This window comes from Cynocephalus volans, chromosome 2 (genome assembly GCF_027409185.1).
Source record: "Cynocephalus volans isolate mCynVol1 chromosome 2, mCynVol1.pri, whole genome shotgun sequence".
In the NCBI taxonomy this organism is placed as follows: Eukaryota; Metazoa; Chordata; class Mammalia; order Dermoptera; family Cynocephalidae; genus Cynocephalus; species Cynocephalus volans.
The window spans coordinates 133765991-133837414 of record NC_084461.1 but is presented as its reverse complement, the minus strand read 5'-3'; the positions used below and the strand labels follow the sequence as shown (position 1 = coordinate 133837414).

General features: G+C 45.3%; 2 protein-coding genes across 3 annotated transcripts in view; one reads left to right on the top strand and one right to left on the bottom strand.

Moving 5' to 3' along the window:
- GM2A (ganglioside GM2 activator) overlaps positions 1–1556 on the bottom strand; it is a 13071-nt gene extending 11515 nt beyond the window's left edge. Inside the window, exon 1 of the mRNA XM_063086449.1 lies at positions 1204–1556. Coding sequence (XP_062942519.1) covers positions 1204–1293 — 90 coding nt within the window. The 5' untranslated portion in view covers positions 1294–1556. The remainder of the gene's footprint in view (positions 1–1203) is intronic.
- Positions 1557–21130: 19574 nt separating this feature from the next.
- On the top strand, positions 21131–60186 carry CCDC69 (coiled-coil domain containing 69). Of its 2 annotated transcripts, XR_010022633.1 has the most exons (10): positions 21131–21280; positions 35929–35998; positions 38311–38414; positions 40913–41000; positions 48487–48560; positions 49277–49378; positions 49849–49968; positions 50886–50983; positions 51927–52212; positions 59588–60186. XR_010022633.1 is itself a non-coding variant. In XM_063086376.1 (9 exons), exons 1-9 carry the CDS (start codon positions 21233–21235, stop codon positions 52102–52104), a joined length of 882 nt encoding a protein of 293 aa, XP_062942446.1. In that variant the 5' UTR covers positions 21131–21232; the 3' UTR covers positions 52105–60186. The 2 variants fall into 2 exon arrangements, 1 of the variants encoding a protein (XP_062942446.1); XM_063086376.1 differs by having other exon boundaries at positions 51927–60186.
- The last annotated feature ends 11238 nt before the right edge of the window (positions 60187–71424 follow it).

Sequence of the window (71424 nt, the reverse complement as noted above, 5' to 3'; positions counted from 1 at the left end):
AAGCTGTGATGTTAGATAGGTGTATTAAATGTATTTTCAGCTTACAATATTTTCAACTTATAACGGGCTTATGGGGACGTAACTCCATTGTACGTTGAGGAGCATCTGTATATAATACATTATTATTGACTATAGTCACCCTGTTCTGCAGTACATCTCAAAACCTATTCCTCCTGTCTGAGACTATGTACCCTTTGATCAATAACTGCCCATTCCTTCTCTCCACACATACCCCCTCATCCTGGCCTCTGGTAACCATAGTTCCACTCTCTACTTTTAAGAGTTCAATTTTATTTGATTCCACATATAAGTGAGATCATAAAAATAGAACTACCATATGACTCAGATATACCACTTCTGGGTATGGGTAGGAACTGAAATCAGCAAATCCAAGGGATATCTGCACCCCTATGTTCAACCGCAACAGTATTCACAATAGCCAAAATAAGGAATTAACCTAAGTTCCCATTAATAGATGAGTGGATAAAGAAAATATGGTATATATACACAATGGAATACTACTTTAAAAGGGGGAATCCTGTCATTTGCAACCACATGCATGAATCTGGAGGACATTATGCTAAGTGAAATAAGCCAGGAACTGGGCTTTTTAACGTTTCGGAATGACAGAACTTCCCTCACCCAGGAGTCTTCAGCAGGGGATGGACGGGAAGTGGAGGAAGCTTAGAGGGTGGGGAGCCTGGCCTCTCAGTGGCTCGCAACCAGGAGCAGCGGAGTCACACGGCTGGATGGTTGTCAACAGATAGGCAAATCTGGACACTCCGGCCTGGAGGGGATCTCAAACCCATCCACTCTTCAGAAAGAGCTCAGAGCTCACAGGGGAAGGAATGAGTCGCCAGGCCTTATAGTGGGGGTGTGGGAGGGGAGGAGAGAGTATGGAGCAGGGTAGCACGGCTGAATGTCTGAGCCTGGGGACAGTGCCTTAATTTTGCCGTTGGGCGCAGTTTCGCTCCGGTGCTTGGAGAGAGAGCAAGATAGTACAGACGTGAGATTAACCCCTCCAAAAGAGTCTGGAGCAGAACAAGTCCTTAGAGCCCACCTTCATCGTACATATCTAAGTCCCACAGTTAGTGACTTTGGGAGGCTGTACTGCAGAGAATGGAGTGGCCACCCCTATATCCCGCCCCGACCTGCACACCCCCAGCTGGACCAGGAGGATGCAAGCAAGGAGGGGGCACTAACCTGGTTCAGGCGGACGCGCGCAGGGGCCGCAGGGCCGGCAAGAAGCAAGCCCAGAGCGATCAGGAGCGGAGCCTGCAGCCGGGGTTGCATTGCGAAGGGCGGGTGTGCGCGGAGTTAACGACAAGAGCTGTGGCGGCGGCGGCGCCTTTAAATGCCTGCCTGCTTTGGTTATGCAAAGCTGTGTATTGCTATGCAAAGCTGAGCGCAGCCACTGGCAGGTTCTCCCCGCCCCCGCCCCGACCAAGATTTCTGAGCCGGGAGTAGGACGGATCTCCCCGGCTCCGCCCTGCAGGTGTTTATCGTTGAGCCCCTCTCTCCGAAGCTTGGTTGTGGACCCCTGCCTTCTGAGGGGCGGAAGCGGAGCCAGAGGAGGAAAGAGGAAGAGCTGAGTGCGTGGGCGAGACCGCCCGGAGCTCGAGGGAGGGGCGGTGCCAAAGCTCGAGAGAGGGGCGGGGCTGAGCGTGGGGGTGGGGCGGGGCCAAAGCTTGAGGGCGGGGCCGGAGCTGGGGGAGGAGCGGAGTTAGGGGCGGGGGCGACACAGAGCTTAGCGCGATGAGGGGCGGGGCCGAGTGCGGGGGAGGGGCCGAGCTGTGGTTTGCGAACCCGCGCTGTGACTGTCACCGCCCGAAGGGCCTTTAGGAACCCGCTGATCCAGTGTTTTCACACCCGAGTCCTTGACAAAAATGTCACGCTTCCTGCCGATATTATGCTTCCCCATCTCCGTGTGACGAATCACGGTGTCTTTTTAATAATTATACTAATCATTATAATAACTAATATTTAGTAAGTGCTTTAAAGCGTGCCAAGGACTTATGAGGGAATCCTTTTTTGTTTTATTTTAGCACTGAGAACATCAATAAGCAGTGAGATTAACTTTGCCAAAGTCACACAGCTAGGAAGTGATAGGGCAAGGATTCTGCTTATGTTCCCCATCAGCCAAGCGTTTTTAGGCTATACATTAGCTGAGATTTGCTTTAAAGATAACAATAGGAATATTATTCCCATCAAATTACCACTGGATTGTAAACTCCACGAGGGGTGGAACCATGACTAACATATTATGTCACTAATGTATACTGAGGGCCTGACACACAGTAGACAGTCTTTGTTGAATGAATGTATGTATGAGTATTTAAAATTTTAAAATCACCTAATCATCTTTTTTTAAATAAACTTTTTATTATGGAATTAATTTTAGGTTTACAGAAAAGTTGTAAATATAGTATAAAACTCTCGTCCAGTTTCTCCCATTACTGACATTAAGATATCATGGTACTCTTACAAAAACTAAGAACATGATATTGATACTTTGCTATTAAATAATGTAGGGGCCAAGGGAAGACTTCCCTTTCAACCCCTGAAGGTTCTCTGAAAAATCAACTAATTATCACAGATTAATATGAAGAAAAGACATAACAAATTCTATTATATCACAGTTTTACATGAGATAGCCTTAAGAATGAAGATCCAGAGATATAGCGAACACTGTCCACTTTTATGCTTAGGCTCTACGCAGCAGGCACAGCAGTGTGGAGATGTGATTGGACAAGAAAAGTATAATCTAATGCTAACAGACTGAGTTGCAAGACCCAGCAAGGCCTCTCTGTTCAGATTCTTCTTGGTCTCCCTGTAGCATTCATTCCTCCAGGGTATGGGGCAGGACCCTTTCTTGAACTAGGGTCTTATGACCTACAATCAGACAAAGTAAGTCAGAGAATTTCTTTATGGCCAGCTTCAAGACAGAAAGGCTGGGGAGATAGTCACAGTATAATTTTAGTCTTTATGGCTGGCTTTGGGGGACAGGGGTTATGGTTTCTATAACCCAACTTGGGAAAGAGGGATTTTAGTTTCTACTGCCTGCCTCTGGGGAGAATGAAGCTGAGAGACAGGACAACAGAAGAAGATCAAAGGAAAACTTTGCTTTTGAGGCTGCTTCTGAGCTTAACACTAAGCTGTAGACTTTACCTAATGACCCTCCCATTCTGATTCTCTCATCTAGCCAACCTCCTCATTACTCACAAGTGCAGTTTGAAGTCCAGAGACGAAGAGGAGGACTTGCTCAATGCCACACAGCGGAGTCAGAACTAGAACTCATTTCTCCTGAGGCTGATCCCAAGCGTTGTATGAGAGATGCCCACGTGGCTCTGTTCCTTGATAGATGTGGGGAGGAGGGAGACCGCACTGCCAACACTCATGTGCCCTGGAGCCTCATTGGGAAGTAGAAAGGGGGCTATACAGACTCCTTCCAGCATCATTCCTTCTCCCTTTTTGTAGCAACCAAGCCTCCTCACCCTATTACCCACTTCCTCCCATCTCCTAAATGCTCCATTCTTTCAGCCTCAGACACACTCCATCATCATGTAAGAGGTCAACCTTGGGCAGTAAAAGGCTAACCCTCTCAGCTGCTTGGGAGGACCTCTTAGTGAATGGGTACATTCTTTTCAGATTAGAGTACCTAGCATCTCCATACGAAGGCCTTTGGAGGAAATTCTGACAAGCCAGCCACAGACTCAGTGCCTGGGAACCAAGACCATAACCAAGATAGAAGGAAAGATGGGATAGTGGCTTGTTCTAACTGCTTGCCTCAAATCAAGTAGACCCAGGCTTGTACTCTGGCCCTGCCACCTACTGCTGTGAGAGCCTGGGCAGGAGCCATAACCTCTCTGACTTGAATTTCCTCATTTGCAAAACAAGGATTTAAAATAATAATAATGGTGAAACTACCTCTCAGTGATAAGCTATTCACTCATAGATTTAACAGTTGAACAAGATAAAGGTCCTGTCTCTACCCCCACAAGCACATCCCAGTAAGATTAGAGTCTTAGTGAAGAGAACTCTACAAATAAAGAAATAAAGAAGATGATATCATCAAGTAATAATATCAGAAGACAAAAAAATCAGATTAAAATAATACAAAGTGGGGGTAGGTTGCCTTTCTCAGTCTGATAAGAACTCTCTGAGGAAGTGGACTTTGACCATCCTTGGGAGGAATAAGAAACATTTGAGGGAAGAGCCAATGTGAAAATTAAACACAGTCAAAAACATCAGGCCATGGTTCCCAGCCATAGCTGCACCTGGCATACATAAAATAGGTGCACATGTACATAAAAGTGGCAAGTGTTAAAATAAGGCCCCTGGCCTTGTAGAACTCACATTCTAGGAGTGATGGGTTAGAAAACTGGAAATTGTTGCCACTTTACTGTTACCAGATGGCAGTTCCAGATTCTTGGTCAAACTGTGAAGAAAAATATTTCACAGGACTGAGTCAAGTTCGTGATGCAGTGAGCACCTGCTCAGTGAAAGAAAAGGAAGAGGGACAGACAGATGGAATATTCAAACAATAGGACTTTATTGTAAAGCAAAAGGATGTGCAGAAGGGTGTGCATGTGTCTCCACGAGGGAGGAGCATGCTGGATTCTTAGGGGAAGGGTTTATATGCTTTTCTGGGACAGGGGTGTTTGTTTATTCGAACTAAGAAGAGGAATATTCCACCATGGGGGAGGATCTAGGGTAATTAAGGCCTAACAGGCAGATGCAAGGTTGCCTCATCTTCCTGTCACGTGTCCCTGAGTTTCTGAAGTTCTTGGCCATGCATGGTGGAGTCACTTTTTTCTTAACTTTGTCCTTTCCAGTCTAGCATCACAGGTGGAAGGTCATATAGCAGTCGTCTGCGTTTTTGTTCCTTCTAGTGTGCAGGTGCTGTGGTTTTTGGAAACCACAAAGTACTTAGTGTAGCATGCTGATTGGTAGGGTGTTTAAGCTGTTGTCAGCTCATTATGGGTTCATTAACTGCAAATCAAGGAGGTGATTAGTGCCGATCCAGTCTGAATATTTATGAGCAGCCTCCCTGGGGCATGTCCTTATTCTTTCCTCCCTCATGACAATGGGTTTCCTGGAGGAGTAACTGGGTCTGGGCCTTGGAATAACATGGCCCAGGATGACCTGCCAACCATGCTTGTGTGTGGTGGGAGTGAGTGTTGTTGGAGACCAGGCTTGTATCTAAAGGCTAGAGTGTGTATATGTGTTTGTGCCCAGAGTGTAAAGAGTGTTTACTGCCTCAAATATGTATGAAGCAGGCGTGTAGTTTAGAGTAGAGGTCACAGACAGGTGATGCAAGCCTCAAACATGATTTGTTTGTTTGCATGGTGTTTCTTAGAAAATTTTACTTAGTTGCTAATGTATAATTTTAAAAAGGTAATTTCTCATTAAATTATGGATGTCCAGCTTTTCCTGAAAATTCCAAGACTCTGTAGACACCACTTGCATCACCACAGGGCAACAGTCCATTAAAGCTGAGCTGCCACCCACCCTTAAGGTGGATCTTGGCTCTCCAGTCTCCACAGTCCATGCAGGATATGCATCTCCTATTTTTATTATCACCTGGTCTCTATGAGGTTTCAATCCCAAATTTAGTCAGGACAACTGGTTTTAAATTTTGACTATTCTTGTTATAAAAAGACAATTTTCAAAATGAAGGTAAAATCATAACTCTCATACAGATATAAAATGATCACACATTAAAAATTTAATTTAACTCCTTCAGTGAGGGAACCTGTAAGATGTTACAACCAGGTCAAGGAAAATCCGAAGGACAAATGCATTTCAAGATTGAGAATAATGAGATAAATGTGCAAATAAAGTCAAAACTGGCCTCTTCCTTAGTGGGAAAGGAAAGTCAATTTAAACACCATAGGACAAAAATGTGTATATCTATAGGCAAAGATTATTTTTCATTGTTATGAGTGTCAGAAATGCTCTCACCCATTCAATGCCAAAGGATGGACACAGAGAAAGGAGGTACATTAATAACAGTGAAATGAGACTTTAATAACAGCCTTGCAAGTCCATGTGTCTGTGAATGGAACAGGCACAAAGAAAAGGGCTGTAGCATGCAATTTATTCCCTAGTGTGCAAGTCCCTCTTCCCACTTCCTCATTGGCTGAGTACTGCGGGATGCACAATCTTCCTGTAGGATGCCTAAAATTTATTACCCCCTTGCAAGGAATTCCTTTGTCTAAGAACTCAGGACAAGCCTGTGAAAAAGGCCTGCTTAAGCCCTGTGAAAGGAGAAACACCAGGGAATGAAGAAAACAATGGGGGCTAGGAACTAATTACCATCTCAAGGAGAGCTCTATCTGTTCAGAGACCCTCCAGGAATGGACTGGACCAGTCAGAAAACTTTTGGGCTGGGCCTGAATCATTCAAAACACCCTCAGATAAGTCATTTCTGAAAATGAATCACTTAGATTATTTTCATACATGAGTTATTTACAACTTGAGAGACAATGAAAGGCACAGAGTCCCCATACAATCTGAAGCAGATAATGTGAAAGAGTATGCTCTAGACAATGAATAGTTTTCTTTTGATGTCAAAATTTTTCTTTACAAAAATGGTGATAATGTTTCTGACTTTAGGAAAAGTCCTTTAACCTCATGAGGTCTCAGTTTGCCCATTTGTAAGAAGGTAAAGTCAAACTAGATAATCTCCAAGGTCACATTCCACATTGAAAGTCAGTGTATATGCCTATGTATATAAAACTGGAAGGAATGCTAGAAGTTATTTCAATGGTATAGCCTCTGACTATCCCATTTTAGAGAAAAAGAAACTGAAACTCAGATAAGGACAGAAATCGACTTGCCCAAAGCCTCCCAGCAGAGGTGGAATGAGAGCCCAGGTTTCTGGTCTCCCAGCTTGGAGCCACACCTCTGGGCAGGATTGCTGAGCTGACAGAACTTCACCAGTCTGAAACTTGAGAGCATTTGGAGGCCTGACAGTTCCCTAGGGAGCAAGACTTAGGCCTCTGATCAGGGAGGCCAGGTAGGGCTAGGGAAGGTGCCCTGGAAACATCCTCCCCAACCAGCCTTGGTCTAAGGACTCAAGATGTGAGCCCTCTGTGCAAGTAGGCATTGCTTTGATTCCCAAAGATTTTCATCTTATTAGACGCTTTCTCTAGTGCTGTGATTCTCAATGCTAGCTACACATTGGAATTCACCTGGGGAGCTTTAAATAATCTCCATCCTAGGCTGCACCCCAGGGTGGGACCCAGGTATCATCATTTTTAAAAAGTCCCCCAGGGGATTCCAATGTTCAGCCACAGTTCTGATAACCAAAGAAAATCTGCTCTGACCAGGTCAGCTATAGTACAGTGCCTTGGGAGATCTGGGATAAGTCAGTAGTCACGCTCACCTGTCCTGGAAAACGTTATCATAACAACATTTTTACTTAGAAGCAGACATAATGGCACCAGAAAGTGATAAAACAGCCTAGAATCCTTCTTCTAACCCTTACCTTGGATCCCTGCATGTAGGATATAACCCAGTAACAATCCCAAATCTATACGTCATGTACAACCAATAGAAAAATTGATGAAGTAATTAGGCGGGGCTGTCCTCTCTCTCTTTACTTTGATCCTTCCCCCTTCTTGTGATTATAAAATGCTAATCTCTGCTGGACCCCATCAGAATGCATGTCTCAGAGCAAACCAATCTATGCATCTTCCCAGCTGCAACCATCAAATTGGTTCAGTAGAGCCTATGCTTTATATGTCTGACCTCAGTTAACATCCCTAAGCAGTGCTTTTCTTTTTCCTTTTTTTGTAAGTCTTTTTGTTTTTATTGCACATTGTGAAAAAACAGACTGCACCGTATTTAAAACACACAAGGACATTCACAAGGATGTGGAAACTTTTCTTCTTTTCTGGTCCTTACCAAGCAGTGCTTTTCTAACAGGAATGTGCATGCAAAACACCTGGGATGTCATTAAAATACTGACTATAATTCAGCGAGTCTGGGGTGAAGCCCAAGAATGTGCATTTCTTTTTTTTTTTTTTTTTTTTTTTTAAAAGATGACCGGTAAGGGGATCTCAACCCTTGGCTTGGTGTTGTCAGCACCACGCTCAGCCGGTGAGCAAACCGGCCATCCCTATATGGGATCCGAACCCGCAGCCTTGGTGCCATCAGCACCGCACTCTCCCAAGTGAGCCACGGGCCGGCCCAGAATGTGCATTTCTGACTAGCTCCCCACAAGGCCCAACACTGCTGATCTGAGCACCATAGTTTGAATAGCAAGGGTCCAGACAAGACTTTCTCCACCATTGGGGTAGCAGGGGTGGGATACAGATGGAGTCACTATTTCCTCCCAAGGAAGGTGTCTGGGGAACTTTCCCTTCCTGCTCTGTTTACTGAAACAGGAAGGGAAAGACAAAGCCTCAGTTCTTCCCGGGTTCTCCTCGGTATGGCTTATCACCCTACTGTATGTTGGGGCCAGTGGATTCCTTGATGTCTGAGGACAGTCCAGACTCAGTATTCTTCAATTTGGGGAAGCATTTAGCTCTAATGAGTTGCCCACGAGGAGCTGGGTGACTCCAACCAGGCCAACAAGAAACCTGTTCTCTGAACACCTCTGCCCTACTCTTCCTACCCCTTCCCCTCTCCTGTGCCTCTGCTGGCTTCCAAAGTGGTTCTCCAGGATTATTTGAGTTTAAAAGACCCTGGCTGTTATTGCCAGTAATTTTCCAACCAAGGACAATCCCTCTGATGGCTAGAGAGGTCCAAGCAATGCCTAAGAAAACCTTAATGGTCTGATGACTCCCAACAGGGGGATAGGTGGGGGTGAGGGTATGAGGATCTTGTCCGTTCTTAGGACTGGTGACCTGGATTCCAGGATAGGGACTAGCAGTGCGCTGGCACAAATTTCAGCTAGGCAGCACCATCAACATAACCCCCTTCATGGGCCCTTTACAGTTTCCAAAGTATCCTGTTAGCTGTCACATTCATTCATTCAACAGACATTTGCCAGGCAGCGGGCTCTGGGATGCAAAACAATCTGCCTGCACTCAGTGTACTCTCTGCAGTGGCTCCAGGAGCCTCACACGCTTGACTTCGGGTCAGAGCGGAAATGTGCCGTGCGGGTGCCTCCAGCCACATGTGGTGCATTCATTCTGCCAGCAGGGGGCGGCCGCTACTCAACTCGGGCTACTTGTTGCCAGACACGCCAGCCAAGCGTGGCCAGATCTCATTTTTCAAGGGAAGCTGGAAATCCAGGACTTTACTTGGACTCTCCAAATCTTTAAGGGGAGGCAGCTAATTCAGATATTTATTTAAAAACAAAAACAAAACTCTGCGTGAGCTAAAAATGGGTCTGCAGGACAGATGTACCCTAAAAATCTCTGATGACGCTTGACCCCAGAGTGAGGGATTGTGGTTTCATTCAAAAATGTCAGAGCTCTGCATTATTATTCTAACGCCCTCAGTTCACATGCGTGGAAACTGAGGCCCAGAGAAAATAAAGGCACTTGCCCAGGCTTATCAGGTCAGAGCCAGTGTAGGACCCACGCCTCCTGGCTTCTGGTTCAGATCTTGTAGTCGGGGTCCCAGATTCTGTAGCTCAGGCCAGGGCGTGCTCCAGAGAGCTGGTTCTGCCAAGGGGAGCCCCGATGGTGCTGGGGAAGTCGCCAGAGCCCAAGGACAGGAGGGGGTGCGGAAATTTATTTTTAGCTGCTAGAGTGTGCCGCTAAGCCTTATTTAGACATCAGGCGACAGGGTGAGCTGGAGGCAGCAGGGGCGGAGGAGGAGGTAGCCCCCTCCCCCTCCCGGGCTCCTCTTACAACTGCTCTTCCCTGCCCGCCCCCTGGTCGCCCTTTCTGGGGGCTCTGGGCTGCTGTAAATAGCAGCCCTTGCTGGCGTGGGCGCTGGAGTGCCGGCTGACTTGCGTTCTGCACCACCTCCGCCTTTCTCCGCATTGCCCCACGGTCCCGCAGAGAAACAGAACCCAGGGCAGTAGGGTGTTTTCTCTTCATCTGGGGTCACAGCTCTCTCCGAGTAGCTGAAGTCATTAGCATGATGGAGTCTGATAGACCTGAGGTCAAATCCCATGGTAGGACCCTAAGCAAGTGAAGTACCCTCCCAAAACCTGAGCTGCCTCTTTAGTACAGTGAAAATGGTAACCAATCCATCTCCCTCATGCTAATTGGTGCTGAAAATTAAATGTGATAAAATATGTAAAGACCTTAGCATATCATAACAAATTCTCATTAAATGATGGTGATGGCCAAGCTATATAGCCCCAGGAAAAAATGGAATTGCTCACACATGCACAATTAATGTAATTTGAGGAGTTTCGTGGAATCTCTGAAGCCGGCTTATCCCAGTCTAACTTCAGATCCAGTCCAAATAACTCATCCAGTCATGCATTTGTTCAACAAATCTTTGCTAGAGCATACTCAGGGCCAGGCACTGGGCAAAGTGTGGGGTGGAGGATGTGAGGTCAGAGAAGCGAATTTATGTGAAATATCCAGGGTCACAATGCAAATCAATAGCAAACCAAGCATGAGAATAAAGGTCTGTTTTTCTCTAAAAGCTTTATTGAGGTATAATTGATATACAAAAAACTGCACACAGTTAGTACATACAATTTGAATAGCTTGGACACATGCATACATACATCTGTGAAACCATCACTACAATCAAGGTAATAGACTTACGCATCATTTCAAAAAGTTTCATTATTTCCCTTTGTTTTTTGTTTTTATTGTGAGCTTTTTTTTTTTTTATGGCAAGAACCTTAACATGAGACCTACTCTCTTAACAAATTTTTAAGTGCACAATAAAGTGTTATTAACCATAGGCACTGTGTTCTATAGCAGATCTCTAGGACTTATTCACCTTGCATAACAGAAACTTTTTTCATTTTTAGATAAATATGCCAAGCTTTGTCTTTCTTTTTTCTTTTTAAATCAGGAATTTATAAACAAGGTAGCATACATTAATTACATAAAAACAGTTTTCAAATAGCAGAGTAAGCCATCATATTGTCAGCAGCAGCAGCATAGACCCAGGGACAGGATGCAAGGGGCTCTGGGTGGCTTTGCATAACAGAAACTTTATATCCACTGAGCAATAGTGGGTATGAAATGGAGAGCAACAGTTCTCCATTTCCACCTCCCGTCATCCCCTGGCAATCACCATTCTATTCTCTGCTTCTATGAATTTGACTGTTTTAGATACCTCAGGTAAGTGGGATCATGACTGCTTTATTTCATTTAGCATGTCCTCCAGTCGTCCACCTTCTCTCAAATGGCAGGATTTCCTTCCCTTTTATAAGGCTGTATAATATTCCATTGTTTGTGTATACCACATTTTGTTTATCCATTTATCTGTTGATAGACATTTAGGTTGTTTCCATATTTCGGCTACTGTGAATAATGCTGCAATGAACATGGGAGTGCAGACATCTTCTTAAGAGCTTGATTACAATTCTTTTGGATATGTACTCAGAAGTGGGATTGCTGGATCATATGGTAGCTCTATTTTTAATTTCTTTAGGAATGTTTTCCATAGTGGCTGCACCATTTTATATTCTCACCAACAATATACAAGAATGAAAATTTCTTGAATCTAAAGCTTGACTCTAACATATAATTTCTGCCTCTGGAAAAAGACCACAATGAAGCTCTCCAGTCCCTATTAAAATGGATCTGAGTGTCCATTCCCTGGGGACCTCTCCCCCAGCAGACCATCATATGCATTCTCCAACATGCCTGACCAATGTTAGCCTCTGCTTGAATTCCTTCTTCTATGGGGCACTCACTCCTTGTCAAAGCCGAATCCCTGAATCTTTGACCACTTGGAAGGTCTTCATTCCTCCCAAGGAGCTGAACTCCACATTTCTGGGCTCCTCTACTGACTGCTTCTAGATAGTTTAGAAGACTGTTCATCTTCTTCAAGTGTTCTTGATCCAAAAGTGCCCTCAGGAAGAAGAGGGGGAATGAGGTGAACTGGAGAGTTGATCTTCCAGTCTTGCACAGCTTCCAAGCCCTGCCTGAACTCAGGCTCTCCTAGAAATCTAGATTCCCAAGGCTCCCTCTCTTTGCAGCTGCTTCTTTAAGAAGCGCCACAGGGGCTGATCCTTGCTACTGTCCTTGGATTCTGTCCAGGGCCCTGATTTAAAAGGTATTGCAACGTTTTTAAAAATCAAACGTGTTGTAACCCAAGGCCCTGGTAACCACAACACAGCCGGCTGCTAGCTGCCACCTCCTAGGCTGGGAGTAGAGGAAACTGCTCTCCGCCTACCCCAACCACCACACACTCTGCCGCATGCATGCTGCATGCCGTAGTTACCATATTATATCAGGCTGGGAGCTCAGTGAGGGCAGGGCCTGGGCTGGAGCTCAGAGCTGACAACCTTCTGGACTGAAGTGCCTTTGGGATCCTCCCCAGCTCTCTTGTGAAACATTCCAGTAGATGCTTGACAACTCCACAACAGTGCTTTGTGTCCATCCTCTGCTTGAGCCCCAGAGTAACCTTGACTGACCATGCCACTCCCGTTGCCTACGAGATAAAGTAAAAACGTCTTGGCCAGGCCTTCAAGGCCTCTCCCTGTCTATCTGTATCTTCCTCACTCCCTACATTCACCCAACACTACAGCCACACTGAGCCACTGAGGCCCCTGAAAATGCCACATGGTATAGGGCATGAAACACTCCTCCTGCTTTGTTGATAACCCCTACTTATTCTACACAGCCCGGCTCAAACATCACATCCTTGGTGAAGCTTGTCCTGACCTTCACTTTCTCAGATAGAATTAGTCACTCCTTCTGCTTCCACGGTATTTTTCCATACTCCTTGTTACATTATTCGTCTACCTGGACCAGAGGCAATGTAACCTCCTACAAATATTTTGTTTAGCTTGCATGGTGATTTGTGTGCATGTGTGAGTGTGTGTGTGTGTGTGTGTGTGTGTGTGTGTGTGTGTGAGAGAGAGAGAGAGAGAGAAGGGACAAAGATTTTACATTTTAAAAAAACTTTCCAGTTTCCCTTGAAAAACTGGAAGGTCAGAACAGTGTGAGCCTTCATTTCCTCGTAACACTGATTCACTGCAGCAGATCCTTTGCTCCTTTTAGATGGGAATGTGACCCCCAGTTTATACCTCATCCCCATCTTATGCTGGCCCTCTCCTCATTTATGCACTTAACCAGCCCTGTAGACATTTGGGTTTTTAGCTACAGATCTGGATCATACCTCCCCATGTTCTGGGTGGGAACGTGCAGCAGGTGCAAACAGTTCTCTGATAAGGTGTATATTGGGGAGGCAGAGCAGAAGGGATTAGGTTGAGTACTGACTTAGGTGCAGCCAGACAAGTGAATATCCAGCTCTGCTCTGACCTGGAAAAACTCAGGACAGTGTTGGAGTCCTGCTCACTCGATAACGTTTAAATCAGCTAGCTGATCATCAGAAGACTCTATCCAGAAAGGAGCCTCTGAGTCTCCAAAGCAGGAAAGGACTCTTCCATAGTCCCTAGATGAAGGACGGCTCAAGGCCTGGCTCACAGCCTATGGAACAGTCCCCAGCGCTTGACATGGATGATGAAGGTAAAAGTGGCCTAGACATCAGACACCCCTCCCAGACAAGGATATCTCCAACACAAACATCAGGGCTTAGTCATAGGCTCACTGAGCCCTGGACCCTACTCTGTCTCTCATCTCTGTGCCCATTTAAAAAGTGAGGGGCTATCAGACATGAGGAGGACATGAAGGTGTAAAGCAGTGGTTTTCAAATGTAAGCATGCATCAGAATTATGGGGAGGACTTTTTAAACACAGATTGCTGGGACCCACACCCAGAGTTTCTGATGCAGCTGGTCTGGGGTGGGATCCAAGAGTTTGCTCTCCTAACAATTTCCCAAGAGATGCTGATGCTGTTGATCCCTGGACCTCATTTCGAGAACCACTGATGTAAAGAAATGATCACTCCTGTTCATTCCTAGTAGCCTCCAGACCCTTGTGTCACTTAAGGAGATGATGTGCATTTTCACAGGTCATATTCTTGGGTGATGTCTGTGCCCCTCCTTCTCTCGTTACCATACAAGCTCCCTGAGGACCTCCATCTGAACCTCACTGAGCAGAGAAAACGCTAACCGATGAAGACTAACATGAATAGACACTTGGTAAAGAAAGTGATAGAGTGAATCCTGCTGCTTTTCCCAAGGCAGCCCCAAATCCCAGGCCACAGTTCTCCTGGGAAAACAGGCAGGGATGGCTTCTTGCTGATTAGCATTACTCAGATCCAATTCTCCTTTCCAGGGACTTACGCCTTAATTCAATTCAACACAATCCGATGCAGTCAATGTAGCAATTCGATTCCCTGGTGACATGACCCACCGCCACCTTTGGAGCAGTGTGTGTGGGGATTCCTCTCACTCAGTCCTCCAGGTCCTGATTCAGTAGATGGGGAAAAGAGAGAGGACTCCAGGGAAACTGTGTATTAACCAACAATCTCCAGATGATTCCAAAGCAAATGAACCTGCTCATACCTTGAGAAACACGCAATAAAAATTTAAGGATTCAACAATTTTAGGTTTTCTCCTTCCTTTAAGAATATCCAAGAGGAAGCTGTCAAAACAACCTTTCTATCAAGAGTCTAGAAAACCCAGGGAACCTTTCTCAGCAGAGTCTCATTTCCCACCTCCAGAACTGAAGCTGGGGCTTCACATTATCTCTAAGAGTAAATTGCTTTAATTAAATTCAATATAACAAACCTTAATTAGTGACCTATGTATTGGTGAGAAATTGCATTCTGCTGCTAGAGGCAAAATCTGAATGGCAGTGGCTTAAACATATTTGTTGTTTATTCCATTAGGTGGAAAAGTATGGAAGTAGTTGATCAAGGCTGGTATGGGGGCTCCATAAATTCATCAGAGATCAAGCTTTCTTCCATCTTTTTGCCCAAGGTAATGATGGCTGCTGGGATTCAACCATCATGTTTGTATTCCAGGCAGGAAAAAGGAGGCCAAAAAAGGGGGGAGTCCTGCTCCCAGCTGAGTCATCCCCCTATTAAAAGTTTTCCTGGAAGCCCCTATCAGCAATTTCCCCTGATGTATCACTGGCCACCCCTAGATGCAAGGGAGCTGGGTAAGTAGCCTGTTACCCCAGCACATTGCTGTCCCCAAAAATATCAGGATTCCGTCACTAAGGAAGAGGGAAGAATGAAAGTTCAGTTAGGCAATTTGCAGTCTCTGCCACAGCCTACTAGGTGCTGCCTGGCGTGGGGCAGGGTGAGGAGGAAGGAGACAGAGCTGTGTAACCCTTCACCCATGAGGAAGCACACGCAGAGCACACAAACAAGCGCATGAGAGAGCCGTGGAACAGGTGCAGTGAGGCTTTTGGAAGGAGAGGACATTTGAGCTACTCCTTGATGTACAGGTAGAATTATAACCCGCAGAGATGGATTGTTAAGAATGTCCCTCTGGGCAGAAGACATATGTTTGGGGAACAATTGGGCTCAGTCAGAAGAACCTGCACAGAAAAAGTTTTCAGAGCTAGAGAGACCTTTAGGGACCACTGAGTTAAAAAGTTCTTAACCTGCGATCCACACACAGCCCCGTTCCGTGACTGCCTGAAATTCTAGGCACAGCTTTTTATGTGTGAGTATACTGTACTTTTCTCATGAAAGATACTCAGAATAATCTCTATATTGTTCTTTCCAGTCTTTCCCCAGAGAGCCCACCCCATTGGTTTTCGTCCCTTTACACACAACCTAGCTACCAACACGAACTCTTCATTGTAACTTCAACCTTCGTGCTCTACCCTGCTTGATTCGTGCTGTTCCTCCGTCTTGTAATTACTCCTCCCTGCTTCTCCCTTTCCCTCTAGATATAGAAATACAGGTAGTGATTTCCCCACCACTGGCAGTATTAAACATAGGCTGCATAATCACCTAGAAGCAAAATTATAAACAAAAAAAATATTTGTATTAGCGTTCTTAGTTGCAAGCAACGGAAGCCAAACTTTAGATTCCATCCTGACCTCAGATTCTAGAATTCCTTTTGTCGTGAATGTACTTCAGCTTTAGTGTTCCCCCAGGAAGTCCTCCTTGATTATCCCCATCACTGTGGTGTCTTATCTCTCTTTAATGCTAATACCTTCTTCATGGAGCACATAACTTGGCATTAGCTTTGTAACCTGGTTTGTATTGTTTCCCTTTTTTTTTTTTTCTTATGTATGGGTCTAATGTAAACAAAACAAAACATTATAACTAATTTAAGTACAGGACTGAGTCTTCTCTTATACTATAGGGCGACCAACCATCCCGGTGTGCCTGGGACTGAGAAGTTCCATGAGACATGGGACTTTTAGTGCTAACCGTGGGAAAATCCTGGGCAACCCAGGACAAGTTAGTTACCCTACTTGTCCAAGAAATGGGCACATAGCAGTACCTGCTTGTTGACTGCTCACTATGATAGACATTACTGCTTTGCTATATCCAATATTTCTGATTCTCCTCTCCTTCTGGGAACATATTGCACTGCGCATCCCTTTGAAGTTGTCATGATTTTGTGAGTTGCTTTAGTCAGTGAAATGTGAGTGGACTTCACTTGTGTCATGTCTGAGTGGAAGCATTTAAGACCCATGCACTATTCCCTGTACCGTCTCTTCTCCTGCCCTGGCAGACCCGTTACAGGATGACGTGGAATGCCTCTGTGGAGCACAGTCCTCTGCTGGCCCACTGTGAGCAATAACTTAACTTCTCTTGTGTTAAGTCACTGCGATTTTTATGATTTTCATTGCCACAGCAAACCCAACCTAACCTGACTTGTACACCATCCATCAAAAATGTCACTGGCCGGCCAGCCCCGTGGCTCACCTGGGAAAGTGCGGCGCTGGTGGCTCCAAGGCCGCGGGTTCAGACCCTATATAGGGAAGGCTGGTGCACTCACTGGCTGAGCGTGGTGCAGACCACACCGTGCCGAAGGTTGCGATCCCCTTACCGGTAAAAAAAAAAAAAAAAAAAAAAAAAAAAAAAAAAAAAAAGTCACTGTAACTTTTCAAACTCAAGTTGCTAAAACAAAACAAAAACTCTTTTTGAATTTTTTCTTGCGCAGGAACTTCAAAGCATGTAACCAAAATGATGGCAATGGGGAAGTGGTAAATCTGAACCTGCTCTCCCAGGAGGCCCAGAGAGGCTGGAGGCCAGACCTCTTGAACACAGAGGCTCCAAGAATAGAACTTGTCTTCCTAGTTCCTACCCACCCACCCAAGTTGTTGATTTCAAGTGATGACATCAAAATTCGAGATCGGCTCTCAGTAAGGAGAAACAACCGGTCACAATCTTCTTATGCTGGCAGTTTAGACATCTTTGCCCTTTATGTTGCTTTTCTACCCACCTAATTCACAGTCACTGCCCATTTCTTCAGGATTTCACAGACATGCCCATGGCTTGATGATAAAAAACTAATCACACTTTCATGCATGGGTTATAAAAACATATCTTTTTTAGAAAACTTTGTCTTATTACAATAGTAATCTTATTACAATAGTAAGAAATGCATATTTGTTTTTTTAATATAAGAAAATGAAGAACAGTTTTAAAAACTCAAAATCTCACCCATCCGGCGGTAATCATTATTAATACTTCTTGATTTTTTAATGAAATGGATTTGTTACATTTGTAACCTTTAAAAAATTCATTCTCATCAGTATTTTTACTGATTACATGGCATTCTATTTTTATGGATATATCATAATTTATTTATTTATTTATTTATTTTTTATTTTATTTTATTTTATTTTATTTTGTTAAGTTTTATTTTGTTGATATACATTGTGGCTGATTATTGCTCCCCATCACCAAAACCTCCCTCCCTTCTCCCTCCCCCCTCCCCCCCTCCCCCCCAACAATGTCCATTCTGTTTGCTTGTTGTATCAACTTCAAGTAGTTGTGGTTGTTATATCTTCTTCCCCCCCCCCGTGTGTGTGTGTGTGTGTGTGTGTGTGTGTGTGTGTGTGTGTGTGTGTGTGTGTGTGTGTGTGAATTTATATATTAATTTTTAGCTCCCACCAATAAGTGAGAACATGTGGTATTTCTCTTTCTGTGCCTGACTTGTTTCACTTAAAATAATTCTCTCGAGGTCCATCCATGTTGTTGCAAATGGCAGTATTTCATTCGTTTTTATAGCTGAGTAGTATTCCTTTGTGTAGATGTACCACATTTTCCGTATCCACTCATCTGATGATGGACATTTGGGCTGGTTCCACCTCTTGGCTATTGTAAAGAGTGCTGCGATGAACATTGGGGAACAGGTGTACCTTCAACTTGATGATTTCCATTCCTCTGGATATATTCCCAACAGTGGGATAGCTGGGTCGTATGGTAGATCTATCTGCAGTTGTTTGAGGAACCTCCATACCATTTTCCATAGAGGCTGGACCATTTTGCAGTCCCACCAACAATGTATGAGAGTTCCTTTTTCTCCGCAACCTCGCCAGCATTTATCGTTCAGAGTCTTTTGGATTTTAGCCATCCTAACTGGGGTTAGGTGGTATCTCAGTGTGGTTTTGATTTGCATTTCCCGGATGCTGAGTGATGTTGAGCATTTTTTCATATGTCTGTTGGCCATTTGTATATCTTCCTTAGAGAAATGCCTGCTTAGCTCTTTTGCCCATTTTTTAATTGGGTTGCTTGTTTTCTTCTTGTAAAGTTGTTTGAGTTCCTTGTATATTCTGGATATTAATCCTTTGTCAGATGTATATTTTGCAAATATTTTCTCCCACTCTGTTGGTTGTCTTTTAACTCTGTTAATTGTTTCTTTTGCTGTGCAGAAGCTTTTTAGTTTGATATAATCCCATTTGTTTATTTTTCCTTTGGTTGCCCGTGCTTTTGGGGTCGTATTCATGAAGTCTGTGTCCAGTCCTATTTCCTGAAGTGTTTCTCCTATGTTTTAAGAAGTTTTATTGTTTCAGGGTGTATATTTAAATCCTTAATCCATTTTGAGTTGATTTTAGTATACAGTGAGAGGTATGGATCTAGTTTCATTCTCCTGCATATGGATATCCAGTTATCCCAGCACCATTTGCTGAAGAGGCAGTCCCTTCCCCAGTGAATAGGCTTGGTGCCTTTGTCAAAGATCAGATGGCAGTAAGTGTGTGGGTTGATTTCTGGATTCTCTATTCTATTCCATTGGTCAGTGTGTCTGTTTTTATGCCAGTACCATACTGTTTGGGTTATTATAGCTTTGTAGTATAGCTTAAAGTCAGGTAGTGTTATGCCTCCAGCTTTATTTTTTTTGCTCAGCATTGCTTTGGCTATGCATGGTCTTTTATTGTTCCATATAAATGACTGGATAGTTTTTTCCATTTCTGAGAAAAATGTCTTTGGAATTTTGATGGGGATTGCATTGAATTTGTATATCACTTTGGGTAGTATGGACATTTTCACTATGTTGATTCTTCCAATCCAAGAGCATGGAATATCTTTCCATCTTCTTGTATCCTCTCTAATTTCTCTCAGCAGTGGTTTGTAGTTCTCATTATAGAGATTTTTCACCTCCTTGGTTAACTCAATTCCTAAGTATTTTATTTTTTTGGTGGCTATTGTAAATGGGCAGGCTTTCTTGATTTCTCGTTCTGCATGTTCACTATTGGAGAAAAGAAATGCTACTGATTTTTGTGTGTTGATTTTGTATCCTGCTACTGTGCTGAAATCATTTATCAATTCCAGCAGTTTTTTTGTAGAGGTTTTAGGCTGTTCGATATGTAGGATCATGTCATCTGCAAACAGGGACAGTTTGACTTCATCTTTTCCAATCTGGATGCCCTTTATTTCCTTCTCTTCTCTGATTGCTCTGGCTAGTATCATAATTTATTTAAACCAAGCTTCTTTTTTTTGTTTAGCGGTTTTTGTCTGTTTTGTTAGTTTGTCTGTTTTAAGTCTTAAGCACAGTTTCTGTAAACACTGTTAATTTAAGTAGACACTCTTTCCTCATTACTGTTGAGCACATCCTATTGCAGGGTTCTTAGACTCAGCTGGGGTCAGAATCACCTGGAAGCCTTGTGAGGCTGTAGATTCCTGAGCCCCATGCCCAGAGTTTAGGATCAGTAGGTCTGGGGTGGGGCCTGAGAATCTGCATTTCTAAAAAAGTTCCCTGGTAGTACTGAGACTGCTCACTTGAGAACCACACTTGGTGAGCCACTGCCCTATATCATACTTCCTTTGAAGAAACCCATACCACCTGTGTCCTTAAGTCTCTTCTCTTAGAACTTTCTGCAATTGATTTTACACTCTGTGGAGGGGGAATTTCTTTCAAGGTATCATATTCTTTTCCCATTCATGATTCTAAGTCCCTGTCATCCACACATCTTTCCAAAAGTTTTTGGGCCTGACTCTAATACTCTACTATACACACAGATAGGTACACACACTGACTTTCAAAATTAGCTGTCTTTTTTCCTGCATTGCCACTCCCAGAAACCTAAGATAGTATCAAAACAAGGATAAAGTTCCTTTTCCTAGACTGCAATTTTATGTCCCTTATTCCCACTGCATCCAGCCTGTCTGCCCCACAAGGTTGTTGTGATGGATAAAATGGACAGAGTAGAATATTACAGATGCTTGTGAGTTGGAAAAAGCTACTGACCCAAAAGTGAGGAAGCATTACAATTAAACTTAGTATTATTTATTTGTAGGGCAGAGGTTCTAAGCTTAGGTTTTGGATTCCGGTTCTTACTAGCTATATGTGACCTTAAACAAAGAACTTCTCATTTCTGAGCCTCATTTTTCTCATCTTTAAAATGGTGGAAATAATACCTTGTTGCAAGGATATGGCAAGAAATAGAAATAATATGTGTAAAACAGCTGGGACAGGAACAGCCCTCAATAAAGGGTAGCTGTTGTGTTTACCAAATAATAGTTTTATTTATTTATTTTTTTTCCTGGCTCTTTCTCAGCTGAGAGCCTAGAAAAGCATCTGTTGCTCCTACAGTTCTTCACTGCCTTGGCCGGAGGTTTCTATCACTTAGGAAGATTTTGGTCCGCTGCCGGCGGCGGCGGCCCCACGGGCTTCGGGGAGGCCCTGCTTTTCGGGCATTTACGGCGCGCGGCCGCCCCAGCTCAGGCTCAAGTCTGCGCTTCCAGGTTCAGTTTCAGGGTCTCGCCGGCAGCCCAGCCTGCGGGCGCGGAGCGGGCAGCGGGGCCCGGACCGCAGGGTCCTCTGGGGGCCCCGGAGTTAGGAGGCGGCGTCCGGGAGCCCCCGGAGGAAGATGGGCTGTGGACGCAGCAGGCTGAGCAGCTGCAAACCCCCCAAAAAGGTAAAAGGCGCCGGCGGAGAAGTTTGCTTTCGGAAGGAAGGAGGGTGCGGAATCGCTCCGCCGCGGGGAATTCTCGGCGCCCCGGGCTCCTGCTGTTCGGCCTGGGATACCGGGCAGAGACTGGCTCTTCGCCCCTGGCTGAGCCGCACCGGGCAGCCGAGTTTGCAAGCACAGCCCCCGGGCCCGGGAAAGGCGAGTGCCTCGGGTGGGGGGAAATGTCTAGTGTCTATGGCAGGTGCCTTTTTCCTTCGTCTGGGGATGTGCTCTGTGTGGCCATGGACAAGTGACTTGACCACTCTGGGCCTTGGGTTTTTCACCCGTTCAGAGACAAATAATCTCTAGGGCCATGACTAGCAGAGTGGTCCACAGGCTTGCAGCATCGGCATCACCCGGGACCCGTTAGAGATGCAGAATCTCAGGCCCTGCCTCAGACCTGCTAAAACAGAACCCGCCTTTTAGCACGATATCCAGGTGATTAGTGTACGCTTTAAAGTCTGAGCAACGCCGGTCTAGGGCCTCTACAGGCCCCAGAGCAGGTGCATGTGGACTGCCCTTGGGGTTGCTGGGAGGGGCCAAAAGGGGGGTAGATCTGCCGCCTTCTGCTGCTCTCTCCTCCCTTCCTGTCACTCCCCCAAGGGGCCTCCTAGCTAGGTTAGGGCCCAGGGGACTCTACTCAGGTTTCTTGATAATGGGACCAGCTACCCCTTGGGGTCTGACAGGCCCAGAAGGTCAGAGCCTGGAGCTATAAGGACAGCCTCCTCAGCGGACATCGGGAGGCACAGAGAGGGGAAGGGAGGACCCTCAATTTATGGTCCTTATTCTTACTAATGCCTGCCCCCCAACCAGGTGGGATAGAGGGTCCCACAAACTTTATGATCAGTTACCCTTGAGACCCTGAGAAGCCCCAAACTGTGACAATATTTAGTATTTCGCAATGAACTTTAGTTCTCTCTCTCCCTCTGCTCCTGATTTGCTTGTGCCCTGAATACAAGCTTTTCTGCCTATTGGGTGTTCAGTATACTGTCCCCACCCTAAATGATTCTATTCTCTGCTCTGTGCCTAGTCCAGGGAGACAAGGACAATGTCACTGGTTTTCCTTGCTCCTCCTTTATTCCCAGTTTAAAAACCTCACAAGCACTGACCCCAAAACCCTCTTGTCTTTCCTGGCTCCTACAGGGAAACTGAGGCTTGGTTCTATCAGTGGAAGGAGGGGCTGGCTGACAGAGATGATAGGGTGAATAGACGTGAGCCTAGCTGGAGACTTGTACCCAGCTGGTTGTAGGTGGACATCAATTTAGGGTGTAAGTCCTGGCTCTGCCACAAACCCCAAGCAAGCCCTTACCACTCTCTGGTCGTCAGTTTCCCCCATTCAAGGGGGAGAAGAAGATGAGCAAGATGATCTCTAGGGGTCTGAAAGCCTGTGTTCTCTGCACTTGTGTCAACCTTGCAGCCTGCAAAGTGGGCCAAGGGTGAATTACTTCTATCTGGGGGTGGAGGAGACAGGAGCCTGTTCCAGACCTTACTCTTCCACAGGCTGGTAGAGGAGGCTATAGTGAGTATGGATTCCCTTGTCTCCTGGTCCCTCTGAGAGCCTTACCAGCTGTCCTGTCTGTCCCTGGCACAGCCTGAACTGGACCCCTCTGACCCAAGCTGTGAAGGGCAAGTAAAGCCAGCACAGACCGTCTGAGCTGGAATGGACCTTGGTTACCACCTGGGCTGATGCACCCAATGTACAGATGGGAGGTTAAGGCCTAGAAGAGGGACGGGGCGTGAGTGAGGTCACAGAGCAACTTAAGGCAGAACCCAGGCATCCCGTCCCCTAGCCCAGTGTTCTATGTCTCAACCCCTCCCCTGTGCTTCCAGTGGCTTCTTGATGACTGCAAAGCCCTTTGGCATAAAAGCCTTTACCCTTGTTGCCTCAGGACAGCCTGGTATGTCTTCCCTGCACCAGCAACACCAGGCCCTGCCCCTGTGCAGCAGGATTTATGGGCTGGTTTTGTCTAAAGTTCATGCCTGTTTCCATCCCTCCAGGCTATGCTCTTGCCCAATATCTTACCCAGGTGCCAACCCCTGGAGGGCCTGAGCTCCCAAAGCTCCCAAGTCCATCCCCAATAGGCCCCAATAGGCTCTCAGTCCCCTGGGAGAGAGGGGGACTCTAAGGATGGGATGTACAAAAATGAGATCAGGCTGCACAAGAGTCCTGTCGCAATAATAATGACTCACCCTGAATGGCAGTTTCCAGAGTACTTTCACATCCTGGCCAGCCTCACAAAAGCCTGGAAGCAAGGCCAAGCTGTGGAATGTTCCCCACTTTACAGGTGAGGAAACAGGCTCAGTGAGTCATATAGCCAGCTGGTGATAAGGCTGTGTAATTGAGCCTGGCTTCCTGCACTCCCCATGAGCTGCTCCTTGCCTTGTGCAGAGCACAGAGTAGGTGCTCAGTACAGACTAGAGTGAGTGAATGAGGGCCGAATAAGAGTCATGCCAGGGGTCAGCCCAGGGTGCGACAGGAGTATCTCATCCAGCCTCAAGACATGCAGGAAGGCTTCCTGGATGGAGGTGGTTTTGAAGGTTTGGTAGGAGTTACCTGGTCAAGGCCAAGAGGATGGCCCAAGCAAAGGCTGAGCCATTGGAAGCACAGGGAGGGATGGGGTGGGAAGGGTGTTTCTTTGTGGAGAGTGGATGTGGCAGCAGCAAGGAATGATGCTGGTGCTTTTAGCGGGCACTGCTCTGGCTAGGGACCACTAGAACTTCTCAAGATCCCTCCAGGTTCAAGGATCTAAAGGTTTTCTGAATTCTGTGGTCTGTGGTACCTGTTGACCTTGGCTGACCCCACTGAGAGGCCCAGCCTAGGACTGAGTCACTGCCTTATTGGGACAAGTTGAAATCCTGAGAATGAACGAGTAGGGTCCCTAGCAGGCTGGGGGAGGTGGGTGCTGAGGTACCATCTGGATTGTGTGGTCCTTCCTAAACCCTTCTTCTTGGCAGAGACCATGGCTATTGTGGTCATGACCCCTGGGAGAACTCAGAAGAAGGCCAGGCAGAGAGGGCAGGGGCCAAGGAAATAAACCTTCTTTGGGCTTGCCTGCAGAGGGCACATGGGGATCAGGAGGGGTCTTCTCATCCTCAGCAGGTCACCAGCCTCCTTTGGGCAGTGGGGCGGTGGAGGCGCACCTATTGCCCAGCCCCTTGTGTGTGATACTGCAGTGTGCCAGGCACGATGTCTGAACTCTCTAGTCTCCAGGGCTGTGGCTGCGGCTATGACTGCAGCGCCCCAGGCAGAGCCTCAGAGAACGGGCTCCAGCAACAGGTACTCAGTGTGGCAGCAGTTCAGTGGCCCTTCCTGAGCACTTCCAGGTAGCAGGCCAGGTGAGAGAAGGAGAAATGCAGAAGTGAACGACATGGAGGGGGGTGGCATAGGCATAAGTAATTCTGAAAGAAAGCAGTAGACCCTAAAGGCACAGGCTTTAGAACTGAGTTCACTTATTCGTTTATTAACTTGGCAGACATTTGTGTGTGGCCCGCAACAGGCTCTGGGCTAGCTGCTGGTTCAGTCCTGGCTCCATTGAGGATCTGTTAAGTGATTTGGCTTCTCCATGCCTCAGTTTCCTCATCTGTAAGATAGGTGTGATATTGGCTCTTTTGTCATGGGGTTGTTCTAAACATTAGATGAAAGGATATAAGTAATAGAATTCCTGATGCCCTGACTAGCAGGTGGTATGCTGTTGGAAGAGGTAATGAGGTGTAGACTTAAGTATAAGTCTAAGTATAAGGACATCACTGCCTGGATTGTACCCAAAGAAAGCACACAAGGATGTAGGAGACCAGGGACACTAATGTCCTTGGAAGGCTGATGTGGGTGGGGCAAACCTCTGAAGGGGGCATGGGAAGCAGCCTTGTTCTGTTCCAGAAGGCAGAGCTGTGGCCAGTGGGGGAAAGCAAAAGGAGCCAGATTGCTACTTCTCATGAGGAAGAAGTGGCCAAAAAAGGCCTCAAAGTGTAGTGAGTTCCCCATCACTGGAGGAGTTCAAGCAGAGGTCAAATGACATTTTGCCAGGAATGTTAGAGGGGATGCAAGCCTAGGACTAGCAAATATTTGGGTTACTTTTAGAAAATCTAATTATTCTGATTATTATGTTTTAAGGCAAAATTTCAAAATTTGAAAAAATATGGAGAAACTTAAAAATCACTTTTAATCCCACCATTAAGAGATAGCTACTGTGCACATTTCAGTGTCATTCTACTATTTTTTCCTACACATATAATATACACAAGTGTGCCTATTTTTATAAAACTGGGAATATATTTTATATAGTTGTATTCTAGTTACTTAATATTCTGCTGGGGGCAGTTTTCCACGTCAGATAGTCCATGGAAACATGATTTCTTACATGGCTGCCTAATGCCCTGTGGCCATTCTGGAGCTTCTTTAACCAGTTTGGACACTCGGTGGTTTGCATTGGCCGCTCCTACCCTTGTTACTGATGGACACCCTTGTGTTATCCCCCTATCCTGGGGCTAGTGTGACTTCAGGCTTGGAGGGAATGGGGGAAGGCCACCTTAGAGAGACGGCATCTTTGCTGGGTTTTACAGGCGGGTGAGGTTAGACAATTGTGGTGGGACACGCAGGTTATGCCAGAGGTTACCCTAGGCAGAAGGACTATGGGAGCAGGCCCGTGATGCCTGCTCAGCAGGAGCAGGACAAATTGGACCTCTTAGCTTGGTTTGCCGAGGGTGGGACAAGAAGTGTGGAAGCAAGCTGCCTCTTTGGTCATGCAGAGATGGCACTGAGCACTCTGCCCCAACCATCATGGGGATGTTGGTGTGTGCATGGCCTCTGAGCAAGTGGTTTTTGCCTAACCCAAAAAATAACACCTCACAAATCATCCCAGCCAAAGCCAACACAGGCTTCCATGCATGCAGCACGTGGGAAGACTCTGAGGTTGAACACCAGATTTCTCTGTTGTAATGGGCCTTGCAACCTAAAAAACATTAGAAACATTCCTAATATTCTTTGCCTTTGAGACACAACCTTTAGTGACATATTTTCTGCACATGTGCATGTTTTTAATTCTGTTCTTTTCCTTCGTAGTAGAATGCACAGGTGACTAGTATGGGTCCCCTGAGAGCGTGCCATCCTGCCAGCCACCTAAAGGTCTCCTATTTTTGCTTCTATTGGATGATAAATTTGGGGCCTATACTTCATGTCAGCACTTGTTTCTTTTTTGTCATAAAAAGGGCAGAAAAGATAAAAGTTCAAATTAATTGCCACAGAAGCAGGCTGCTATGTAAGTCGAGACGGTGAAACTCTCAGAAGCAGAGGCTGCCACCTGACCTCTCTATGTTCATAGATCAGCTAGTGAACAAGTCTAAAATCTGCTGGAAAAGGAGCTTGAAGGGGTCTCAGTATAAAATTCACAAATGTTCATGTTCAAAGAATAAGCTTGGATAAAATAGGGGCCCTCCCCATGAAAGGAGTTTGATGGATGACCCTACTTCTGGCTGTGACATCTCAGGGTGTACTTGGATTTCTATCCTTAAGGTCTGCACTTTGTCCTCTCGGTGTCCTCCACCCTCAGCACTGTGAGCTGTCCGTGATGACCAGTGGAGAGGACCAGACAGGGAGCCTCACCACAGCAGGACTGGCAGGTGTGGGGAGAGGGAGCTCCTGTCACCTCTCCTTGGGCAGAGAGAAGGAGCAGGAGAAAAATCCACCCATCTTTAGCAGATCTAAATCCATCCACTACTGAAGACAAGCCATCCTGCTTCTCTTGCCAGGTAGATTTTAATCCCTAAAAATAGTTTATCTTGTGTCACTTTATTTTCAAACCTAAATCTTCCAGGACATCTAGGCCAAACACCTTACAATGCATAAAACATCGATCCCACATCCATGCTTCCCGCCAAGACGAGTGATGTACTATCTGACCTACTTCCAGTTTTCCTTCTCCCCCAGCAGTAGAGTTCTTTTTCACAGAGCGTGCAATGAACTCTGTGGACCTCCTTGCCATTTCCCACTGCTGCAAGCCACCCTGCCCCTGCCCTTTCCTTAAAGGAACATCAGAGAAGTTATCTGTACTGGGTTTAATAGTGCCTCCCCCCCAAATTCATATACATCCAAAACCTATGAGTATGTTCTTATTTGAAATAGGGTCTTCACACGTGCAATCAAGTTAAGATGAGGTCATACTGAATCACAGTAGGTCCTAATGCAATAACTGGTGTCCTTACAAGAAGAAATAAATTTGGACAGAGACACACAGGGAGAAAGCCATGTGATGACAGAAGCAGAGGTCGGAGTGATGCATCTATAGTCCAAGGACCACCAAGGACCACCAGCAACCACCAGGAGCTAGGAGAGAGGGAGGGAACAGATTCTCCCTCAGAACCTCCAGAAGGAACCAAACCAGCCAACACCTTGATTATTGGACTTCTGTTTTCCAGAACTGTGAAAGAATAAATTTCTGTTGTTTTCAGCCACCAGATGTGTAGTGATTTGTTACAACAGACCTAGGAAATTTTCATATCTTATAGTTAATTGCTCTCCATCCACCCATGGCCCCCATGCCCATCTTGCCACCAGTCCAAAATAGCAGCAAGAACCCAATGTCTCCCCTTTGCAACCGTAGCTTGGCAGCAGGGTAGGGAGCACTGCAAACAAGGGAGTGCTTGGACAAGGCTCCTATGCTTTTGGACACCAGCTGCAGCATCTGCAGAGGAAAGAGCACTGGACTGGGAATCAAGAGTGGGTCCTTCTGCCTTTCACTAACATTTCTCTTAACAGGCCTTGCCTTCTCCATCTGTGCAATGACTGCCTTCGCTACTTCTAGGTTCCAAGAGAAGAATTTTTTTCTTGCTGTTAATTTCTTCATATACAGGTAATACTTTAATACACTACAGTTTTAAAAATTCTAAGAATTCAGGTAAAACAAAAGCTCCCCCTCCTTGACCACGATTTTAGTCTTTTTTCTGGAGATTACAACTGCCATCAATTTGTGCTTTTCTAGGTACTTTTTCTGTGCATTTATGTGCCAATAGAAGTAGTTTATTCTGCATATCGGTATTTTGCCAAATGCCTCTCCACCTTTGTATGTAAAGATCTACTTTGTCATTTTAAACGTGTGAATGAGAGTGCATAGTATTTGTGTACCTTAGTGGATGGAGCCAGTCCCCAGTGGAAGTGAGTCCAGTTTCTAGTGTTATCCTATTGCAAATGATCCTGCCCTGAGCATCCTGCAGGTGCCTCCTTGCCCTCACTAATGGGTGTTTCTCTCTGCTCAAAGTGCAACTGTAGGATTGCAGAGCATGGTGTGTGTAATTTGGGAGGTGGCTGCTGAGCTCTGTCATCCTCTGCTTGCAAGGCAATCCTACCCTCCCTCCTACTTGTACCCTTACAGGGTTGCTGAATATCAGAGGGTTGTGTGAAGGGCTCAGGATCCCCACCCGGCCCTCCTTCCCTTCCTGTCCTCCAGAGAAGCCCTCTCTGTGACAGGGGCTGACAGGGAGTGTGTCAAACCACCAGCTCCTGCCCTGCCCAGAGCAAATAAGCGTGACAGGATTGATAGAGGATGAGGTAGCAAGTCTCTCAGCCCTTCTTTCCCCATCCACGATGTGTCAGAACCAGAAGAGCTCCTGTGTATCCCATTGCTCAACCATATAGAGCAGGAAACAGGAGCCCAGAGAGGGGGAGTGCTCACCTGAGGTCACACAGCAAGCACGCGGCAAGCCAGGACCTCGACTCTGAACTCCCATTGGAGTTTGCCATTGGGTTGGGGAGACAGGTGGATATCTGGCAGTATATCTGGGCCCTCAGCCTGTCTCTTCCCCCACCCCCACCCCAGCTACTCACACCATTTTCTATGCAGCTCCTACAGGCTCCTTCTGCCTGCTGGGCTGACACAAATGCCAGAAATGATGTCTAGTGCTTTTGCCATCTTCAGGCACTTGAGGTGACCAGAACTGGCAGATACTGTGGGAGGCTGATATGGGACCAGGAAGGTTGAGCTCTAGGGAGGAAAAAATGTATAAGGTATATTGGAAATGCCTTCTCTAGGCCTCAGCCTCACGTGTGAGGTGAGGGCTGCTCTCCAGGCATTTCTGCCTCTGTCTGCTGTGGTCGGGCTCAGCAGGTGCAGCCGTGTTTAAGAGGGAGGTGGTCCCGTTCTCCCCTGAGCTGTCTTTCATCTCCGGTCAGGTGGGAGCAATGGAGACCACATCCGACCCGACTTGTGGCGCTCTGGGGGCGTCACAGGTGTTCAGAGACTAGGTGGTGCCACAGCAGCGGAGTGGTGCAGGCAGGTGCCCGGCTTTAAGTCGGTTATAAAGTCACATCTGTCTGTCCCCGAGGCAGGCTGTGGGCGATGTTGACTGCACACCGTATAATATGAAGGGGTTGAACTAAATCTTTAGTATCCCTGGCAGTGCGAAAATGAAATTGAATTCAGGCATTACTTTGGCAAAATATTTCTGCCCTTCTTAGAGATGGGGAAGCTGAGGCCTGTGTTTATAATGTTCTCCTGTCTGAGGCTCTGTAATTTGGGTGTGAACACTAAAATTTCTCAACAGCCCTGAACATTTAGGCCCCACCCTTCCTCCCCCGAAGGCCCTGGGGGGCCCCTTGGGCCTCCACCCCCACCTTCTTCCTGCCTCTACTTTCTGCCAATGTGCTCTGCCTGTGGTTGCTCCGATCCCGAAACTAATGGTGCTGGGGCGCCACCCACACTGCGTCTAGACACAGGAAATGCTGCTCTGGTACTGTGGAGAGGTGTGGCCTGAGTCCCTGGAGACTTGGAACTCCCCTCCCCTAAAGGCTCAGCTGCTTGGATAAATCTGGCGTATGCACTGGGGAAATGGAAGGCACTGCAGGCCCAACTGAGTCTGGATTCTCACTAGAGCTCTGTTCCCCTGCGTTGTGACTCTGACAGGTTATCTGCCCATCCCACCTCTGGGCCTCAGTTTTTCTATCTGGAAAAAGGAGATGGGGATTGGAATCAACTGCCTCCAGGGGCCCTTCCAGTCTTGTGTTGTGGGTCCCAGTAAGCCTTCCTCAGCCAAGACAGGTATGATAGAACTAGTGGCCAAGGAAAGCCAGGGCTGTGGTGTATGGGATGAGGGAGGAGCTGGGGGAACTCTTGAGGGCCCTTCAATTACTAAATTCTAAATTTAGAATTACTAAGTTCTCTAAGTTAAGCAGGAATAATGAGGACACAAAGCACTTCATCAGAAGTACAAAAAGCCTTGAAGGCCCAGAAATAGGATGGAGTGATGGTTCTGAGAGAGGGGTTAGGTCAAGTGTCTGCAGGAAAGGCTGAGCCCTCCCCAGGGCCACTCTTGACTCCCAGCCTAGTGGATTCCCAGGGTGGGGCATAGCTGTGCAGCTTCTATCCAAGTTGCTTCTGCCGACTTCACTCTTGCCTGGTAAGCCTTAGAATTTGAGGGAAGTTGAGGATTCTACCCCGAAGGCTTGCGTATGCAACTGTGGGCACTCACCCCAAAATAATGCAAGCTGGATAGCACTCAACGGACCTCTGAGGCTCTGCAAATGCTGGTGGTATTACGTGCCACCTACAGTAGCTAAGCACCTTATGTTTGCCAAGGGGCTTTACTTGTTGAACATCAGGGACACTGTAGAGTCATGGTCTGTTGGAGTTGAGGGCCCTCAAAGATCATTCAGTCCAACCTGCAGACCAAAGTTTACCTCCTCTACCTCTACCTCCTCTTGCATGCTACCAGTGATGGGGAGCTCATTACCACTACCATGCCCCATCCTCCAATAAGGCAGCTGCCTCTGCTTGGGACAGTTCTGAAATTCTTCATATTGAACTGAAACTTCCCCTTGAAACTTCTAGTGATTGGCCACAGTTCTGCCCTCCAAGGCTGTGGAAGACATATTAGAAGCTTCTACTCTATGACAGTCCTGCCAAGATTTGAGGACAGTGGTCACGTTTTCTTGCCTGTTCTTAAGGTTGACCAACTGTCGTTCTGTTAATAGCCCCTCCTATAATGTGATTTTGAATCTTGTACATCCTGTCAGTTTCTTTCAGACACCTTCAGTTTGTCAATTTACACTCCAAAATGAGAGCCTGTTTTAGGAGGTCTCACCAGGCCCAGGAGCTTGTCTGGGCTCTGGATGCTGTCCTCTCATTCTATCCTGACTCCGTGTCTGCTTTTGGCAGCCATTCCTGCTACAGGCCAGGTTTGCTTCAGTTTGCACCTATGGCAAGGCTGTGGTCTGCTTGACAGCAAGGAGCTGGCCCAAAAGCTAGCTGTACATGCCAACCAGGTATCGGGGCTTATTTCCATCCTTCTTAGGAGGGGGGCTGCTCTGGAGCTCAGAAAGACTGAGGAGAGATTCTCTTCCAGCCCTGACCCTGCACAGATGGGGAAACTGAGATCCGGAGAAGGGAAGTGACTTACCTAAAGTCACACAGTAAAGCTGGATCCGGGTGTCCTAGGTTCTCCCTGTGCCCTGTGCTGTGGCTGCCTCCTCTGCAGCTTTATTGCTCTCAAGTTTCCACTGACTCAGGAAGCTGCCACCCCTCTTCCAGAGCTTGTTCCAGATGCTCCACCCCAGCCCCAGGCCTCCCTACCTTGAACCACACTTTTGGAAGGGGTAATTCTCGTGTTCTCCTCCCCTGTCCACTGCAGGTACTCTTGCTCTGTGACCTCTGAGGAGGAAGAGGCCAGGGCCCCAACCTGGGGAGTTTCCATTCAGTGGTTGCTTACTGAGTTCTACTCAGCTCTGATCACCTGGCTAGACTGCTAAAAATGGGAATTTCCAGTACACAAACTCCCCCTTGGATTTGGTAGGTCTAGGATTGGGCCTGGGGATTTGTGTTAAGCGAGCTCTCCAGGTGGCTCCAATGCAGGTGGCCCGTAGATCACACTCCTAGAAATACCATTCTGGGCATTGTGGCAGATACTGGGGCAAACCCAAAGTGGATTTCGAAAATGGTCCCTGTCATCAAGGAGCCCCTTGGGCTAGCAGGAGAGACAGACAGCTAGCCAGGTATAGGTGCTCTCAGGGGTACATTGAGCATGGAGAAGATAAGAACTCACTCGGCCCTGGGGAAGCCCAGGACAGATGCAGAGAAATGACATGTGAGCCAGGCCTGGTACCTGAGAAAGAGATGACCACGTGTCATGATGGGGTGGGCAGCCTGGGGTGTCTTGAACACATGGGTGCACATGTTGGGGCCAGGCGTGTCACACGTAGCACTAGGTGGTTTGGGTTTGATTTTAGCCTGGCAAATTTGCCAACATTTTTTAAAGAGTGATAATATTCCATTCTGGCAAGTTTGCAGTGAAATTGACCTCCTTCCTCGTGTGCTGTTTGTGGGTGAGTAAACTGGTAGAAACTTTCTAGAGAGCAGAGCTAGTAATGTTAGGTAGATCAAAGATTTCATAAATCAGTATGTTCATTAAAGCATAATTTGCAAATTAAAAATAGAGACAGTCGAAACACTCAACATAGATTAAATGACTAAATTCATCCATAATACTCAAATCATTAAAATTAATACATTTACAGAATTGTTAATGCTGTGTAGTAAATGCTCATACTATATTTGAAAAGTGAGAGATAAGGAAGGTTATGTAACATTCTAATACGGAATATGTACATGTAGGTGAACAATATTTACCACCCTGTTCCAGGGTTATCTCTAAGTAGTGGGATTTTCTTATATTTTTCTCTATTTTCCGTACTTTCTACAACAAATGCTAACTACTACAGTAACTTGAAAAAGATGTTTACAGATATTTAAGTGTTAAGGAAATGGGGGTGGGGGTGGGGTGGTAGACTGGGGACATTCAATGCCTTGAATGTCACTCTGAAGGAGCTATCCTGGGAGCAGCTGTGTCAGGACATGGGGATTCCAGTGCAAGGGTACATCCTGCCTGTGCTCTGGCAGCTGTTTGTGAAGAAAGGTTCTCCACCATTCTATGGTAGTTGTTAGCTGAAAGAAGGCAGTGTTTCTTATTTCAGATGACAAAACCTGAGAGCCAGTGGCAGCCTGGGAGATCTGCCAGGGCACTGTGGGATCTTTGTTCCTTCCGCGTTTCTCAAACATAAAGCAGTAACCTTATGCAATATTTGAGCTCTTAATATGTACCAGATGCTGCAGGTGCATTATTTCATCTAATCCTTAAATAACCTCATGAGGAAACTGAGGCCTGGAGAGGTCATACAGCCATACAGTGTCAGTTTTAGGATTTGAATCCAGCTCTGAGTGATTCTAGAATTCAAGTTCATAGCCACTCTTTCTACAATCTCTAGTATTCTGACACCTGGTTCTAATGCTGACTTGAACATCAAGGCACAGAGTGACATGTCTGAAACCTCCTTGAGCTTCAGTTTCCTCACCTTTGCCTCCCAGTAGTATTGGCAAAAGCTGAGAACAGACGCTCAGAGCTTGATCACCTTGGGATCGATTATCAAGTTAAACTACCAGACCTCCTTACCTCCACTTCACAGAGGAGGAAGCCAGTAGCCAGAGAGGGGAAGGGACTTATCCAAGTTCATGGCAGAGCCGGGCTAGAATCCAGACATTCTCACTGTCATAGAAACATTGTCCAGATGCAGCATAACCAGTGGCGGCAACAGGGAAGAGACAACCATACACGTTTATCTCGCTCCTCCCTCCAGCCCAGGGTGGAGAGGCTGGCTCCTGTGACTTCCCCAGATCCCCACATTGACAGCTTCTCTGACAACCCTGGGCCAGGCTTCCTCCTCTCCCCTGGGAAGGGAGTCTTCTCCAGGGTGGTTGAAGAGCTAATTGTCAGGCCCGCCCAGCCACTGAGCAGATTTGGGGCACCCGGGCCTGGGGGAGGCGCCATGCCTCACTCAGTCTGCCAGGGGCTCACACGTGCCAGGTTCTATGCTGGGTGCTGTGGGGGATGAGCAGACTGTTCTAGAAGCCTCCCCTTGATTTACCTTCCCTCCCCAGTCAGAAGTATGCCTTCTAGCAGTATTTTAGTGGTTCTTAAGTTTTTAAGTGGTTCTTTAAGTCAATTTTTATTCTAAAAATCTGTCATGGTAAAAAGTGAAGTTTTTCTTTTACAGTGATAATTCACAAATGAGCATTTTCATAGCCTTTTCATAGGCTGACTAATTTTTTAAAGTGTTTCTTTTGTTGTTGTTTTGGCGGCTGGCCTGTAAGGGGATCTGAACCCTTAACCTTGGTGTTATAACACCATGTTCTATAAAGTGTTTCTTAAAATGGGATATAGAATGTCTTTTCTTCTTCTTTTCTTTCTTTCTTTCAACATCTTGAAAAGTGTACAAAAGGGCTTAAATTTCTTTTCCCACCCCCAAATGATGGTCCAGTGACCAGTGCTAGATTTCAACCAACTTCTCACCTATCTGGGGTGAAATGAGAAAATTAAATGTGTGAGTGGCTGTGTAATGTTGTGTCAGCATGTCAGTTCCTTTTTCCTTGAAGAGCTGTTCTTGAACTCTTCCTTACTATATTTTAGATGATTAAAGTGTTCTTTCTTTTATAAAATGATAGTGATAATCTACAAATGATTTTTTTTCGGCATCCTTGCTTGTCAACCTCTATCAACTCTCTCATTTAAAATAATATTACTCATTTATGAAATCTGGGAGTCACTGACCATGCTTTGTGATGGAGAAAGCCCTTTTGTATTAATCATCCCTTTGATCAGATTCAACCAACACTGGCCAAGGTTGGTTAAAGTATTCACTCAATGTGGCTCACATGCTTGACTCTACCAATTATCCCCTAAGCCACCTCCATCAAGTCCTAACCTCATTCAGCCTCAGCCTCCTCATCTTTAAATTGGGATGTTCCTATTTCCCAAGGTCATTCTGAAGATTAAGATAGTGTAGGTGAAATAGTATAGCTCCTAGAGCATCCCAAGTACCGTATCTCACTCCTATTTGGCAAGATAAGTACTGTTGCCTCTATTTTATGGTTGTGGAAACAGCCTCTTTTAACAGACAACAAGCATGGTAAAACCACGGCTTGAAATTCGGATGCTCTGACCCAATACCACATAGCCGAGGAGAACTGGCTGGAAGTTGGCATAGCCATAGTCCCTGAGAGGAAAGGGGATTCATCTCTGACTTGAGGGTTGGGAACTTTTAGGGCACCTCAAGACCACAGCTGGGGTGAGGGCAATAGTAGAAGGTCTGGCCAAATCCCAGGAGAAGGAAGAGGTGGGCAGGGAGGTCCCCATGGGTGGCAGCAGGAGCCAGTCCACAAGGATCTAAGGAAAGGTCAGCCAGCATCAAAGTCCCCGCTGAGGGTTTTCCTGGTGTTGATGAAAACTCCTGCTCTGGGAAGCCCCTCCCCTGGCAGAGGGAGTGCCACCTGGGGTTCATGAGGGAGGCAGCCTAAATGAACTGGGCATGGGGCAGGGTCTGGTGGAACCGAAAGTCCTGCCTTGACTTTGGAAGAATCCCACTAGGTATGGTTCAAATGCTTGACTCTGCCAATTATCCCCTAAACTACCTTGAACCTCCTAGTCACTGAGCAGATTTGGAGCACCAGTGCCTGGGAGAGGTGCCATGCCTCACCTCAAGGTAGCAACAACATGCAGGCAGAATTCAGCGCAGTCTCATCCGTCCTCACATTGACCTCCCACCCACTACCCTCACCTCATTGTAGTCTTATTTCTTCCAGAGGCGCCGAGAACCAGATCAGCCACCCAGACCAGAGCCCCAGGAACTAGGTCCCCTCAATGGGGACACGGGTGAGTAGCCAGACCCATAAGCATCCCCACTGACATCCATGAGGTTTCCTACCTTGTAATCAGCAAAAGTGATATAGCTACTTAAATATATCTCATGAAGTCTTAGGTGGGTTACATTAATAGCATCATGTCTAAAATCAGGGAGGTGATAGTCTGAACCTGTGTTTCCCTGTTCTGGGCTGTTGGTACCACATCTAGAGTGTCATATATATTTCTGGAAGATACATTTTCAAGGGGATCCAGAAATATTGGAGTATAGTGGAGCAAGATCGTGCTGGTGCAGAATCTGGAAAATATATCCTGTAAGGAACAGTTGAAGCAACAAGGAATGTTCCACATGGAAAGAAGATGTTGCCATAAAACAATACCCTCTCCATATGTCTGAAGTGCCCTAATGGAAAAGAAAGATGAACCTTGTTCAGCGTGACCCAGAGGTTAGTTCTAGTGCCTCAAGGTAGCAACAACCTGCAGGCAGAATTCAGCTCAGTCTCAGAATTTTTTCTGTGGTGGTTTTTTTAAAAACCATCAGAGCTACCTGGTAATCAGTTGAGCTCCCTATCTTTGAAGGTGTTTAATTACAGCCTGGAGGCTGTTGGGGATATTGTAGATCAAGTTCAAGTACCAGATAAGCAATCGGACCAGAGTTCAGAGGTACTTCAGTCTGACTGTATATAAGAATTACTTGGAGAACTTGAAAGATACAGATTCTGGAGACTTACCACAGACCAACTAAATAAGAATCTCTGGGAGTGGGGCAGAAGAATCTGCATTTTTAGTAAGGATACGTCTTTTTAATAAGCTTCTCTCCAGCTGAGGCCAGTCTAGTCCTGCTCTCATGGACCCAATGTTTGAGCCAAATGATGTGTGAGAGTCTGAGGCTCTCTGATCTTCACCATTGCTATTACTTAACATTTGTCTGTCTCCTCATGGCCTCTGGGAGCTCAGGACTGAGGGCCTCCAACTCACTTCTCCTCCTCTCTTGATGGAACTGACCAGTGCGGACTTCTTTCTCGTCTTAACATTTCTAGCCATACCCTTTGCCAAACCTTGTCTATGGCATTCTCTAATAACAATGCTAACATTAACAATAATGCTGACAACACTAGTATCAGCCTCTAATGCTTGTCATGAGCACTCATGAACACTTAGAGGACATTTAATGAACAGTAAAGAATGTTTATGGAGCACCTCCAAAGTGCCTGGCACCACATTTCTCTTTGTGCACAAGCAATCAGAGCAAGGTGGTAGTGAGGAGAGTCTGCTGTGGAATCAGATTGTGCAGGTTCGTATCCGTGCTTCCCCAGCTGTGAACCGGGTGATCTTGGGCAAGTTGCATAACTTCTCTGTGCCTCAGTTTCCTCATCTGTGAAATGGGGATAATGGTAGTACAAACACACTGGATTCTTGTGAGGGTTAAGTGAGTGATACCCGTGAGCACTGGGCACAGCGCTGGGCCTGGTAAGCTCTCAGGACTCCATTCCTGCTTTTGATATTTGCATTGCCATTGTCTTCTGATGTAACCATCTCGGTAGCCTCATGGTACCTCATGGTAGGTACCATTATCTTCCTCATTTCACATACTAGGTAACTGAGGCATAGAGAGCATGGTCACTGCATTAGGTCACACCCCGTGTCTGTTACACTCAGAGTGGCATCAGCAGGTCCTGTTTTGGAGTTTCCCTAAGCAAGGGCTAGACTTCCTGTTGGTGCCTCCTTCCTGCTCACAAGCAGCCCCTCTGTCTCCAGCTGGGGAGGCACTAAAGGTGAGGGGTCACACACATAGGTGCTCACAGGCCTCCACAGGTACCACAGACAACAAGGTGGCCGCTTGCACGTATCTTCAGTAGGGAGAGGGGAAGACCGTGGCCAACTGCAGAGGTACAGCCTGGTCTATGCTGCTCGGCTCCGCCTCTGGTTGATGTGAAGGCCTACACTGCCAGTTCTTTGGATTCATCAAGAAAAGTTGGAAATCTTTATTATTAAGTAAAAGCTTCCCAGTTAATGAATATCAGCAACTAACTTTTTACAATTTAGATATTGGGTGGCACCAATAGAACAGCTCCGTGGGCTGAATCTGTCCTGAGAGCTGCCAGGTCTGCTGTAGATATTATAGGGTACAAGGCTCCTGCCTTGAAGGAGGTCTCCCAAGCCAGAAAGAGTTGAGGGCTGTCTCTGGAGGTTGGTCCCCATTGATACCATTCTTGAGGTAGAGATCAGGGTTCTTATCCCTTAGCCCTGGCCTCCCACACTCTCTCTGCCATCCCTGACCCCGCCTCTGTTCTGTGTGATTATTTTGGCTTTTTAACCTATAGCCACCACTGTTCATCTCTGTGCATCTGAGGAGGCAGAGCAGCACCAGGACATAACAAGAATTCTCCAGCAACACGAAGAGGAGAAGAAGAAATTGGCACAGCAGGTAAGTCCAGGGGACCCTCCCCTCTGTCTGCCTCCTGCCCAGCTAACCTTGATAAATCTCAGAGTGAGGACCTACTGTGGCTTTTATTATTGTTGTAGGTACCTCTTCTTTTGCCAAGAAGGGAGTACTTTCTCTGTTAGACACATATTGATATCAGGCCACTACATGCCAGTCACATTGGTTGAAGCAAGCAGAAGTAGCAGCTGCTCTCCCAAAGCTGACAGTCTGATTGGGAAGAGTAAACATCCTTGGTGCTGTGGGATTAATTACCCTCCGAGCCCACCTCATGGTGGGTGGGGCCGTGGGGCTAGTGCTGGCCGATGAATTGTGAAAAGAAGACCGAGCGTCACTTCTGAGCCAAGCATCTAAATGCTGGTTCAAGACCCTCGAGGTTTTTCTGTCCAGCTAAGTGACCAGCATTGTTTGAAACAGTGGCCGCTCCATCATTCTGTACCCCTGGACTCAGAACTCTCTGCCCACCCAAAATGGGCATGAGTGAGTGCAAATTAAGCCTTTTGTTTTACTCCGCTGAGACTTTGCTGCTGTTTGTTATGGCCCATAATTTAGCTTATCTTGGGCTTATCTTGACTGAGACGGGAAGTTGGATGTTAAACACCATCACACAGAGTTATTTTACTGCAGTTATAAGTGCTATGAAAGGTTTAGAGTGTTGTGAAAGTACATAACAGAAGCACTTAACCAAGTGTGTGGGATCAGAGAAGGCCTCTTAGAGGAGGTGACATTGGGGCTTTCAAAATTATTTGGAAATGAAAAGTGAGGGACATTCTGAACCATTACTGGCCTGTGTTAGTCAACTGTCAAGGTCATGAAAGATGAGGAAAGGCTGAAGAACAATTCCAGATCAAAGGAGACCAAAGAAAGGAAGGAAAGAAAGACCACAGTAGTGCATTGGACTTGCAGAGGGAGAGAACATTCTTTGGGCTACAAAGTGGAGTGGGTGGGGGAGGGGGAGGGAGGTTGGGGATAATTGGGTGGGGGACACGGGGTACAAATGTTATTTGTAGTAATGGGTATGCTGCCAGCATGAATCTGAACTTCACATCTTAGGCCCGAGGGGTGACGATCAGCTTCGTATCTCATGAATATTCATAACCAATAAAAAAGAAAAAAAAAAGTGCTGAAGAGATGTGATGACTGAATGCAACCCACAATCCAGGGTTTCCTTTTCCTCATTCCAGCTCAGTCACTAACCCTTCCCTGCTCTCTACCTCAGCTTCCTCCCTTACCAGAGGGAGATGGTAGAGCAGCAGGAAAGATCTTGGGATGGTGAATGAAAGTTTTCTTCAGCAACTCATCTTTATTGGTCATTTTAAATCGTAAATATGAAACATACTCTGTGTAAATATTCAGAATTCTGAAATTTAAAGTCTATTTTTAAAAATGGCTTTGTAGTTATAAATTAATTGTTCTATTAAATTATATGGTTATTTGTTACTAAAAGACCTTCCTCTGGATTCCATTCACTCAGCAGACACAGGGAGGGCTCTCTGTGTGCAGGAAGGTGCTGCCTCGGCACTGGGTGAGGTGTGGGGAGGGATTGGGTCAGGAGTCTGTCCTCAAGGTGCTCACTAGGTCGAAGGCTGTGGTGACTGTCGCAAACATGTTAAAACATTCTTTGCTTAGACATATTTTTCTGAAATGCACCTTTTAAGAAAAGTGGGTTAATTGCATATGTCTGTGGGTCTTTTGTTTGTTTTGGTAGAGTCCTCGTGTCATTTGGCCCTGACCTTCACCTGCATTATCCTTAACCATGAGACTTGTAAGGGTCCTTAGAAATCCTCAAGTTGGATCCCTCCAATGTACATACAGAGGGAGAGCCGATGACTGAGAAGGGGAGGAAGCTGGTCCCAGGGCACACAGGAACTGACTGGCAGGCTGGGGTCGAACCCTCTTTAAATTGTGCCTTGCTTCTGGGTATGCCCACCAGCTGTACCCTTAAGGTGGTGTAAGGACTGGAAAACTTCTCAAGCCAGGGACAGGGAGAATGGCTGGGAGCCTTTAGTCTGGAGAAGTGAAACTTTGGGAACACAACTGCTGTGCCCAGATCTCTGAGGGGCTTCCTGGGCTGAGGAAGCAGCTTGGTTCTATGTGACCCCAGAGAGCAGATCTGGGACCTGAGGGTAGAAGTTAGAGGTAACTTGGAAGAGTAAGCCCTACCCATGGTTAGAACATGCAGCCTGGAGAGTGAAGGAGCTATTGCAAACAGAGAGGCTTCCTGCTGTGAGTATCAGGCTGAGAAGACTCCTATGTCCCTCTCTACCTAAGTAATTATCTGGGAACCCCCTTCTAACCCCCAAAGAGGGTGAAGTCTGCCATGCCTCCTGTGTTTTGGAAGTCCTGTGCCCTCTCTGGGCATGTCATTCTCCTCACTCGGAGGGTGGGACTCTGATTGCCAAGCTCCATGGGCGGTGAGAGGGTAAGAGATGCTATGCTGAACCTACTCGATCTCAGTCCTGCCCGGGACCTTCCACCCCCAGGTAGAGAAGGAGAAGGAGCTAGAGCTTCAAGAGAGACTGGATGAACAGCGAAGAGTCCTGGAAGGAAAGCATGAGGAGGCCCTGCAAGGTAAGGATGGAGATTCTCCACCGGGGAGGGCACGAGAGGCTCCTCCTCTGGCCCCACCTGCTGCATTCACCTGGGGACCCCCACCAGCACCTCCTTCCTCCCTCCGATCCACAAGCAGTTGGCTGCTTTAGAGCTCAAGTCTACAGGGTCCTTGGCCCTACAGGGATGAAAGACTTCCTTTGAGGCATGGCTTTAAAAGTCTGGCATCATGCTTTGTTTTACCTTATTTGAGAGGTTATTTTTTCTTTCATTTTAAAAGCAATGCATATTCATTAAAGGAAATTTGGAAAACCTAGACAAATAAGAGAATTTAAAAATATCTGTATTCCACGCCCGCAATGAAAACAGTTCTCACAATTTATGGTTAGGTTGATCATTTTTTAAAAATTTCTTTCCTCTTATATCACCAAATGTGATCATCATAGAAAATTTGGAATCTATAGATTAAACAAAAAGATTCTACACCATAATGGTTAAAATTTCATTCTCTGGAGCCACAGTCCCCGGGTTCGAATCCCAGCTCCCCCACTTACCAGCTGTGTAACCCTCACTTCCTTCATAGAGTCTTTGTAAGAATTAAACAATTTAATGATAGACAGAATTTAAAACAGTGCAAAATACTTAGCAAATAATTACTAGCACTTATTATTTTAATACTGAAAAAATTAAAATCATGACTAATTCCACCCACAACTAGTCACTGTTACCCTTTTGATATAGATCCCTGTGGTTTCTTTTTCTGTGTATATACATAGAATATACATCTTACATACATACTTTGGGGAGGGAGGTAAATTGATTTTTTCCACTTTGAATTGCATTAGCAGCCTGTCATTAAACTCTTCTATAACATAAGATTTAGTAACTACATAACATTCTAATGCATACCCTCATTAATTTAACTGAGTCCCTGTAATTAGGAAATGGGGTAATTTCAAAATTTTTGCCATTGTTTATAACAACAATGATACTCACACAGTGATCCCCATTTTGTAAAATCTTTGCCACATTCATGATTCTATCTTTAGAATAATACCCTAGCAAAATTGGTGTGGCAAAGTTTATGTATACATATTTTTCATTTTGGTAAAATAGACATAAGATTTGCTGTTAGTGACATTTAGTACATTCACTGCTGTGTAACCATCACCACTACCAGTTCCAGAACATGCTCATCACAGCAACAGCAAACCCCACACCCACCAGTCACTCCTCATCTGTGCCTCCTGACGACCACCAACCTGCTGCTGTCTGTCTCCATGGCCTTGTCCATTCTGGACACTCATATAAGTAGAACTGTATAGCCTGTGGCCCCACGTCTGGCCTCCTTCACCCAGCATAATGTTTCTAGGGCACTTCATTCTTTTTCAGGGCTGAATAATATTCCGTTGTACAGACAGGCTGCATTTTGTTTATCCACTCATTGGTTGATGGACACCCAGGCAGCCTCCACTTGTTAGCCACTGTGAATAGTGCCACTAGTATGAAGCTCCTGCTTGAACAGCTATTTTCAGTTCCCCTGGGCGCATGCTAAACAATAGAATGACTGGGTCATATGGTGATTCTGTGCTTAACTTTTTGAGAAACTGCTGAACAGTTTTCCACAGTGGCCGCAGCACTTTACGTTCCCGCCAGCAGTACACAAGAGTTCCAGCTGTGCCACAGTTTTGCTATCACTTATTTTCCATTATCATTATGTTTATTATCATCATCATCATTATTATTGCCATCCTAGAGAGCGTGAAGTGGTATTTTGTTGTGCTTTTGATTTGCATTTCCCTAATCACTAATTTTTTGGAGCATCTTTTCATGTGCTTGTTGGCCATTTGTATATCTTCTTTAGAGAAGACTGTGTATATTTTTGATGCTATTGAAATTGACCTCAGAAATTGGCTCTTCCAATTTTTCTTTTCATCATCAGTATTTGCATGATCTTTCCCCAGAATTATTTTTTAAAACATGATAATGATTATTGTATATGTAAAATTTTATATCCTGTTCTTTTAACATTGTGTCAAACATATTTCCAAGTAATTATGCTGCTACTAAAATGTTTGTAAAGGCTAGACAATAACATAGATGGGTTTCCTTATTTCCTGTGAGTCTAGTCATCTAGATTTAAGCAATTGTAAATAACACTGCACTAGATGTCTTTTGAACAAAGATGTACCCACATTTCACATTATGTCCTTAGAGTTTCAGAAATGGAACAACTAGAACAGAGGTCTGAACAGTTATAAGAATCTTGAAACATATTGCAACATTAGAACAAAGGATTTTGACATGGAATTAAAGCCCTTGCCTGGGAATTTGAAAAGTTGCATTTTAATGCTAATACACCCTGTCAAACTGGACCTGTCAACCTCCTTGAATCTCAGTTCAGTTTCTATATCTCTAAAATCTCCCTTCCCGATCTCACAGGACTCTACAGGAAAACAATTTTGTTTTCCAAGAATTGCTTTGATATTATTCTTAGCATTATGTATACATATTGAAAAGAATGATTTCCTAATGTAAAACCCAGAGTTGAAGTGATTGCCTGTCTTGAGTTCTTCCCATCAGTCAGAATTCTTTTATAGTTATTTTTAAATTGCTTGGCACATATTAAGTGCTACATAAGCGTGTACTGAATGAATGAATAAAAGTATAGCATGGGGGAAATATATGGGACTTTGGAAGGGGGTACACAGATAACTGGGTGAAGCTGGTGGTTTTCCACATTGGTTGACCCTTTGTTGTCTTTTATTTTCTAGTTTTGTTTTTATTTCATTTTTTAAATTATCATATGGTAAAATTGACTTTCGAGTGTACAGTTTCACAAATTCTAACACATGTATAGATTCGTGTAACCATCCCCTCGATCAGGATACTAAACAGTTCCCCCCAAAAAACTCTCCTGGCACCCTTTCGTACTCACATCCTCCCCACCACAACCCCCGGCAACCACTGTTCTGTTCCTCATCCCCACGGTTTTGTATTTTCAAGGTTGTTATATAAATGAAATAATGCAATATGATTTTTGACATTGGCTTCCTTCACTCATTATAATACTTTTGAGATTCATTCAAATTTTGCCTGTCTCAATAATTCATTCTTTTCATTGCTGAGTTGTATTCCATTGTTTGCTCATTCATACTTGTTGTAGGACATTTGGGTTCTTTCCAGTTTGGGGTGATTACGAATAGAGCTGATCTAAACATTCGTGTACAGGTTTTCGTGTAGACGTAAGTTTTCATTCCTCTTGGGTAAATACATAGGAGTGGGATTGATAGGTCATACAATAAATGTATGTTTAGCTTTATGAGAAACAGTTAACCTGCTTCCCGAGTGACCACCATTTTACATTACCATCAGTGATGTAGGAGCTCCACTGTTTCTTCTTCTTGACAACACTTGTCACTATTTTTTTTTTTTTTTAGCTGTTCTAATAGGTGTGCAGTGACATCTCATTATGGGTTTAATTTGCATTTCAGTAGTGACTAATGATGTTGAACATCTTTTCATGTGCTTATTTACATTTGCATATCCTTTGTGGTCAAATACCTGTTCAAGTCTTTTTCCCATTTTAATTAGCTTGTTTGTTCCTACTGTTTAGTTTTGAGAGATCTTTATAGGTTTTGGATATGAGTTCTTGTATTTGCAGATATTTTCACCTACTCGGTGGAGTTTGGTTTTTTGTCTGTTTGTTTCCATTCTCTTAACGCTTCACAAAGCAAAACTTTTAGTTTTGATAAAGTCTAATTTATTATTTTTTTCTTTTCTTGATTATGCTTTTAGTATCATGTCTATGAACTCTTTGCTGAACCCCAGGTAACAAAGATTTTCTCCTATGTTTTCTTCAAAAAATATTATGGTTTTAGATTTTACATTTAGATCTGATTCATATAATCCGTGGTTTTTCTTCTTTAGATTGTTAATAGGGTAGGTTACATTGATTTGAGTTTTCAAATATTGAACTTGCTTTGCATTCCTGGTGTGAACCTCACTTGGTCATATCATTTTATTCTTTTTATATATTGCTGAATTTGATTTGCTCATCTTTTACTGAGGATATTTGTCTATGTTTGTGAGGACAGTGGTCTGTAGTTTTCTTATACTATTGTCTGGTTTTAGTATCAGGGTAAAAAAATGGATTGAGTTGGGAAATGTCCCCCCATCTTCTATTTCTGGAAAAGATTGTATAGAATTGGTGTATATCATTTTAAAATGTTTAGTAAAATTTACCATTGATACCATCTGTGCTTGGACATTTCTTTTCCAGAAAACATTTAACCACAAATCCAATTTCTTTAATAGTTGTAAGAATGTTCAGGTTATATATTACACCTTGAATGAGTTTTGGTAGTTTGGAGTTTTTGAGGAATTCATACATTTCATCTAAGTTATCAAATTTATGTGCATAGAATTGTTCATCGTATTTTCTTAATATCATTTCAAATGTCTGCTGTGTCTGTAGTGATACCCTCTTTGGATAACTCCTCTTGCATTCCTGATATTGGTAATTTGTGTGTTCTCTTTCTTTATTGGTTAGTCTTGCTTGAAGGTTCATCAATTTTTTTAATTCTTCCTAACAACCAGCTTTTGGTTTCATTGATTTTTTTTTAACCCCCTTATTTTTTCATTTCCAATCTCATTGATTTCTGTTGTTTTTATTTATTTCCTCTGCTTTCTTGCTTTATGTTTAGTTGGCTCTTTTTTTTTTTTTATGATTTCTTAAGCTAGAAACTTGGATTATTGAGTTGAGACCTTTCTCTTTTTCTAATATAAGCATTTACTGCTATAAATTTCCCCCAAGCATGCTTTGTCTGCATCCCACAAATTGAGATTTTGTATTTTCATTTTTGTTCAGTTCAAAATATTTTCTGATTTCCTTTTAGACTTCCTGTTTTGAACACTGGATATTTGGAAGTATATTTCCAAGCATTTGGAGATTCTCCAGTTTTCTTCCTATTATTGATTTTTAGTTTGATTCTGTCTTAGTTCGTTTTGTGCTGCTATACCAGAATACTTGAGTGTAGGTAATTTGTAAAGAACAGAATTTTATTTTCTCATAGTCCTAGAGACTGGGAGGTCAAAGATCAAGGCACCCAGCAGCTTAGGGCCAGGTTTCTATGCTTCCAAGATTGTGCCTTGAATACTGTGTCCTCCAACAGAGAGAAATACCATGTCCTCACAGGACAGGAGAGCTGGAGAGCAGGAGAGGGAGAGAGAGCACTGCCTACTCCCACAAGCCCTTTTTATAGTGGCTTTAATCCACCTCCCAAAGGCCCACCTTCCAGCACTATTGCATGGGGGATTAAGTTTCCAACACATGAGTTTTGGGAGGACACATTCAAACCACAGCAGATTCCATTACGGTCAGAGAACATAGTTTGTATTTCACTCTTTCTATAATTTGTTAATTTTTATGAGTCAGAATATGGTCTCTCGTGAATGTTTCATGTGTGTTCAAAAAGAATGTGTGTTCTGCTGTTATTAGGTTGAGTATTTTATAAATAAGTGAATCAAATTGGTTCATAGTATTCAGTTCTTCTATATTCTTGCTGATTTTCTCTTTATTTTATTGAATACTAAGGAGTGTTGAAATCTCCAACTATAATTCTGTATTTGTCTATTTCTCCTTTCAGTTCTGTCAGCTTTTGCTTACTTGTATGTCAGAAGCTTGCTTGCTTGCTCTTACCTGTACGTCATCTGAAATTAATGTAGCTACTACAGCTTTCTTTTGATTAGTGTTTCTTTTTCCACTCTTTTACTTTCTACCTATTTATGACATATATTTAAAGTAGATTTCTTGTAAATAGCGCATAGTTGGGTTGGGATTTTTTTAAATCCATTCTTACATTCTCTGTCTTTTATTTGGTGTGTTTATTCTGTTTAGTGTTGTTATTAATATGGTTGGATTTAGGTCTACCATTTTAGTATTTATTTTCTGTTCTCTCTGTTTTTTATCCATTATTTTCCCTTTATTGCTTTCTTTTGGAGTGTTTGAACACATTTTAGTATTCCATTTTAACTTGTTTGTTGTCTTTTTTACTATATCTCTTTGGTGTGTATGTGATTGCTCTGAGAGTTACAATATACTTACTTAACAGTCCACTTAAAATTGATATTTTACCACTTTGAGTGGAATGTAGGAACTGTACTATCACATGGGTCCATCTGTACCCTCTCTTTTTTATTACACTTGTCTTATGTATTATGCCTACATATATTGAATACCCCATCAGACAATATTATAATTCTTGCTGTTAACCATCAATCACATTTTTTTTTTTTTTTTTTTTTTTTTGTCTTTTTGTGACCGGCCGCACCGCGCTCAGCCAGTGAGCGCACCGGCCATCCTTATATAGGATCTGAACCCGCAGCGGGAGCACTGCTGCGCTCCCAGTGCCGCACCCTCCCGAGTGCGCCACGGGGTCGGCCCTCACATTTTTAAAAGCTCAAGAGAAGATGAATAGTCTATTATATTTGCCCAGGCGCTTGCTGGTTCTGTTGCTCTTCCTACATTTCTGAAGTTCCAACTTTCGCTGTGGTATCATTTCCCTTCTGACTGAAGAACTTCCTTTGGCAATTCTGCTGGTAATTAATTATTTTAGTTTTTCTTCATTGGAGAATGTCTTTATTTCACCCTCTTTTCTAAAGGATATTTTCACTAGATATAGAATTCTGGGTTTATAGTTCTTTCATTTCAGCAGTTCTTAAATTTTCACCCTCCTTCAAGTCCCCAAGGTTTCTGATGAGAAATCCAGTCGTTCAAACTGTTGTTCCATGTAAGAAATGTACGATTTTTTTGCTGGTTTTGTTCCAGATTTTTTCTTTGTCATCAGTTTTCAGGAATGATGTATCTGGTTGTGGATTTGGGGGGAGAGTTACTTTGGGGTTCAGTGAGCTTCTTTAATCTGTAGGTTTATGTTTTGCCAAATTTGAGAACTATTCAACTATTCTTTCTTCAAGTAATTTTTCTGCTCTGCATTCTCCTCTTCTTTGACTCTGACAATTTAAACCTTAAATATTTGGGGATTGACTTACAGGTGACTGAAGCTCTATTCACTTTTTTTTTTTTTTTTAACCATCTTTTTTCTCCCTGTTTCGTGCTTTTGTTTGACAACTAATGATTTTGTGATTTGGCTAACCCAGTTCACAAATCATTGGCCCTGTGTATTCTCCATGGCCTGATGTTATCTGCAGTGAACAAGCTAGCTGCAAGATCTTTGGATCTTAACCTCAGTGATGTGTGGGTAGTGTTCACAGTTCCTCCCAGGATATAATTTGTTTCCATGTTCATGAGCTTTTATTAAATATCTAGTATATTTCTGGCACAGCCTCCAAGCAAGCCTAGGAGACAAAAGGATGAATAAGACCATTTTCAGACTCTTGTCCCCTATGGGCCCCAAGTAATCATCTGTACCTTTCTGGCCCTCAAGGGGCCTACCAGAAGGCTTTGGGGAGAAGTATCTGAGCTTATGGAGGTCTTCTTTCCCTACAGTCCTCCGAGCCTCATATGAACAGGAGAAAGAAGCCCTTATCCACTCCTTCCAGGAGGCCAAAGCTGCCCTGCAGGTGAGAGGGCTGGGTCAGGCCAGTTTCACAGTAGGGGAGGACTGTCAGGAAAGTACATGGGGCCCCAAAGCAGCCAAACTCAATGGCCTCTGCCTGGGTGTGAGAGACTGAGTGATTGTCTTTGGAGTATCTGGGCCCTTTGACGTGGTGACTAGGCTATTAGCTCAAGAGGACTTGGTTTGAGATTTGGGTTGGCCTCTTTTTCCAAGGACTGCTGGGAGGATGTTGGAGACTGCATGGGCCAGGGCCATAGCATGATTAGAGTGGGTGGTGGATGCACAGGGGCCTGTGGGAGCACAAAAGACAACATCTGTCTCCACTGGGCTGCTCAGGGCAGATTTCCTAAAGGGAGCAAGATCTAAGCAGGAACTTGAAGGATGGGTTGAAATTCTTCAGGTGAAGAAGAGTAGAAAGGGTGCCCTAGGCAGAAAAAAGGCAATGTATTCAAAAACATGGAGGAAAGTGGGGGAAATGTAGAACTGAAAGAAGCTAGGATGCTTGAAGTTTAGAGTCTGAGTGGGAGAGAGGGATGGGGCTCGAGAGGGAGGCAAGGACCAAAAGGTGGGAGCTCGTGAGCCATATTAAATGGTTGCATTCATTCCTAAAGGTAACAGTCAAGATTTAGGTAGAGGAAATTTTTGGCAGGGGAAAAGTTTCGAGACAAGAATGCATCTTGCAGTTGGGAGAGTAATGTGATGTTTGGCTCCCTTCTCCAGGAGACCATAGATGGACTGAACTCACAGCTGGAGGCCTTCCAGGCCAAGATAAAAAGGGTGGAGGAGTCCATTCTGAGCCAAGACTATAAGAAGCACATCCAGGTAGGTGGCAGTACACCTGGGGGCCTTTTCTCTTTGAATTTCCAGAGAGGTCAGGGTCAGGCAACAGGAAAGCCCAGCCCCTCTTCAACGGCAAGGCTCAGACCTGACACTCTTACCTTCACAAGGATCTGAAAGCAAGAGCGTCCCTATTTCACTAAGGGGGAAAGTAAGACTCAGAGAGAGACATATGGGATAGTGAAGTGCTCGGGCTCTGGATTCAGAGAGAACTGGGTGCAAATAGCAAAACCTACTACTTAGCACAAGTGGCTCAACCTATCTGAACTACAGTTTCCTCATCGGTGAGGGTATTAGTACAGGCCTCATAGGATGTTATTAGGATAAAGTTATTAGAGAGGAAGATGACTTGTAAAATTCAAACAGTGAGTTGGTGGCAGAATGGGGAAGAGGGAGGTGGCCAATACCCTTCTCTACATGTTGGTCTGATGAGGTCCCTCTGCGTTCCTGTCTAGGACTACGGGAGCCCCAGCCAGTTCTGGGAGCAGGAGCTGGAGAGTTTGCACTTCGTCATCGAGATGAAGAATGAGCGTATTCATGAGCTAGACAAGCGGCTGATCCTCATGGAAACAGTGGTCCGTGGCTGGGCATGGATGGGGGGATGCAGCTTCAGGCTTCTGCTTTCTGGGCACTTCTTTGTAAAGCACACAGAGGGGAGGTGGTTTGAGGAGGCCCCAGCCTGGTCCACAGAAGCTTTGATCTGCAACCCACGCTGACCAGATGAGGTTGGTCTATGGCCAGTCTGAGTAAAGCAGCAGCTCCTTATCATCTGGGTCCTGTGACTTTCTTGTCTATGCACGTTGCTATAATGTGAGTGACACTGGGGTAGGTGGCCTGCCTAATCAGCAGGGGCTGGCAGATGTCACATGTCAGGCAGGGGCTGAGGAAGGAGGCAAGGCTGAAAGGCCAGAAAGATAAGGGAGGACAGCATCAGCAGGGACAGGGCTGGGGAGGTGTGGGGCTTGAGGACACAGGTGGCTTTGTCTCCAGGAGAACAGAAGCCTCAGAAACCTAGGGTGGAATCTGAGCAGAGATGTTGCTCTGGAAGAAGTCTCCCTGGCCGCCTGTGTGCTATACAAACTGTATTTCAATCAGACCATCGCAAACATTCCTTATAAATTTTGTTCAACCACTTTTTGTGGAAACATGGACTTCATTTTATTTATATAGATCATACCTTTCTGGCTTTTGGAGAACAAAAGTCTTATCTTCTGTGAAAGATAAGTCTTATCTTCTGTGAACCGATGGAGATAGGAGATGATAGTGGCCGTATTCTTTTTCTTAACATTTTCCTGTGGCACAATTCAAAGTTGGCAGCCCTTTGTCAACTCCTTAGTTTTATTTTTTTAAATTATCTTCTTGTTCCATGAAAAATAACATCCAGTCTGGAATGAATCAGTGCTTTCAGTGACGACAGATAAGAGGGAGGTAATAGCACACATTGTGCCATGTGAGCTCGGCAGCTTTCTGAGCGTGTTCCAATTTGTTGCAGAAAGAAAAAAATCTGATGTTGGAGGAAAAAATCACAACTCTGCAACAGGAAAATGAGGACCTCCATGTCCGAGGCCGGAACCAGGTGGTTCTGTCAAGGTAGCTGTCGTCCTGCCTCCTTTCCTCCTTCCCCCACTACCATTTTTGCCAAAATCTGCAGTTGCAAAAGTCTCAGAGAAGCCTGGGGAATCGATTGACGGGTGGGCCCAGGGCCTATCTAGGGAGAGTGACTCCTCTTTTGTTGGGAGTCAGGAAACCTGAGGAATCAGCTCTGACTGGAATCCAAAGTCCCAATGCCCTGATTAGTAGCTGGTTGTCTCCATCCTGGCTGAGTGGTCTCTATGGGAAAGTCCGATATGGGAAAGAGGAAACAGGAAACTACAGCTCGGCAGGCCTTAGTGGACTAAATCAGCTCTAAGGGCTTAGTAAATGAGAACCAGTATCATGTGTTAGGTATAATTTATTGAATACATATATTCTCATCTAATCCTTATACAGGTTGAGCATCCCTTATCTGAAATGCTTGGGACCAGAAGTGTTTTGGATTTTGGATTTTTTCAGATTTTTGGAATATTTGCAGATATTTAACTGGTTGAGCATCCCTAATGTGAAAATCCACTGGAGCATTTCCTTTGAACATCATGTCAGAGTTCAAAGAGTTTTGGATTTTGGAGCATTTTGGATTTCAAATTTTGGGGTTAGGGATGCCCAGCCCATAATTATTCTAAGAGATGGGTCCTATTATTATTAATCCCATTCTACAAATAAGGAAACTGAAATTAGTAAGAGTGAATGACTTGTCCAAGATTACACAGCTAAATGGTGGAGCAGAGATTTGGAGCGACCCAGAGCCCACTGCCTGGGAGGCCCTGGCTCCTTGGTCAACAGATTGAACTGCCTCTGGCATGCAGGCACACAGCGAGGGGGCAGCGGCCCCAGAGCAGGCTGGTGGCCCATCTAAGGAAAGCTTCCTGGAGAAACGGGTTGGTCTCCGCGGCAGCTGTTTCTAATAGGCAACACTGGGCTCTGTCTTTACCCACAGGCAGCTCTCAGAAGACGTGCTTCTAGCCCGTGAGGCCCTGGAGAAGGAGTCGCAGTTACGGCGACAGCTCCAGCAGGAGAAGGAGGAGCTGCTGTACCGGGTTCTCGGGGCCAACACCTCCCCTGCCTTCCCCCTGGCCTCCGTCACCCCCACCGAGGTCTCCTTTCTTGCCACATAGGGCACAGGACCCAGGGCTGTTGCAATGCCTGTGGTCACAGCTCCCTCCAAAGACTTTGCAGAGAAGACAGCAGAAGCCTCCGGGTTCTTTTCCCAGGAAGGAATGAGGGTAGGAGTGAGACGGGGAGCCAGGGTGTGTGCCCAGTGAGCTCTGGGGTCTTGGACCATGTGGAATTGCCCACGGGGCATTGGAGGCCCTGAGCAAGAGGCGCCTTCCATTGAGTTGGCCCAGGGAACAAGCAAGAAGAGTCCTTTCCTCCCTCCCCTTCTCCCTGTCCAAATCGAGGAAGTTCTGAGGCTTTTCCCAGCGCCAGCCTGGGCCACTCTGGCCATCTGACAAAGAGGAGCCAACCTCCATTCCCAGTTTGTCAGCTTTGCTGCCGACTCACCAGCTTGTCAGCTTCCTCCTGGGTGCTCCCACTTCTGCCCTGGCCTTTGCTCAGCCTCAGTTTACCCCTGCTCTCAAACGGTTGTGGGGACTGGTCACTGCAGTGTTCCATTCTAGGATTGTCTGAAGAGCAGACATAGGGGTTGCGGGGAAGGTAGACAAACCCTGTGGATGTGACTGGGAAAGATGAGTGGCCGGGAGGGAGTCCCTGAAGGCCCTTGGGGCTGGCAGGGCCAGGCAGCCACCCCAGCCGAGGCATCGCTCCTGGTGCCAGAGTATGGTTAGTAGAGGGGCAATGGCCAGAGCTCTTCTCTTGCCAGGCAAGGCTTCTCCCCTCAGCCCTCCTGGTCCTTCCGTCTCAGTGCCACCTGGGCACAGGGGCCACCTTAGTGGATCTGGGTACACTCAACAGTCAGAGCTGGAACCTCACCCCTATACACACGAGGAAACCGAGGTGGAGAGCGGATCCCACAGAGCCAGGACTAGGACCTTGTCTGTCACCCAGTCTTATCCTGCTGCTTGTCTTGTTCTCCCCAGGCTCTGCAAATGTCAGACCCGTGACTTAATCTTTCTCCTCCTTCCTCTACCTGTCTGCCACTGACTTCCAGCTTCTCTTTTACTCCTCTTTTCCTAAACTCCTTTTTCTACCACCTCTGCTCCATGGCCCCTACAAACCTGGCCCTCAGCTTCCCCATCAGTGAAAAGGGGTGGCTGGAGGAACCAGCTTCAGCAGGCCTGTCCAGCCCTGACAGTCTGTGGATTTCAGATTCTTCTCAGGAAGCTTCAGATCAGCTGGAGACTACAAGAACCCCACCCTGCATAGAGCATTTTCATCAAGGTGCTTCCATATTCCCCTCCCTCCCCTGATCCTCATAAGATCTTTGAAACAGGTTCTGATCCCTCACTAGCAACAGCAAACTGAGATCACAAGAGCTAAAGGGCTGTGCCTGAGGTCCCCCAGCTTCAGCCCCAAGTCCTGGGCTTGCTCGTAGGAAAAGTCTATCTTCATTTTCCATCAATCATTCTATGGTGGCATCATCCCAGACTGCCGTCTTCATTCCCCTGGATATGGTCTCCATCCATTTCTAGGCCTAGAAGTTCATATGTGGCTGTTTCTCCATTTCCCCAGCTGAGCAGGAGAAGAGGTAGGGCTATGCAGCTGCTGAGCTGCTTCTCCAGCTATGGTCAAACAGATTATCTGGGAGCCTTAAGAACAGCTCTGGAGTGAAAGCACACATGTACTTTTTCATGCAAGTTTTTCCAAAGCACATCTAGGATATACTAGTTTGTTGGACATTAATAGGCATGACCCAGAGAAGAAACGGTGGCCAAGCTAAACAGATCTGCAAACCTGCAGGACTTCTCAGAACCTTTAATATGCCAATGGGCATTGCAAATTTCCAAGAAGGGAGCAAAATATCCAGCATTTCCCAAATTACTTTGACCAAGCTTCTGCCCCAACCCCCAATCCCACCCTGCAAGCATTTCAGGCTGCAGAATACACTTTAGAAAGCATCCTTTTAATTGAGAGGTGCAGGGTTGGAGAAGGGGCAAGACTTGGGGAGTGGGGTTTCTCTCACATAGCCTGTGCTGGTTGTGGGAAGAAGATAAACTGGTCGTACCCTCACTCTGGGGCAAACAAGGTATGGAAAGTACAAGAACATGCAGAATCTTATTTACTTGGCCTCTGTGTTTTCTTGGGAGGGGGAGGAGGTGGGTCTTCGCTAAGGCCCGTTGCCAGTGGCAGGGATCTTTGAAGAATAAATCCTGGGGCCCAGATGGCCCACCAGTAGTTCTGGGCTCCCTCTTCAGCTACTGGAGCCCCACTGGCCCTAGCTTTGGCCAAGCCTTGAAGGTGGGGCCTGGGGCCAAGGTGAAGGCTAGACTAAAGGATGTCCTTCAAAATAGGTCGAGGCTTAGAGTGAGGCTGAGGTTAGGCAAGGGGATGAAAACAGTGATGGGACCGCAGAGTGCCAGGGGAGAATGGGAAGGTGCTTTCTTCTCAGAGGTGGGGACTCCTCGGCTATGGAAACACTGAGGATCCCACAGTTACTTCCCTCTGTTTCTACTCATTGCTCCACACCCAGATGCCTGCAGCCAGGGAGGGAGCTAGGAGCAGGTTAGGGAGACATGGCTTTGGGTCACATGGACGTGGGTAGTGGCAGACCCCATGCCCCGAAGGTTGGTGGCCCAGCAGATGTAGACATCAGCCTCCTCGGCCCAGGTCTCTTCCACATACAGGGTGCTCTCTGCCTCCTGCTGTACCTGGCCCTCCTGGCATACCACATCAGCCTGCTCACTAACATAGCGGGGGTCAGCCCAGCTGCAGAGGACAAAAAATAACTGTTCATCAGCTCCCTCAGATGCCATCTCTGACTCAGGCACCAGCAAGTCGGTGAGAGGCACCGTGTATCCTTTCAGGGAAAGGGGAAGTGACTTACTCAAGGTCACACCTTGTCTTGGTGTCAGAGCACCTTAAAGGCCAGGTTCTTTGTGAAAATCTTTGTTTCTCAAGTCTCTGGAGAGAAGCTGTGTCCCCTCCTCTACTCAAGGAGTGTTCCAGAGGTAACTCAACCCAGAGCAGCATTGCCTAATGTGGGTTTTGTGGCCTCTGGTTCTGTAGGATTGTTAATAGGTGCTACCTCCGCAAAATGAGGGGTTGCGGGGGTGGGGATTCCATTATGAAAAATGGGAAACACTGAGTCAAGCAAAGTGAAACTGGGGAGACTCAGGCTCAAGGTTCACCGGGTACTGGCTCAGACTGCCCAAATGCCTGGAGCAAAGTGAAGCTGGAGCATTTGAGTTAAGGGAGAACACAGCACCCTAGCTGGGCTCCACTGGCCTCTCTTTCAAGGCTGCTGAAAATGATGATCTTATCAATAAGTCACAGCTTGCAGAGCACCTTTTTTCCAAGTCCTATACTTTTAAGTGGCCTGTGGCTGGGTGATAGCCCCTCATGGGTCTTTTTGTCCCACTTTTTGCCCTTGACCCTACACAAGGTCAGCCCACTGCTCAGACATTGTCAATGACTCCTAAGAGTCTGGAGGATGATGCTTGGGTTCCTTGGCCCCACACTCCTCTGTGTTCTCAGCAGGTGGCAGTGGTGGGACAGATAGGTCTCTGGGTCCCATCTGTGTATATGACATGTTTATCCTTGCTCTTGCTCCTGCTGCCATGGGCCTAGAAGGCCTTCCACTTACCTAAATCCCACCCTCCAAGGCTCCTATCAAATTCCAGTTCTTCCAGGGAATCCTTTTAAGAATTCCTAAAGTCCCCAGTATTGGTAGTAAACTGCATGGCACGAGTGTTCCCCAGATGTTTGAGTGGATAGCGGTAAGGTTCTTTGAGAAGAAAGAACACCACCGCCACCGCCACCGCCACCACCTCTCCACCACCTTGGGAAGGTCCAGGCCCACAGCAGATGCCCAGGAAACAGTCACAAATGCATTTGGTCCATCTCCCCTCACACACACACACACATAGACCATACAGCCTAAACACTTGCATAAGTCTTCATGTGCTTGGGGCCAATCTGATCTCGGCTTGAATGTCACCTTGGAGATGACTCCCTGACCACTCTATCTTAAGTAGACCCTATCACATTGGCCTGTTTTACTCTCGTTGTAGCACTTGGCATTATCTACATGGTTGTGCTTGTCCATTTCCTACTTCCTCCTTCCTGCTTAGATGAGAAACTTGCAGATAGTGGAAACTGTATCTCTTGATTTATCGTTGTGACCATAGTACCTAGTACAGTGTCTGGCATGTGGTGCATGCTTAGTAATCACCATAGGATAAATTAACAAAGGAACAAATTATACATTCTTATGCAGTAACCTGAGAAGTAGCTCTATTTGACAAATGAGGAAACAGGCCCAGAAAGGGGAAGTGACTTGCACCAGGTTACTAGAATCCAAGTTCATCAGATTTCTGGTCCAGCAGTGGTTCCATTCTGCCATGATCATTTTGTCCCCGAGACTAATCCCTCACTCCTACCTCCTGCCCCAACACACCACCACCACATACGCATGTACACACAGTTGCCTCTTACCTGCTGCTTACCTTCTGCTCTGAATATTCCCAGCTAAAGTCCACAGCAATCTCTGGCTCACCCAGAACTGTGCAGGTCACACTGAAGTTCTTGCCTAGTTGAACCAATGTCGCTGAAGCTTGGATGGCAGGTTTGGGGGAGAAAGATAGGTCTGCCATGGATAAGAGGGGTGAGAAGATGGGGACAAACACGTCGAGTTGATTGTTAGAATGGCTGAATTGCTGGCAGGCAGATGGAAAGATGGATGAATGGAATTAATGGATGGGATGGTTAAATTGATAGAGGATAAATGGTTGAGGTGGTTGAGTTTGTAGAGAATATGTGGATGGATACAAAGAATTAATGGAGGATGGGTGGATGGTGGAATGACTGGCCTGTTGGAAGATAAAATGGTTCACCTGAGGGATGGATGAATGGAATACTCGATTGAGAATATGTGGATGGATAGAAAGGCTGAACTGATGCAGGCTAGCTGACAGCTAGGCTGGCTGTCTAGACAAAATGGTTGACTACATGGTGTGTTGTTGAAAGCTGCTTGGTTGGTAGAGCTCCATAATCCACAGACCTCAAACCTGAGGTTCTCAGAGGAGGTATCTCTCCCCATTTCCTTCCCTTCCCTGCCCACCCAGAGCCCTAGGTCCACCCACAGTTGATGTAGATTAGCATGTGCTTGGTAGATATTTGCCTCATGCCGCCTAGACTGCCAAGCAGAAGAGGGAGCCAGACAAGGAAGCTTGGGGCCAGTGATGGTGAAGCACTTCTTCACATGAGAGGAGATGTCCATCCCATCCACTGCGACCTCCACAGGGGGAACTCCTGGTACAGTGTCACCTGGGCCAGGGTGTTGGTCACCTGGCAGGGAAGAAGGGCTGGCTGATGTGTGAATAACTGTAACACCTCACAGTAATTCTCCATAGGGACAAAGAGCTCCTCTAGGTCTGGCAATGAGAGAGAGAAAAATAAGCGTGGGACAGATTTGTTGCTTCCCAATGCTCTACTGCTGCCCAGGAACATGAGGTCCCTCGTGGGGACCTGAAATCTCCCTTTCTCTCGCCATCCCCATTCTCCATGCTGTTTCCTCTCATAAGGGGTCCTGGTCTAAGGATGCTGAAGACAAGCTTACTAGTTCCGGCTCTGTCGCTAGCTTGCTGTGTCTTAAATCTGTCCCTCTCTGGTCTTTATCATGTATGATGAGTGATTTTAGACTGCTTGGTCTCTGAGGGCCGTTCTATGTGAAAAATATTATAGAAAACACTGAACTTGAAGTCAAGGTTCCGGTTTGATTCCCAGTCCTGCCACCCACTGGATCTCAGGCAACTCACTTCTTCCTCTGAGCCTTGGTTCCTCTCATATGTCCAGTGGGAGCAACAATCCCATTCTGGCCTACTTTGCAGAGCTGATAAGAAGCAAATGAGATACTGGATATGAGGCACCAGGCCCATCGGAAGCTAACCTTCATCAAACTCTTTCAAGGTACTTTTAACAACACAGTCTCAGGTCAGGTTCTTGGGTGCACAATGGTTCAATGAACAGGAATTATCTGGGGACCAGCTTTCTAGAGCAGTGCCGTCCAATAGAACTTTCTGTGATGATTGAAATATTCTGTATTTGTGGCTAGACACTGTGACTACTCAATTCTCCATGGAATTAGACATACAATCCTAGAATGTCACCAGAAGGATCTTGGAGATCCTTTCATAGGTGGGCCTAAAGAGAAAGCTTTAAGAGAGTTATGTCTGGAGGACTTTCCCCAATGTAGGTTCTTGGAGAACCTGACTCTAGGGTACAGGTGAAGAAAAGGAAGGTCTTTCCCTGGTGGTCCTTACCTTCCACGAACGCACCATCCTGGCAGTGTCAAGCACAGCAGCTGTATTCCCCAATGTCCTCGCCCATGGAGTTCACCAGTAGTAGTGCTTGACTCTGAAACACAGTCACTTGGGCGGGCAGAGCAGGAGATGGGGATGGCCAGAGACACCTAGTGGACAGCACTAGGTCTGCTGACAATCCTGCTCCCCATCTCTGACTTTCAACTCTATCCATCCAGTCTTCCCCTTTTTCCCCAATTGAGCCGTTAGGATTTATGTTGGCCCTACCCACAGTTTCTGATTGGCTCGCTTAACCCCATACTTCATGCCACCTTCTAATTGGTCCATCTGCTCCCCATTGGCCTCACCCACACTTTGCAAGTGGAATCCCCCAAACTCCTTTGTGCTACTTGTCACCTTTCTTGCATCCCTTTGTTCAGGGCAGCAAGTGCCCTCTAAGCACCTCTGCTTGCTGAAGGAGGCAGAGCCCCAGGAAATCCCATTCTAAGAGGCTAAAGTGAGAGAGGGTAGACAAATCTTCTGGGACCATTTTTATATCCCAGCGTCTGCCTGATTTTCTTCTTGACTGGGATGAGAAATGCTGGTCAATTTTGTTTTATTTCTGGCTTCCCTATGATGGCGTCTCTGGCAGAAGGGTGGCCTCCAACCTGACTTCCAAGCACAGATAGGTGGAACAGTCAGCCTCTTTTGTCTTGCCATCATCACCATTTGCTTACAGGCACTACTTGCTCCCCCCCAGCATTGAGCAGCTCAGGAGTATGGGAAGCCTTGTCTCCCATTCTGTTAAACCACTCTGCATCTGACGGGTCTCGTGGGCCCATCTTACTGTTTCTTTTAGGTGCCTCCTATTATACATAAGGGGATGCCCAGTGTGGGTTCTGAGCCATTTTAATCCCCATAAAAACTGTTGTTAATGTGCTTGTGTTCACATTAACCCTGCTCATGCACATCCTGTGACCTACCCAACTCTGACACATTCAGGCTTTCCAGAGAGTTCCTCCACCATATAACTCAGGAGCCCCTCGCCCGCCTCCCCCAGGTACACAGGCACCCTCCAGCAGACCACCTTCCCCAGGCACTGCAGCTCCAGGGGCACCCCAGCCCAGAGGCTGAAAGAGTCCCCCACCTTCTGGAATCGTCGCCTCCCTAACACCTGGGTCAGGAGGGAAGGGCGTGGGGGGCTTGAGGCTGCAGTCTCCAGGGGGGTCTTTATCTGCAGGGACTTCTGGCTGCTGTCTGATTTGGGCCACCTTCTGCCTGGTGCTCCTGATGGCTTCACCTCACTGGGGCTGTCTGCTTTGAGGCCTGTCTTCTCCTGAGCCTTCTGCTGTGCTCCCGGATCTCAGCTGCAGAGAAGACGGGGCGGGGTCTGGGCTCACCAACCTTCACCAATCACCTTGAATTCTGACCTTTCCTCATCCCAGCAATTGACAGAACCTCAGAGTTCTGTCACCTTTTACATTTACTACTACTACACAAGTAATTCTCAGTCAGAGAAAAATTATAAAATGCACACAAACCAAGGAAAAGAATTAAATTTGCCCCAAAGCTTAGTATCCATCAATAACCACTGTCAATATTTTGAAACATATTTTTCTAAGGTTTTTTAATGCAAATATTTTAAGTATGTTTTAAAATAAAATAGAACAATATAATACAATGTATTTTTAGTAATCTCCATTTTTACTGAGGAATATGTGATTATTATTCTATGTCAACAAACAGGTGCACCAACATTTTAAATGACTTGCAGAGTAGTTAATGATAGAGATGTATCATGATTTATTTCCTCATTGGTGGGTTTTAGGTTGTTCCACATTCTCAGCCAAAATAAACAACTCTGAAATAAATATCTTGTGCATGTAACTTTGAACAGATTGCTTCTTTATAGTGAATTCCTTAGACATGGAACTGCTGGTGGGCTATGAAAGGGACCTTACACATTATCTTAGCCAAGCTTCTACCAATATTTCAAAACCTAGAACTTGCTCCAAAAGAGGTCACTTAACTTGAGGTTGGATGTCTAGCAATGGAGATCTCAGCACTTAATGTCAATAGCTACCACTGATGGAGCCTACCGTATTTCTGGAACAGCACTAGCTCCTTTTTATACATTTTCTTATTTCATCCTCTTAATGACTGCAAAATAAGTATTATTCTGATGTTACGGGTGAGCAACTTGAGGCTCACTTACACAGGTTAACTTTCCCAAGGTACTATGCCAAGGTGTAGGAGTCCCAGAACTCCATCCCAGGTCGGCCTGACTCCAAAGCCAATGGTAATTCCACTAGGAGACTATCTTGGTGCAGAATGGCTCTGGCTGCTAGAAAGCCCTTTCAAGTATTGACCCACTATCCCCAACTCGTACCCACTGATCTCATTTTTCTTCCCTCATTCCACGTGCCTCCCTGCCACCTTAGCCCCAAATCTTCTCTTCTTACGGAGAAAGTTGCACAATTGGTACCAAGTCCTGCAGCTATTTCTTTTCCTTCCTAATAGTTCCAAGATGTATTTTTTCTCTCCATCATCATTGCTAATAAGACTCAGTCCAAGCCCCGATCAGATCACATATGAGCTATTACAGTAGTCCCCAACTAGTCATCTGGTCTCTAATCTGTCTTATACACAATATTAGATACATCTTCTTAAACTGCCATATTAAGACCAGTTACAAAATCCTTGGGCTACCCCAAGGTTGGTGGGGATGGCAGGGATTGATTGGGGCAGGGGGATTGGTAATAGAAATGGTCCCAATGGAGTTTAGCAACTGTTCTTGATGGCCCAAACCACCATCACCAATGTATGCAGGTACCCAATTGGCAAAAACAAAATAACAAAATCAAGGAGCCCAGACCACTGTTTTCAAACTGAAGTCCTCTGGTTTTCACAAATCAAAAGGTCTCCCTAGAATCTCTGGTGGGGACCTCTATCCTGGGAGCCATGCCAGGCCTTTGAGAAAAAGAGAGTCATAATGGCTTGGGGAAGTTTTGCTAGTTTGAGGAAAATTCTCAGTCTCTCACATGGGGAGAGCGCTTAGTAGTTCATGGAGACCTTTCCCACCCACATTCTGGTTTAATCCTTACCACAGCCCCAAAAGGGCACTCAGCAAGCATTATTTACCCGCTTTCTGCAGGTCGAGAAACTAAGCCTCCAAGAACAGCTGGACTCATATTAATGAGGTGACCCAGAACACTGAAATCTGGCATCTAAAAGCAAAGGTTCTCTAAGGAGGTAGCCAGGCAACTCCAGAGAAGGGATAGTGAGCCTACGTGATTGGATGAAATGTGGGTTTAGAGCCAGGGGTGCTGGGCTTTGAATCTCTGCTCTGCTGCAAACTAGCTGTATGATTTTGGCCAAGTCATTCAATGGCCTTGACCCATGATCTTCACTGAGAAAAAGAACAAGAACACTTCCCTTGCGGGACAATTATGGGTATTAAATGAGATAATGTATGCAAAGTACTTAGCACAGAGCCTGACAAGTAATAGAAGCTCAGTAGTTGTCATCATAAATAGTGTATTCGTTTCTTATTGCTGCTGTAACAAGTTACCACAAACTTAGTGACTAAAACAACACAAATCTACTGTCTTACAGTTTTGGAGGTAAGATGTCTGAAATGGGTCTCACCTGGCTAAAATCAAGGTGTCAGCAGGGCTGCATTTCTTCTGGAAGCTCTTGGAAAATCTGTTTCCTTACCTTTTCCACCTAGAGGACACCCAAATTCCCTGGCATATGGCCCCATTTCTCTGTCTTCAAAGCCAGTGATGTTGGACCAAGTCTTTATGCTGCCATCTCTGTGGTTCTCTCTCCTGAGTCCCTTTTCCATGTTAAGGACTCTTGTGATTATATCAGGCCCACCTCAATGAACAACCCAGCATGCATTCCCTATTTTAAGGTTGATTAGTAACCTCAATTCTATCTTCAACCTTTACTCCTCTTTGCCATGTAAGGTTCTGAGGCTTAGGATGTGGACATCTTTGAGGAGCCATAATTCTGCCTGCCACAAAGAGTATATTTTTAAAAATTCAAATATAAAGCTAGTGCTTTAATAGCCAAACCTTCATGGATAGAGGCCTTCCATGAAGAAGAAGCAAGCCAATCAGAGGGCAGGAGAAGAGCGGGGCTCAGAGCACCTGCTGGCTTTTTGATTGCCCTAATGGAGAGGCTGTTGAGCAGGTGGCAGAGGAAGTCTCTAGATTCTGGCCACCTTCCTGTCTGAATCTGAAGTTGAAATCCAATCAAGGGCTGCGTTAGAGTGGCTTTCAGAGCTGGGTCTGTGCTGGCCCGATTCTAACAGGACCCACAGCAAGCCCTGATTGCAGGGTGGATGCAAATATATCTTCATTAGCAGAGGCTCCACCTCCTGGGACTGAGTGGCTACTAGGTTTTGGGGAAGTGGCTCTTGGGGGCCACCACAAGATGTCTACAGCTTTGGAGCTCTTGGTTTGCTAAGTCACCTAGTCAAACTTGTTTAATTTCAGAGTCCGATGACGATGACAACTATGATCGTGGCTAAAAATGAGGACCCATGCACTATGCAAAGTGCTTTCCATGCATTATCTTCTTTAATGCTCCCAAAGCCCTACCAGGAAGCTTTTGCTGACATCTCCATTTTATAGATGAGGAAACTGAGTGTCATATAAGTTATGCAGTGTGCCCAAAGCTACCAAATTAGAGGAATCCCGTCTGATGCTACCTCTTTATTTGGTTCATTTTGCTGTCTCCAGGTCTCAGTGTTCTCATCTGTAAACTGAAGAGTCTGTACTAAACCAGAGATTTTCAAGTTTAAAATCAAACCAATCACTACATAGATTACAGATAACAGTATCCTTCCTTGAAATACCAAAAAGCCAATGTTAAAAAAGAAATGAGGATTGTTCTGGTTGAAGAGGGTGGGAACTGCAGACCCAGCCATCCAGCTTCTCAATTTCCACCCGCCTCCCTCCCACCCACCTCCAGTCCCCACCACCCTCCAGGGCAGACAGGAGGGCAGTAGTATTCCTCAGAACATAGTTTTAAATCTCTGGACTAGATGAGCTCTCAGGGCTTCTTTTCACTGTTCATGTTTTATATGTCTAAGATCACCTCACCTCCAGTATCCCCCATTCTCAAACTCCTCCTTCAAATAAAACTGCCAGTCTCAACCATCAGCCCTTCGATAAACAGCTGCTTTTTTACTATGAAGGTGCCTGCCGTTTCCCTTCCATGTGAGGCTCCTTTAGGAGCATTCCGCCCCACCCCACCGCACCCCCTGCCTCCCCTGGCTGGCCAGGACAGGATCCAAACCTGTGACCTTGGTGTTATAAGACTGTGCTCTAGCCTACTGAGCTAACCAGCCAGCCTCCTAAGGAGCATTTAACAACACTAAGTGGGAATGTTGTCCATAGCTAGACAGTATCTAAGAGAGGAAATCTGGGAAGACAACATCTCTCTAAATCTGTTCCAAGCACAGCCATGCTTTAGCAGAGATTCTTATAGCTCCAACAGCTTCCTGGGATGGCTAGAAGCTGAGAAATGGAGGTGATACCTCTCTGGACTTTGGCCTCTCCTAGGGAACTGTCAAGTTCTGGGCTACAAATCCTTCAGGCCCTGCCCCTGATGGAGCCCTAAAACTCTTGATCTTTGTGAGCAAAATTATAGGCTCTTAGAGCCAAAGAACCTAGGAGTAAACATTCAGACTCTTAGGATTATATAGTCTTAGTATGATGGACTCAGGGTCTTTAAAACTAAAAAAATATTGCTACCACATATTGAGTGTTTATATGCTAGGCTCCAGGCTAAACATTTATATACCTTACATAATTTTTAAAATCACCCTTTACTTTTGAGATTATTGTCATCCCGATTATACTCTGAGTCTTAGAGACTTAGTCTTGCTAAATCTTTCCAGTTAGTGAAGGGGCCAGGATTTGTTCTACCAGATTTCAGAGTTCCATATTCTCTAAACCACAACATGAGTCCCAGATTGCTGAACTTAAAATGACAGCCTCTGACTTTCAGATCAGAGAGGAAAAGGCATGGAAATGCACACATCCTTCTTTGTCATTGTACAGATAGGAAACTGAGCTCAGAGAGGGGAGGGGACCTGGCCAAAGCAGCATAGACAGAGAGTAAAGGAGCTGAGCTTAGAACTCAGCCTCCTGACACCAGGTTCCTGGGCTCATGACCCTTCCCTCTGCTGTCAACAGGTATTCTGGGGAAAGGAAAAGACAAGGAGTCTCAGGACATCATAGGGGAGTAGAAAGATTTGCTGAGATGGAAGGAAATGTCCATACCTGACATGACACAGAGGAGCAGGCAACAGGCCAGGCACAGAGGGCTCTGGTGTCCATGGGGCAGCGACCTGCAGCTGGATGCAGATGTGGCAGCCAGGAATGCAGGAGAGGCTGTGGGGGCTGCAAGGTGTGAGCAGGGAAGTGGCCAGGGACCCCTGGGAGTGGGAGGGGAGGTGTCCTAATTTCAAAGGCAAATCAAGGTCCTGAGTCCTGGCTTCTCCAGGACTCCAAACAAAATGCCTTTCTCTGGGCTCTCCCCATCAAGGTGAATGGAGTATACAGAGCCCTGCTCAGGAAAAAACAATCCTGCAGCCAGGCAAGGAAGTTCCTCAAGGAAGACAGGTTGGGACACAGCTGGAGGGGCCATTGAAGGTCATAGGAGAGTCGGGGGGGGCCTGAAGGACAGAAATATTTGAGGACAAAATTGGTGAGTGTGGTTAGAAAGGAGGTGAGCCTTAAACCTAGGGTGGCTGCTGCCTGTGGGCCACATCTGGCTGGCTCTTTGCTTTTTCATAGCTCGTGAGCTAAGAATGGTTTTAACCTTTTTAAATGGTTGGGAAAAAAATATTTAGTAAAAAGTGAAAGTTATATAAAATTCAAATTTCAGTGTCTATAAATAACGTTTTACTGGAACACAGCCACACTCATTCTTGTACGTGTTGTCTATGGCTGCTTTTGACCTACAGCAGCAGATGAAATCATTGTGACAGAGACCGTGTGGCCCAACAAGCCTAAAATATTTACTGTCCAGCTCTTGCACTGAAGGATGGTATTTCTAAAACATAATTTAACTTAAACAAATAATATATAAATAAAATTTACTCTAAAGAAAATACAGATAAAGTTTAAGTTCCACTCAACAAATCCATTCATTTCCCCACTCATCCCTCCCCTTTCCTCAGAGGTCATTGCCTTGGCGTGTGTCAGACCTTTTTCTGCATTTATATACACATGTGTGTATCCATAGAGACATATAGTATTATTTCATGAGTTCTTTTCTTTCTTTTTTTTTTTTTCTGCAAATGATTTACACTGTACATATTTTTCTTAAACTTTCTTTTTTTCACTCAACAATGTGCTTTGGTGCACTGTGCAGACATAGCTTTATTTTCCCCATACCAGCCAGCTGCCAAAAAAAAAAAAAAAAGTCTCACCTTTACTCTTTTTTAAGTGCTACGTAGTATTTCATGGTTTGACTCTACCACAGTTTATCAATTTTCCTGCTAAAAGGAATTTAGGTTGTTTCAGTTCTTTGCTATTGGAAACAATGCTGCAATGAGTAGGAAATTTCAAGGTTCAAATAGTTACATTTTCCTTGAACAAAATGTCTGTTCAGTGAAAGAATGCTATTCAACCCAGACATGTCACCAAGTGTTTTTTCCCTCCTGTGTGTTTCAGACCCACTAAGTAGACACCACAGGGCAAATCCCTCCAAATGTAGCCATAAGCCTACTGCTGTCCTGCAGAGTTTTGTCTGCATCCTAACTACTGTTTGTAGCCATTAGAAACTCTCCCAGGTTCTAGCTGACAGGATTCCCTCTGTATAAAATCAGTGGGCGGTCCAGGAAGGAGGGAGGAAGGGTGGCGGGGGGTGGGGGGGTGGGGGGGTGGAAAGCAGCAGAGAACGGGGAGTGGAGGAGTTTGGGCTCCAGTTCCTGCTTCGCCCCTTGCTGTGTGACCCCATGCAGCCTCTTCTCCTGGGGCCTGTTTCCCCATCTGTTCAAGGGGGTGTTGGACACCAAGAGCTCTGGCCTTCCAGGACTCTCACATTGTCTTTTGCAGCAGTGATGTCCACTGAAAAGGAAGGAAAGGGCTCTGAGAGGTGATAGTTTAGCTTCCAGCCTCACAGTGGGAGGTGCTGAGAGCTTGGTAGGTCACCACTTTGAACCCAAGTTCTAGCTGACAGTTTCCCAGGGGAGAGATTTCACAAGGAGAGTATCTGTGCATCCCAGGTAACGGTCATGCAGGACCTACCCAAGGCCCTCGAGAATGCCCTGTTGTGCCCTTGAGCCCAAGTCCTGGGTCTAGACTGCAGGCTGTTATATGCTCTCAGAGCACTTATCACAGTTTGTAATTTTATGATAATGTTGTGATTATGTTATGAATGTCCATCTCTGGCCTCCTAGGATGTAAGCCCTCTGAAAGCTGGGGTCAGGTCTACTTTTTTCACACTTTGTCCCCAGTGCCTCAGCACAGTGCCTGGCACTTTGTGGGCACTGGACACATATTTTCTGAATGAAGAGCTGCTCCAAGCTGGTTTCAATAGCAAAGACATAGGTCAGCCTTGTCTTCTAATCCAAGGGCTCCCAAAGAGGCAGATAATGGAGGAGCAGGGAACAGAGGGGGCAGGGCACAAACGGTCCAGGCAACATCATTTAATTGGAAAAGTCACTCCCTTTCTAGGTGTCAACCACTTCCCCCCAGAGCAGGGAGTGGGAAGTGTCTGCAATAAAAGACCTTGGTAATAAGTATTCATGGAATCTTTGAATTGTAAAATTCATTTATTCATTTATTTTTTGTTGATCTAGTATTTATTGAGCGTCTACTTTACCAAGCAATGGAGATATGAAGAAGATAGGCATTAACCAAAATTGCAAATAAAAATACAATTACAGATAGGAATCTGTGTAATGATGGGAAAGAATAGGAATCTAAGAAAGGCAATGGGAAGGAGGGTATAAAGTGCTTAAAAGGATGGATTAGGAAGGAATTTCTGAGAAGTGCTATTTAAGGTGAAACCCACAGTGAGAGCTAGTAAGAGCCGGTTGGGCAAGCTTCTTTCAGGCTTGGAAGAACTTTCACTTCATGCGAAGGGAATAACTCCCGCAAATGGAATCTTTAAATAGAATTTTGAGTGAGTCGTGAAATCTTGGAATCCCAGAAAGGGGATCTCAGAGTCATAAAATCTTAATCTCATAGAATCTCGAAACACAGACTCTTCAACTAGTAAATGGAATCTTAGAACGTCAGAGACCCAGAGTCTTTCCATGTGAGAACAAAGGGAATTTTAAGAGATAATTCATTTCCATACCCTCTTTCTTATTGTACAGATAGAAACAAACAAAACTGAAGTGCAAAGGCACAGAACCAGCCAGAACGAGCTCTCACCTTTTATTATGAATAGAACAAGACTTTATCCATTTAATTAATAGTAATAGCAATGCTTATATTTATTCTCATTACTATTCACTAGTTGCTCTAAATGATTTATATGATAGTATTGGTGAATTCCAACGATAATCTTGTAAAGTAGATGCTTTTTCTTTTTACTGAATCATAATTGATTATACATATTTTGGGGATTCAATGTTGACATATGTTGATACTTTTATAATACCCATGTATCACAACTGAGAAAACAGAAACTCAAGCAAAAAATAAATAAATGGTTCACGATCACTCAGCTACAATGTGGTGGAATCAAAAGTCCAGAGACTTGTTGTTTATTTTCTTTTTAATTTAAAGACTGTGCTGTAAAGCACTGTGCTACCCTGCTATTCCTAATTACAGCTGCTTTTGGGCCTACCCTTCTCACAGTGACCCTGCCTTCCTGGAATTTTATCCTTGGGGGTCAAGGTAAACTCTAGAAATGGAACTCTGCCTGAAAGATAGGTAACACACTCACACATGCAAAGAAGCCTTCAGAAGACCTAAAAGTGCTATTAAACCTAAAGCGATGAGTTTGTTTAAGGGATCCAAGAGACAGCTTGGAACCGTCTGGGATTACGACTCAGAAACCTGAGTTCCAGCCAGAGTTCAGGCACTAAGTAGCTGTTATCCAGGGCAAGTCGTGGAACCTCCTTGGGGCTCAGGTTCCACATCTTTTAGATGGGATTATAGCGCCTGCTCAGTCTACCTCAATTGTGAAGAGATAATGATGTAAACCTGTTTCCTGACTGATGAGATATATGTAATGATTCTAAAATGGAATGGTTTTCTTTCAACCTTTCACGCAAGAGTGTGAACTGATTTCCTCTCAATGAAGGACAACTTGGGAATATTTATCAAAAAATATTCATTACTATTTTATGGGGAATCCAAGTTTTAGAAAAAATCTCAGAGCCATTTTGAAAAAAAATAGAAACAAACACAAATGTCCAAAAATAGGTAATTAGATAAATAAATTGTACTACTAGCAAATAATGGAATTTGATGTGGTTACTTAAAATGCCTTGTAGAAGAATATTTAATCACATAGAAAGACGTTCAGAATAAATTAATTTTTTTAAAAAGATAAATTATTTGCAATATATTTCAATTTTTTGTAAATAAATGAATCATGTGTGGCACGTAAGTGCTCCATAAATGTTGCTCCTACTACTATTCTTGTTGTTTTTATTGTTATGTAATAAAAGAATGATATGTTAGCATAGTGTTAATGTAGGCTATCTTCAGATGGTAGGATTACGGCTTTTTCATCTTTTGATTATCTACAATGATCACCTATTATTTTTACAATAAGAAAATCAAACAAAAATCCTGAGAAAAGTGCTTGTAAGATTTTTAAACCTGTCTTTGGTATGCACACTGCTTTTCTATCTCCCCACCTTCTGTGTGACCTTTCTGCCCAAAACTAAGTGCCCTCACATTGCTGAGACCCCCATACCAGGAAATAATCTGCTTCATGCCAAGTGGTTAGAAACTCTTTATTCTTTCTCCCAAGCACAGAAGCAATCCTCAACTCTTATGGATGGAATGCCAAGCACTAGAGAGGCCTTAAGGGGAGTTGTTCTGGAGGAAGGGGGTCTTCCAGGTAGTCATTTGAACAGTAACTCTCGGGGCTTCTTCCTCTAGCAAACTTAAAGTGAGACCCATCTCTGAAAGGCACCATGCTGCACACCCTCTGATGGAGTTTGGATGTGTTGTCCCCTCCAAAACTCATGTGGAAATTTGACCTCCAATGTGGCAGTGTTGGAAACTGATTGAGTCATTGGGGTGGATCCCTCATTGGGGTGGATCCCTCATGAATGTATTAATGCTCTCCCTGGGGGAGGGAGGATTAATGAGTGAGTTCTCGCTCTATTAGTTCCCGTGAGAGCTGATTGTTTAAAGGACCCTGGCACCTTCTCTCTCTCTCTCTCTCTCTCTCTCTCTCTCCCCCCTCCCCCTCCCCCTCTCTTTCTTTCCCCCCTCTCTCTCCCCCCTCTCCCCTCCCTCTCTCTCTCCCTCTCCCCTTCCCTCTGTCCTCTCTCTCTCTCTCTCTCTTCCTCTCTTACCTACCAGCTGCCTGCCGCTTTTCTGCCATGAGTAGAAGCAGCCTAAGACACATGCAGCTGTCCCAGAATTGTAAGCTAAATAAACCTCTTTCCTTTATACATTACCCAGTCTCAGGTATTTCTGTTATAGCAACACAAAACGGACTAAAACACCCTCTCCTGATGGAGGCCAGGCAGAACTGGAACTTGCCAGCAGGTGACAGTATCTGACCATTTCCAGCTTCCCCAGAGGGCAGCTTGGAGATATTGAACTTTGTTCTCCAATAATGAGAGAAACTACAGCCCAAAAAAGGGCTGAAAGTGAGAAAATCTGGAATCCCAGTCCATTGTCCCGGCCCAAATCACAGCATCAAGCTATCTCCCTTACACACACCTCTGGATGGGCCACTTCACAGAGGAAGGGGCCTGGGACAGGGTCAAAAAGATGAAGACATGTTAACGTGTTCCCATCCTTTGTTTGCTTCCTTACAGGCTTTGTTTCCACCAGGCTTGTTCGCTACCCCACAGCTCCTGGAGGTTTAGGTTGTTTCCTTTTCTGCACTTAAAAAATATAGCATTGGACCTAAAGCTTTCTCTGTATTTCAAATTATTTTTATAGGATTGATTCCCAGATGTGAGATGATGAGCTCAAAGAGATTGAGCAGAAGTATTAGCATTTATTCCTACTCACTGCTGCAGCTCAGGAATTAATGTCCTGGGCTCTGCAGTCAAGAGAACCTGGCTTTCAATCCTGCCTCAGTCACTTGGACTGACCTTGAGCAAAGGCCATAATTTCTCTGAATTCCAGTTACATTTACTGCAAATTAAGAATACTAATAACCTCTACTAATAATTCTCTCCAAATATCACCCCTATAATTCTCTCCTCTCTCTTCTGCATCAACTTTTCACTCTCTGTCAGATCGTTCCCATCAGCAAACAAATACGCTATTATGCTTCAGTCTTTAAAAAAAATCAAACAAAAACCCTTCTCTTCACACCAGTTACCCTGCCAGACAATGCCCCATTTCCTTGCCGGCCTTTACAGCAAAACTCCTGGAATAAGTAGTTTACACCAGTTATCTTAAGCCAGTTCCTACCAGGCCGATACCTTCAGCACTGCTTCCATCTACTCTGCTGTTCACTGTAGGAGAAATGTTGACCATGTTGGTAAATCCAATGATGGGCTCTCAGGCCTTGTCCTACTTCTCCAAAAAGAAGCAATAACAGAACTGATCACTCCCTCCCCGAAGCTCCTTTCTCACATGCCTTCCTCACTCTCCCGAGGGATTTCTTCCCATCTCACTGCAAGCTCTTTCCCAGTTACCTTTGCTGAAACCTTCTCTTCTCCCCAACTCTTAACACAAGAGTGTCTCAGACTTGGTCCTTAGTGCTCTTCTCCCTTGAGGATCTCATCTCCTGAACTCCAGACTTGTCCATCCAATTTCCAATTTGACATCTTCTCTTGGATGGCCAGTAGAAATCTAAACAAATTGGTAAAAAAATGAACTCCTGATCTTTTTCCCATTCCACCCCAAATATCGCTTTTTCTGCACACTTGCTCATCTCATTTGATGGTAACTCCAT

Coding starts and splice junctions, on each gene's coding strand:
- CCDC69 (XM_063086376.1), top strand. CDS start 21,233: ATGGGCTGTGGACGCAGCAGGCTGAGCAGCTGCAAACCCCCCAAAAAG. Junction 35,999..38,310: donor TCCCCTCAATGGGGACACGG/GTGAGTAGCCAG, acceptor TTTAACCTATAG/CCACCACTGTTCATCTCTGT. Junction 50,984..51,926: donor AACCAGGTGGTTCTGTCAAG/GTAGCTGTCGTC, acceptor CTTTACCCACAG/GCAGCTCTCAGAAGACGTGC.